The sequence below is a fragment of the Ruditapes philippinarum genome, unplaced genomic scaffold, assembly GCF_026571515.1.
Source record: "Ruditapes philippinarum isolate M1 unplaced genomic scaffold, ASM2657151v2 ctg406_1_1_1_1, whole genome shotgun sequence".
NCBI lineage: Eukaryota > Metazoa > Mollusca > Bivalvia > Venerida > Veneridae > Ruditapes > Ruditapes philippinarum.
In genome coordinates, this window is record NW_026865760.1 from 12,304 (window position 1) to 84,027 (window position 71,724).

Sequence of the window (71,724 nt, forward strand, 5' to 3'; positions counted from 1 at the left end):
GGCAGAACACATTAAATGCGTTTAAGCTAGCTAATTTCTATAGTGATACTGAAAGGTTATTCGGTAAGAATTAATAATGAATCTTAAAAGGGCATTGTATTATATTTCATGTATTTCATCTCTTATTGGTCAGGGTTTTTCAGTCACACCGACACAATTAAAGGTCATATGGCGATTTTTCAGTTTACGTGCTGATCGAGACCTTAGGTGTTTTGCATGAAATTTTTCAGGCATGAGGGGCACCTGTGTTAAAACATGGATCTTCCATAAGCTGGCTTGACAGCATGATTTTTGTTTGGGTTTAACGGCGACACTGACTAAGAAAACAGAATAGAGGTAAAATTTTAAGCCTAAATATTTTTTGAAATTTGTCAGGTTGTTACAATAATTTATAGCTCAAGATTGAATATTTTTCATCTTGGGTTAAATATAGATTATACAGCCAGAATAGAAAAATACATTGTAAACACTAGTCAAGGTTATATTTTCAGCCCAAGTATCTTTGAGATTTGTCAGGAAGGTTGTTGGGATAATTTCTAGTCATAAGTCGAAAATGAGTCATCTGGAGTTGAAAATTAGGTCATACATCATATATAATATGGTAAACCATTATTAAGAGGTTAATTTTCGGTTTAAATGCGTCAGAAATGTGATTCGTTTTTATCTATTCGATAATTTCTAGTACAAGTTTGAACATGGATCATATGTGGTCAAAACAAGGTTACACAAGCCCATATAGTGACATACAATCGTAAACATTTATTCCATTGTTAAAATAAAACCATATCTATGTCATCTACAGTTTTAATTGATTTGTTTCCTCATGCAATAATATACATTACAAGTGTTGTTGATTACATTTCATTGGACTTCTTGCTATACTGAAAAGGTAATAGGTAAAATTAAAGCAGCAAGGTCTAACGTCTCTGCCAAGCTATAAAATGTACATACTAGACTAATTAAGATTTTTTTTATCTAATGACTTGCCTGTGTAGGCGAGCGTGATAAAGATAGCTACCGAGTGTTACTTTAATGACATACTTGTCTCGATCTGAGCAATACCAATTGATAGGTTCATCCGTCTCAATCCAATTATCTATACTGTATATATACTTAATTGTGATTTCAATCACCCTTAGTTGCAGATACGGGGAAAAAAAACAAATAAAAAGGCATCCAAGAGAGCTGTATTATCAATCTCCCACGCAGTGATCTCCCCTTACAGGATTAGATATCTCCTATCACAACATTTTGTCAAGATTTTTGACGATATGATTTTTTTTCATATTTGATATTTTAAGGAAAAATACGTGTAAGATATATGCTAGCAAAATCAGATTTTGAAAAGACAAAAGATGACATTTTCAAAAATGTTAGTAGGAAACTTCTTTTGCGATTTCTTGATATTTCTAAAACTAAGTTATTCAAATTATATTTGATCCCTAGCCATGTGAGAATTGTTGAAGAATCAGAATTGCAGCCACCGTTTATCCCTGCATGATTTTTTTTTGTTAGTTTGATTGATTGGATTTTACATATCACCAACACAATATAGGTCATATAGCGACCGTTCCAGCTTTACTGGTGGAGGAAAAACATCAGGTGCCCGTCTCTGCATTATGTCAGGCACGAACGGGAACCTAAGAAGAACCACCGACGTTCCATAATCTAGCTGCATAACTTCCTCACATAAAAGAATCCAAAGTCCCTAACGAACCCACAGCGGTAAGGGGCAAGTAGTTTGAAGTCAACGATCTTCACCACTCTGCAACGGCCGCCCCTCTGCATGATCGTAAGACGGAACTAAATGGGTTCGAATTACTTGAATCTAAGCATCTCTTAGATCCGGCAGATAAGGTCGTTTTGATTACTTATTCATGAGTTAAATTCATTGTTGGACAGACATTACTGACATGAAGATTAGTTGTTCAAATGTGATATTGACCATTAAGGTCAAATTTGAAATTTGAATTAATTGGGATCGAGAAAGTTAAGTTTTCTATGAGTATTCTATAGAAAAATGCAATGGTAATTTGTGTTAAAGTGCGTCAAATTGTAACATTTTAGTCATACATCAATATCTGACTATAAAAGTATGAAAACAGTATCAATAACAATTTTAATGTTAATAAAATGTCATCGTTTATATTACCGACAAAAACTACATTTATTTCTTAAACAAAAAAGTACCATTTTCTTATCTGTTATGAAGAGATGATGTTCCATTTTCAATATCTTGCTTTTATTATTTCACTGATGATCATTTCCTTCTTCATGTCATGATCATGCACAGGTTTGCTATTTTACCGCGTTATTTACTTACAAAACCTTTTGCCAAGGTTCCATCCAAAGCCCTGATTAATTTTTAAGGAGAACAAACTTGTTTTCTTAGATACTAATAACTTATTAAATAAACATGTACAAATTCCATTAATTTTAGATAATTGACGTTCTGCATTAACTAGATAGAATTTTGCATTTCTTAAGATATGAAGAATATAAGATAATAATATTTTTAAAGTTCAATTAAATTTTAAGACAACAAGTTATTGCCAACTTTTCTTGGTATGCAAACCAATGTAATGAAGATATCAGAAATCTAGAAAGATAATGTGAATTCAGAACTATTACGTACTTAATGTTTAATGTATCAATAGCATTGTCATTCATGCAATTAAAATATATATTGCCAGAAGGTGTGTTTAAATAAAAAAATATGCAAAGGATTTGTGAAACAATGTTTAATTTGCATAAATCACATCAATAATGAAAAGTATAAAAAATATTTTTGTTTGAGTTTTTATCTATATGCTTTATTCACGTTTTACAATTGGACTGTAGTCCTCAAACGTTTAGATTTGAAATCCATTATATAGTCATACATAATAGAAGTCTACCTCTGTCTACAAACAAATAATCTGACACATTGCACCCGACTAGTATCACTTATAACGGATAGTTTTTGTATCATGTACACAATGTATATTATAACTTCGTTTACAAAGAAACTGTTGTAGTGTATCATTTTGATATATCCACATAATCACACCTTCAGTACATTTCTTGTCATATGAAATGATCTTTTTATACCATGCTAGTGGCTTACAATGACTCATCATTTACAGATACGAATTTGACCAAACACTTCCTGTTTTGATATACAGTTATTCTTAAACATAACATTGATTAACATTGTTTTAAGCTGAGCCATAACAATGTCTGTTCATCGTAATTTAAGGTTCTTTGCGTTTAAGTAAATATACATTTTAGAAAACGTCTGAATTTTTAGATATTTGTAGATAATGAAACTGGTTTCTTAGAACTTGATTTTTCTTAATACAAATAACCAATTGTTAATGAATATGTATACAGAGTTTTAAGGCACGACGGCACTGTATTAATGGTGTTTCATTTTATTCAAAATGCAATTCAAAATCAATTTAATGTTTGTACATATTATCTTTCTATGTATGTTTTATTGAAGGCAAGTCTTATGGGTACAATTGCAAACAAGGCAGGTCGAAGTTTCAAAAAAGTAGTAGATTTCTTGTTATTGCAATAAAATTTCGATAACCTTTAATTGTAGTCAATTTGGAAAGATTAACATATCTAATGAATTAGCTTCATTTGAGTTGACACAATTAAACTGAAATACTAAAACTCTTCAACAATGCTGGCACGTTAAATTGGTAACCTTAGAGTATACCCAAAACGGCAAAAAAAATTAAATATTCTGACCTTTCATTAAGGACATTTCTATGATTTATAACGCACTTTATAGCAATAGTACTGCCTCGTACTGTGAATTTGAAGATTTATGATGTTTAAATCTCCAGAATGTCATGCAAAACGACAATTTGTTTGATGTATAGTATGGAAATGTTCCATATTGGAAAAGATAAAGTTGTTACGAAACGTTTATTTACGACCGTATTATTTCCATATGAATGATTATATATTCTAACACATAATACGTTAAGGCCCTGTCACACTAGAATGCGATTTCACTGCGTTCGCAAGGCGTTGTTTAATTTAACAAAGCGCCGCGAGGTCGCAATAAAAATGTAATATTGTTGATGTCATGAAGACTGCACGGCGTGCTCACGGCGATCATGGCGATGCTACGGAGCTTCGATGGCGTTTTAGTTAGCGATTGTCTACGTTCGGACTGCGCTTCTATGACGTTCTTTGCGCTTTCACTGCGCATTTACGGCGCTCATACGACGCTCTCGTGGCGCTCACACTGCGTTGAAATCGTAAAGCTCCGTGAAAGCGCCGCACACACGCAGTTTAAGCGCGGTAAAGACGTCGCACAGTCTCCGTACAAGCGCAGTGGATAACCACGGCGTTCATTCGGCGTTCCTTTTGCGCTTTCGCAGCGCACCTGTTGCGTTGTAGGAGATGCTACTGAGTTGCTACGGCGTCCTTACTGCGATGCTACTGCGCTCATTTTAGAACGCCGAGCGACGGCGTTTGTTTTGAGCATGTTCAAAATGCGCGCCGTTGGTCGGCGTTCTATGCGATGCCATTACGATGCTACGGCGATGCTGTGGCGATGTTTGCGATCTTACTGCGCTCACCTCGGCGTTCTGAATTTTCTTTGGACGCCGTGAGAACGCCGTCCTAGTGTGACAGGGGTTTTAGTTATCTTATAAACAGACAAGACAGTTGAACGCATTCATATGATAATAGAAAGGAATATTTAAATGTTCGTCAGACTTGACGTCAATAAATTAAAGACGCCGGAGAAATTAATTGTCCGCTAAATGTAGTTCAACATAATTTTGTTATCAATTTCCTTTTTATTAGCATGTTAGAATCGAAGTAAATAGATATTAACTTTTTTATCGTTCAAATGTTTTGCAATTTATACCTCATTATAATATCATAGCTTTAAATCGATACAACTTTGTTTTATTTGATACAAGTGCGTTGTTTACTTGTTACCTTTGTTAAGCTTACTTGTATATGACAACAATTGAAAAAGACGGACTAAATTTGGCTGAACATTTAAATATATAAAATGTATTTGTGATAGTTTATAAAGAACTCGGTTTATTGAGATGTTTTTCCTCAATTTATCAATTTTATTAAGTTTTTTTTTAGAAAAGAACATCTGATCACACGAATGATATATTTCAAACTTGTTTGTCTTTCAAATTTTTAGAATTGTACAATATTATGGCTTAAAATATGAATACTAAAATGTTCGAAGCTATTTGAATTTTACAAATTTATACTAGTTAAAATGATAAGAACCAAGACATATTGTTTCGTAATTTAGATGCAAAACTTCTGGCTTTTGGTTGTTACAAAACTGATTAGGTCTGATATGTTGAATTACAAATAAGTGGAACACGCCTGAGAGACAGATGTTATATTAACCAATATGTGCTTGTTTGTACTTTAATATCGTTACAAGAAGTATAAATGTTTGAAGATATGACAGGTAATAACTTTGTTTATAAATGAAACATTCGTGTTAAGTACTTTAATGTCGTACAATCAAACTGAATATATCATCGTGAAAATAAAATGTCTAAATCTGTTTTACTTTAATTTCAGGCATTATCAACATATAGAAACAATAATTTGTTTTATTCTCCATTCTTCTTTGTTTTTATTATCCATTCATTTGTAAAAAAAATTGAAAAATTATAAAGATTATAAAGTCTTAAATTCTTAAATCATGCAACATAATCATGGTTATTTGAAAGTGAAATTTTTATTTAATGATATTTATCAATGTGTTATGTTTCAAGTTGTTATCTCTTACACTTCTTCAGGTGTGATCCGAGAAAAATCAATGTGAAAAAAGAGCAATAACCCCAAAATCATATAAAAAGAGTTACGGTTCTAAAACAGTGTGTTATTGATTGGGATAAATACAGCTCTGATATTTAAAACGGATGTCTCTAATCATTTATGACTTTATGAAATATACCCTGGACTTAAATAAAGAATGAAAAGATAGAAAAGACAATAAGTCCAAATTTATAAAAGAGAGTTCTAATTCTTAAGCACACCAATATGACATTTAACCACATATGAACAATTCTGTATAGAACAATTTGACAGTCGCCGGACGGACGGTATTGTGAAAAGACGGACGGACGCACTGTCCGACGGACAACGCCAAATCTTTATCCCTCCGTCAAAAATGTATTAAATACATCTTTGAAATTTTAAACTGATATACTTTGTAAGTTACACCCTTGGTTAAAATGAAGTATGTAAAATAGAAAGGGCAATAACTACATAATAATGCAAGAGAGAGTAATCCACTGCTTTTTTGTCTAGTATAAAATTTCCGAGTATATAACTACTTTACCTTTAGTCATGCTCGAACATATATAAAGTATGAACAATTGCAAAGGGCAATTTCTACAATTTTTTGCAAAAGAGAGTTTTGATTCTTAGAGACAGCACTTTTTCTCAATGGTACAATTTGCTAGGGGCATAATACATGTTGCACTTATATATACCTCTATAAGCTCTAATCAACCCGATCCAACAATGTAAATATACTATTGTTGTTGCATTACATTGTTGTTGAAGTATCACACATTTTCCAGGCTTTAATATACAAAAGAAAAATATCCTATAGAACCAATGTTTGCTCTCATTAAATGATCATATTCATAATAAAAATGTTTTGACTATGAAACAGTACTTTTAAAACAAATATTTTTTTCAACAATAAATTTTCTTTGCTCTTTTACCAAACATGAAGCCTTTAAAAAGTAACAGATAATAATAATGATTATTTAAAGTAATTATTATTCACTTCAGATTTAAAGTTTATTTTTCAATGCCATCTAAATTACATGAATTTAATTCAATATATTCTTACTTTCGAGCAGTGAAGCTTATTCTGTCTATTGAATTTGCACAATAATCAGTAAAAGAAAATATATTCTAAATCTATCTCGTTTAAGGAATATTATGCTTGCATTATTTGTCTTGATTCCTGCTCGGTTTCTTTTTCTCTATTATTTTCCATTAGTAACAACTTATTATCTTGACACTTAGAAGGAATGAATTTACTACAACTGTCTGTTCAATTAAAGTTTCCACCAGTCACAGGGAGCATAAACAGATAATTATTTTAATTGAAACATTGGCCCTTTATTCATTTTTAGTTTCGGGTTAAGAACTGTACAAATAGATGATAATTAAATTTTTCAATCGTTTATATAAGCAAATTTCGTTCAAAGTGTTAAATAACGTAGGGTGTAAGTGTCGCTCCTTCAAAGCATCACCTCACAAAATATTTCACTCTTAAAATAAATGATTATCTAGTTCAAAACTAAACATAAAGGACAATAAATAAGGAATGTCTAAATGTTTCACTGCTAAAGTAGTAAATTTCCATTACTAATGGTGTGATTCAAAGAAGCATAGTATTCATTTTGCAAACAGTATTCTTCCATATAAGCGCTAGCTAACATAACTCATTTATAATATATAGTTTGAGGTTATTCTTTTTCTTTGGCTATTTCATAACTCATATTTTTCTACAAAATTAGTTAATAACGTATGTTGCATTTCGCCATGATGTCTTCTCGGTATTGTGTATTGTGTTGTAATCTTCAATACAGCTATGTTATACCATTTCTTTCATAAGTTAACTTTGGAAACGCTTTTATTAACAATTCTTATAGTTATGTGTACCACAACATGATACAAAACTTAATTTACTTTTATTTTGATTAGTTCATCGAATAGATATAAACCATCATAGTTAAATTGAGACACTGACAGCAATATTTTGTTTGTACTTACTTTGTGTATTTTTTTCTGTTACGGATGTGTTCAAATTAAAAGTTGTAACTTTTTTTTATTTCACTCATATTCAATAAATCGCAGAAAGAACAAATGTGTTAAAATGTTTATTTATGGAAATGAAAGTTCACGCCTCATAATACACGTCTGATAGAGGTTTCGTCTATATGCAAATGAGTATTGATATTGATGTTATTTTTGAAAACTTCAGTAAAATTGTGGTATTACTATCACCATTATTCATTCCAGGGTAATCGATTACATCTTATATTGACATTTAAAAAAAAGTAAATTTTAGTTGTGGAAGAACATAAATGGGTAACATGATGCATCATGTTGATAGTAAAAGGATAATTCCATCAAGTCGGAAAACAAAGTCCTATCAGAAGCATATATTCCACATCACTTAAGGCGCATTGTTTTATTTTCTGATATTGATTTATTTGCAAATTTGGCCAAGAAGAATAGCATTCATAGTTATAGATAATTCCGTCAGTTTGATTATAACAATGCAGAAATAGTCGAAGTATTTAAATAGTTAAATAGTTGAATTTTAATAGTTAAATTGTTTCGTGAAACTGGACTAAAGGCGTATTTCTTCATTTCTTATATATGATATATAAGTCTTGACAAGAATCCTATCCTGTTTTCAGGCCTTTACCAGGCTGTGAACTATCGACTTTTCTTACAATTATTTCAAACACTATAGACATTCTATGGATTCTTTGGTGCGCTTCATTATATTTTGATGCTCTAACAACTTATAATAAAGTCGTATTTTACCTTGGAGTCCACTGATTTTCTACAAGAAAATAGTTCGACTAGGAGCATTTAACAGGTGATTTCTGTAAAGTTAAAAGTTTGCCAGAATTAAAAAGGCAGTCCAGCAACTGTAAGAAAAAGTAACTCATTTAATAGAATAGTATATGGAATTAAAAACAATACTCTTAATTGAAACAATAACAATAGGCAATTAAGATATTCCACACATAATTATTTTTCACTCTAATCATTCAATTCTTATCATATAATACATGTATATATATAATGAATATATAATATAATTGTCATTTAAAATATTAAAACTGATTATCTGTTAGTCCTAAATATTTGTGGTATTTTGTGGTTGTTCAATTATATTTCACTGCATAGTTTATTGTAAATACGAGTAATACCCACACATTTATATCATTGCACAACTTATAAAACTCAAAGCGCTTTTACCATGTGATCTCCAATTATAACTCATAACTAGGTCTAGTTTTATCAGTTTAGCCCGTTTTTCATTTTGCCAATTAAAATATTCCATATTACGCGCTGAATAAGATTTCAGTAGTTTTATTCACAGCGATGTACATGTACACTAACTTCATCATTATCTTGTATATTTTGAGAGCTAAGACTATGGAAAGAGCACCAAAAAACATACAATTCTTTGACTATATTTACTTGTTTTGACATGTTTTGTTTTTACAAGTATGAGATTATATTACAAGTGTTTTTACAGGACCTATGGAATTATCATTAACTTTAAAAACGACACTCCATGACACTAATAGGAAATGATTTAGTTTATCAATACAAAAACCATTTTGATCATACATGATTTTCTTTTAATGATTTTCTAATATCAACAATGTAAGCCATCTTTGTTGACCAAATCTATGATCATTTTAGAACAAAAAAGAAATTTGCAAGAAAGATCTTACGTCTATATTGATCCACAAAATTTAAATAGGAGACTAATTAAGAGTATACTTTTAGCTTATGGTTTGCCTGCGGGGCGAGAATGCTGACGATTGATATCACGTGTTACTTAATGACAGACTTGTCTCGGACTGATCAATGTTACATGATGGATCTATCTGTCTCCATCTTATTATCACTTAACTATGAATGTTCATATGTTTTTGATTGCTACATATCAGTCTGAAAAAGAGACATGGTTTCAAAGGACACAGAAACGATAACAATGCCTTAAATTTGACAAATATAAGCATTATCATTTCCGTGGTGTTTTAATATCAGATTAACTCGCCGGGCATAATTATATACCAAAGTCGACGATAACTCGCTGTATCTTAAAGCACTTTCATAGTGACATAAGTTGTGTTTATAGTAAATATTATCACCACATGTGACTTATGCATAGAAGTAAATCATATTTATCTCATTCAGGCTATATTCTACCGTATATGCCGTTAACTTGTATAACTAATTTATTATGATGAAAAGTAACGAAAAGTTCATAAAAAAGAATGTTTTCGTCGAGCGCGGGAAAAGACGCATTCAAAGAAGATCGTTCAACGGTAACGCAAACGCTGCGCAATAAAAAGTAATTCAAGTAAAAATCATTATTGGGGTTTAACTTTAAACTATTTTCAGTACTGATATTTGAATCAAGATATATGCCATAAAGAGCAAAACTTATTCACACAGTTAGTTAACTGTATCCGATGTAGACGATCATAACATTGTTATTTGAGCCGTGCCATGACAAAACCAACATAATGAGTTTGCGACCAGCATGGATCCAGACCAGCCTGCGCACCCGCGCAGTCTGATCAGGATCCATGCTGTTCGCTGTCAGTTTCTCTACTTGTTATAGAGTTTGTAAGCGAACAGCATGGATTCTGATCAGACTGCGCTGATGGGCAGGCTGGTCTGGATCCATGCTGGTCGCAAACGCATTATGTTGGGTTTGGCATGGCGCGGCTCATTTGTATTAAAAAAAAACCGGCATATATGCCATCGTATATACGGCATCTTAATAAAATGTTTAGCCAATCAAAATTCGAGAAATTTATTTGTATAATCATAAAAATAATAGCTTCTTTATTAAATATGTTAAGAAAAAATATGATAGAATCACAATTTTAGAAAACACAGTTATGTATAATTTTGATATAATAGTCTTTGATTGCTCTTATCGCACAGATTATGTTATTATAGAAAAAATACATGAAATTTGAGATGTTTCTCTGACCTTTGCCTGACCAATAATACTTCATGTCAGGAAAATGAGAATAAAGAATAAGTTATTCATTTAGTTCTTTTTTAATATATGTGAATGATTGACTCAGGCTTTGTGTAAGCAAATACCTTTAAAAGTATTAAAAGTGTCTTTTTTAAATTGCATTTATACATTTAAAGTGACATTATGCCCATCCATGGGTCGATATAGAGTGAACAGGTTAAAGTCAAAATAAGTCAACATTTTCTCATAATTCCTTTCAATTTTATGATTTACTTCACATGAATGATAAATAACTCACTAGGCCCTGTGAAATGTGTGATAATCCGTCGGAATGTATTTGTAACTTTCAATTTATAAAAAGAGTGGGCAGTCGTTTTATATATTTAGGTAGATTTATTTTTTACCCATAACATTTTCAAATACCATGTGTCGGTTGGCCACCATTATAACGGCCAGTTTATTTAAATATATAGTCAATTAACGTCAATTTGACAATGAAAGAATAAGCATAATGTCACTTTAATTTTCAGCCATGCCCATTGGCACTTATTCAAAAACATATCAAAATATATAAGCAGCACAAACAAATATTTAAAACATGCTACAGTTTCCCTTTTATCCATTTCTCTAAATGTGTGTAAACGTTAGTTAATGCTTTGTCTTTAACAAATTGAAAAGAACTTCTGAAAAATATATTGATAATTATCTGTTAAAAACAACAAATAATTTTATTTCAAACATAATTATAAGGAAAAAGACAAAAAAAGGATATTTTACAGATTGTTTAGAAGATCTGTTTTCTGGCTGAATGATTTAACGAGCTATATACATACAAAAACACTAGACAGGACAATTCAATTTCATAATTCAATTTCTTAAATTATATCTCAGACTCAAATGTCTGGAACAGTTTCTCAGAATTGAATCGTAACATATGGTTGATTTGGGAATGCATTGTATTGAGTTTTGTTAACCGTATATATCAATGAAGCATTGCATTTAATTTTAATTATATTTAATTAAAATTAAGTTTATTTCTCGTCGAATGATGTTCTGTTGATTTAAATGGAACAGAGCTTTCCTATGGTGTGTGTAATACATTTATTATTGTTTGTGCATTTACAAAAATTTTAATCAAAGTAGCAGAATTTGCTTGTTTTCTTCCGATTTAGCTGATTGTGTTTGTGTGTAATCATTGCCTTAGTAGAATATCTCGAGTGAGATTCTTTTTTGTTTTCTTATGTAAGAAAAAGATTATAAGGTTTGCAGAATCAACATATTCTGTTTTCCACTGAAAATATTGAACGTGGTTTATAGGATAATGCTTTGTCGTACAATTAAAGCTGATAATAAAAAATTGCAATAACGAAAGATGATAGATGTTTCTTTACAGAGAAATCGAATCTTCATTTTTAAATTTAGCTGATATTACAACGTATCCGATTTCACTTCTAATGAAATTGCAACGTATGCTCATTTCAAACAAATAGAATTTTACATTGCTTAATGCTTTGATCAGATTACATTACTTTTTAAGGGAAATAACAATCGCAAATGTTATTAGTTTTTGCTAATAAATGGTTATGTTCATCACATGATGAGCACTGAGAAAGAGAATTCCAAACAATTACTTTCATGAAAATCGAATATGTCAACAGTATCAAATGAAACGTTGTCAATGTGCACGTAGTAAGAATATGTAATGTCAGGTGTGTAAATATGTGTTGCACGAAATGTTTGTTAAATCACTTAGAGATTTTGTTCTTCTCTATTTTATCTGCCATCTTATTATTTCAAAGAGACATTTCTTTATGTGATAGATTTGTTTTTGTTAATTAACAGTATTTTGTTTATCTTAAATATTCTATGTAGTCTAGATGCAAGTTTTGTTTTCTTTGTTACTTTTCAAGAATTATTATGTGCTAGGTCTCTCCAATTCGTGCTGCAAATATTACTGTGGTCTATTTCCCAGGTCCAGCGGAGAAATTTGGGGCAAGACGTATGACGAAAGAGACAAACGAGTGTTCTGGTTCACCAAGACAACGCCCCTAGCATGTTGCTTTTGTATTCTCATAGAAATACCATTGTTTTAAAATATATGCCAGTTTTTTAACGTTACTTTTTCAATATCAAACATATCGATACCATAAATCAAACAAACGGTCGTTTTTAGGAAATCTTGAATGTATGAATATCATAAATCATTTAATTTATAGTTCAATGCAAAACAAGTGGTGTAAATTGCTATATAAATCATACAAGTCTCCAGAATAGAAGATAATAGGAATCACGCTGAAAAAGATTTTTGGAATTTGTTTTGGATAATATAAATCAATTCCACGAAACGATTAAATTTACAAACAGTTACTCCCATGAAAATGCTACTTTTCGTGATGTTAAAATTACGGAAAAAAATTAATTCTCAACATTTTCAATCTTGTTGTTTTGGCCGTTCTTTTGGGATTTGTTTTATTTCCCTATTTTCTATTTTTAGTTTGTGTATGGAGGTAAATATTTTTTTTTTTTTGGAATATTTTGTTTGATAAGGGCATGCTCGTTTAAAATTTTAATAAGATATTTATTATAAGCCAAATAGGTGTCATTCTAATCTTTTACAAAACGTTGAAGACCAATGGATCTTGGTTATTCGGGTACAAGTCATTTTTTTTTTAAATCCACATTGTATCAACATAATTTATCACAAATCTCACAGAAGAGTATGGTGTGCTATAGCAACAGCTTGTAAACACAGACCACAGGAATGTTTAATAGTTCTTAGGTGTGTAACAATATCTCCGTAGAGCAGAAGAAAGGACAGTCTTTAAAACTCGGGTAGGCGTCGGCTCACACGCACAAAGTAACAAACTAATATCATATTGCATATTGACTGTACTAATTTTATATTATCAATCATGGCATGCAGCGTTTTTCGCTTACCATCTTATTTGTAGAAGCAGATAGGTGTTAAACAAGATCATTCCAAACTCCTAACTACAGTACTGTTTAAATCATGTCTTCGCCGCATACACCTTGTGGCAAAGCACAGTAATTATTATAATAGGCGAAGCCTCTTTTCTTAACAATACCGTGTAGACGCATTTACCATGGTATCAGGCTCCCGGCTATATAGAAACATCTCCGTTGAATTGGAATGCTGGCTGGAATGTTTGCTAGTATTTCGTTTAAATGAAAAAGTTCGATGGCAGAGTATGTTCTAATATGCTTGAAGACGTATTTATCTTCAAAAAATTATCATGTCTTCCATTCACTCATGTACACTATGTCTTTTCTATAGGTTTTGTTGTCACCTCTGCCACTGTCGAGAATTACTTTTTCCCCATGTTCGGGTACTTGGTTACTATGTGATTATCACCTACCTGTTCCAACTTGGTGATGTCACAAACATATCAAAAAGTATAATGTCGATCTAGACCAAAGATCCTTATGACGTTGTTAATTGACGTCAGATCCAACGTTGACATTTGTTTATGCCATGTGTCGTCTTCTACATCATTGAAGTCATCTTCAAAACTGTTGTGCCACTAGGAAAGTCAATGCACGTGATCGTAGCTTTTTTTCATTGTACGCGTCTGCTTTGGTATCCTTCCGAGGCTTATACAAAATGATTGTATTATTATAATAGTGATCAACTGACATCATATATTTAGGGATTTTTCTTTTGATAAGTAGTCGGCTGTGGCAAATATAATGACGTAGAAATTAGCTATGCTCGAAACAATGACATTGCCAAGTACCATCCGACGTCGAGGCATTGAGTAACACTCTTGCTATAATATGTTAATCTGCCACTAGCTTATTTATACTTTAACTTGCTAACTTTGTAATTATTTTGTGTTGGGCATGCAAAACACTTTCAAAATGAGCATTCTGTAAATAATGAAATGTTTGCATTGCGTTATTCATAATCATAATATATTGTTATGATACATCCAGGTTAATTTGTTTAATTATGCTATATAAATGCTATATAAATAATAACATTTATAATTAATTTAATAATCTATGGGACTTAAATAGATAAGAGATGTCCCTTAAATGTTTTATCGATACATTTATTCTTCTTTAATGTAATAAATATACGACAACTTATAATAAAAGCATGAACAAAATTTTGTGGAAGGTTGCAATACTTTTTGTATCATATGTTTATTCTCTATTTTAGAACATATGTTGCAGCAAAACATTTTATTTTTGATAAAATTCTACACAAAACTTTGTAAATATTGACTGAATGTGGACAAATATTCGGCATTGACATAGCAATTACATTTTTTCGAAGTATGAGGATCGAACTTGTTCTTATAATAGAAATACTAAAACTATTTAAAGTAACAAGTTTTGTTATTCCCGATTTAAAACCAACGAAATGCAACCGCAGTGTCGTTGAACAAGCCTATAACCTTTAAGCAATAAACAATCTATACATGTGAGTATATTCAATTACAACGCAACCCCTTCCTACCCCAAAACTGGAAATTTTCTTTCTTTATAATTGATACGAAATCAGAGACATTTCTTAAAGAAAATATACAAGATAGAAATTATTAAAACCCAATTTTACCCAAGCATTCATAAGTGTATTTTTACCTTTTGCAAAGAGAAAATGGTATCAATTGTGGTTTCTTTAAGAAGAACTAAATCTGCGTATATTTGTGGGGGGAAAAATAAGACCTCTTTCGATTTTAGGTAAATATGTATGAAGATTTATTAGATATATTATGACATTATGGAACAAAGTTATCTAATATGTATATTATGGTGTCAGCTTATCCAAGGATTAGAAATGTCATGACCATTTAACTGCATCTTGAAAACGCTTAAAAATGTCGTATTTAAATGAAAAATTACAATTTGTATTTTGAATGTCTCAAACTAATAAAGACGATCATAACATTGTTATTTGAGCCGTGCCATGACAAAACCAACATAATGAGTTTGCGACCAGCATGGATCCAGACCAGCCTGCGCACCCGCGCAGTCTGATCAGGATCCATGCTGTTCGCTGTCAGTTTCTCTACTTGTTATAGAGTTTGTAAGCGAACAGCATGGATTCTGATCAGACTGCGCGGATGCGCAGGCTGGTCTGGATCCATGCTGGTCGCAAACGCATTATGTTGGGTTTGGCATGGCGCGGCTCATTTGTATTTTAAAAAAAACGGCATATATGCCATCGTATATACGGCATCTTAACAAAATGTTTAGCCAATCAAAATTCGAGAAATTTATTTGTATAATCATAAAAATAATAGCTTCTTTATTAAATATGTTAAGAAAAAATATGATAGAATCACAATTTTAGAAAACACAGTTTTGTATAATTTTGATATAATAGTCTTTGATTGCTCTTATCGCACAGATTATGTTATTATAGAAAAAATACATGAAATTTGAGATGTTTCTCTGACCTTTATCTCATTCAGGCTATATTCTACCGTATATGCCGTTAACTTGTATAACTAATTTATAATGATGAAAAGTAACGAAAAGTTCATAAAAAAGAATGTTTTCGTCGAGCGCGGGAAAAGACGCATTCAAAGAAGATCGTTCAACGGTAACGCAAACGCTGCGCAATCAAAAGTAATTCAAGTAAAAATCATTATTGGGGTTTAACTTTAAACTATTTTCAGTACTGATATTTGAATCAAGATATATGCCATAAAGAGCAAAACTTATTCACACAGTTAGTTAACTGTCTCCTATGTAGACGATCATAACATTGTTATTTGAGCCGTGCCATGACAAAACCAACATAATGAGTTTGCGACCAGCATGGATCCAGACCAGCCTGCGCACCCGCGCAGTCTGATCAGGATCCATGCTGTTCGCTGTCAGTTTCTCTACTTGTTATAGAGTTTGTAAGCGAACAGCATTGATTCTGATCAGACTGCGCGGATGCGCAGGCTGGTCTGGATCCATGCTGGTCGCAAACGCATTATGTTGGGTTTGGCATGGCGCGGCTCATTTGTATTTTAAAAAAACGGCATATATGCCATCGTATATACGGCATCTTAACAAAATGTTTAGCCAATCAAAATTCGAGAAATTTATTTGTATAATCATAAAAATAATAGCTTCTTTATTAAATATGTTAAGAAAAAATATGATAGAATCACAATTTTAGAAAACACAGTTTTGTATAATTTTGATATAATAGTCTTTGATTGCTCTTATCGCACAGATTATGTTATTATAGAAAAAATACATGAAATTTGAGATGTTTCTCTGACCTTTGCCTGACCAATAATACTTCATGTCAGGAAAGTGAGTATAAAGAATAAGTTATTCATTTAGTTCTTTTTTGATATATGTGAATGATTGACTCAGGCTTGGTGTTAGCAAATACCTTTAAAAGTATTAAAAGTGCTTTTTTAAATTGCATTTATACATTTAAAGTGACATTATGCCCATCCATGGGTCGATATAGAGTGAACAGGTTCAAGGCAAAATAAGTCAACAATTTCTCATAATTCCTTTCAATTTTATGATTTACTTCACATGAATGATAAATAACTCACTAGGCCCTGTGAAATGTATGATTATCCGTCGGAATGTATTTGTAACTTTCAATTTATAAAAAGAGTGGTGCAGTCTTTTTATATATTTAGGTAGATTTATTTTTTACCCATAACATTTTCAAATTCTATGTGTTGGTCGGCCACCATTATAACGGCCAGTTTATTTAAATATATAGTCAATTAATGTCGATTTGACAATGAAAGAATAAGCATAATGTCACTTTAATTTTCAGCCATGCCCATTGGCACTTATTCAAAAACATATCAAAATATATAAGCAGCACAAACAAATATTTAAAACATGCTACAGTTGCCCTTTTATCCCTTTCTCTAAATGTGTGTAAACGTTAGTTAATGCTTTGTCTTTAACAAATTGAATAACTTCTGAAAAATATATTGATAATTATATGTTAAAAAACAACAAATAGTTTTATTTCAAACATAATTGTTAGGAAAAAGGCAAAAAAAGATATTTTTACAAATTGTTTAGAAGATCTGTTTTCTGGCTGAATGATTTAACGAGCTATATACATACAAAAACTCTAGACAGGACAATTTAATTTCATATCTTAAATTAAATCTCAGACTCAAATGCCTGGAACAGTTTCTCAGAATTGAATCGTAACATATAGTTGATTTGGGAATGCATTGTATTGAGTTTTGTTAACCGTATACATCAATGAAGCATTGCATTTAATTTAAATTATATATTTAATTCAATAAAAGTTTATTTCTCGTCGAATGATGTATGTTGGTTTAAATGGAACAGAGCTTTCCTATGGTGTGTGTAATAAATTTATCTTTGTTTGTGCATTTACACAATTTTAATCAAAGTATAGCAGAATTTGCTTGTTTTCTTTCGATTTAGCTGATTGTGTATGTGTGCAATCGTTGCCTTAGAAGAATATCTCGTGTGAGATTCTTGTTTGTTTTCTTATGTAAGAAAAAGATTATAAGGTTTGCAGATTCAACATAGTCTGTTTCCCACTGAAAAAATTACACGTGGTTTATAAATGTAGGATTATGCTTTGTCGTGATAACGTACAATTAAAGCTGATAATAACAAATTGCAACAACGAAATATGATGTATGTATATTCACAGAGAAATCGAATCTTCATTTTTGGCTGACCGATTTCACTTCTAATGAAAGTGCAAAGAACGCTCATTTCAAACAAATAGAATTTTACATTGCTTAGTGCATTGATAAGATAACATTTCTTTTTAAGGGAAATAACAATCGCAAACTTTCCTTTCTTAATTTTTGCAAATAAATGGTAATGTTAATCAAATGATGAGTACTGAGAAAGAGAATTCCAAACAATTACTTTCATGACAATCGAATGTGTCAAAGTATCAAATGAATCGTTGTCAATGTGCACGTAGTAAGAATATACAATGTCAGGTGTGTCTAAATAAGTGTTGCACGAAATGATTGTTAAATTACTTAAGATTCTTTGTTTCTCTATTTTATCTGCTATCTTATTATTTCTTAGAGACATTGCTTGATGTGCTAGATTTGTTTTTGTTAATTAATAGTATTTTGTTTATCTTAAATGTTCTATTTAGTCTAGATGCAAGTTTTGTTTTCTTTGTTACTTTTCAAGAATTATTATGTGCTAGGTCTCTCCAATTTGTGCTGTAATTATCAATGTGGTCTATTTCCCAGGTCCAGCGGAGAAATTGGGGCAAGACGTATGACGACAGAGACAAACACTTCCGCGTATGAGTGTTCTGGTTCACCAAGACAACGCCCCAAGCATGTTGCTTTTGTATTCTCATAGAAATACCATTGTTGTAAAATATATGCCAGTTTTTTAACGTTACTTTTTCAATATCAAACATATCGATACCATAAATCAAACAAACGGTCGTTTTTTAGGAAATCTTGAATGTATGAATATCATAAATCATTTAATTTATAGTTCAATGCAAAACAAGTGGTGTAAATTGCTATATAAATCATACAAGTCTCCAGAATAGAAGATAATAGGAATCACGCTGAAAAACAACTTTGGAATTTGTTTTGGATAATATAAATCAATTCCACGAAACTATTAAATTTACAAACAGTTACTCCCATGAAAATGCTACTTTTCGTGATGTTAAAATTACGGAAAAAAATTAATTCTCAACATTTTCAATCTTGTTGTTTTGGCCGTTCTTTTGGAATTTTTTTTATTTCCCTATTTTCTATTTTTAGTTTGTGTATGGAGGTAAATATTTTTATTTGAATATTTTGTTTGATAAGGGCATGTTCGTTTAAAATGTTAAAAAGGTATTTATTATAAGCCAAATAGGTGTCATTCTAATCTTTTACAAAACGTTGAAGTATAAGGTACAGACCAATGGATCTTGGTTATTCGGGTACAAGTCATTTTTTTTTTAAATCCACATTGTATCAACATAATTTATCACAAATCTCACAGAAGAGTATGGTGTGCTATAGCAACAGCTTGTAAACACAGACCACAGGAATGTGTAATAATTCTTAGGTGTGTAGCAATATCTCCGTAGAGCAGCTTTAAAACTCGGATAGGCGTCGGCTCACACGCACAAAGTAACAAACTAATATCATATTGCATATTGACTGTACTAATTTTATATTATCAATCATGGCATGCAGAGTTTTTCGCTTACCATCTTATTTGTAGAAGCAGATTGGTTTTAAAAACATAGTATGGATCAAGATCATTCCAAACTCCTAACTACAGTACTGTTTAAATCATGTCTTCGCCGCATACACCTAGTGGCAAAGCATAGTAATTATTATAATAGGCGAAGCCTCTTTTCTTAACAATACCGTGTAGACGCATTTACCATGGTATCAGGCTCCCGGCTATATAGAAACATCTCCGTTGAATTGGAATAATGGCTGGAATGTTTGCTAGTATTTCGTTTAAATGAAATAGTTCGATGGCAGAGTATATGCTGATATGCTTGAAGACGTATTTATCTTAAAAAAATTATCATGTCTTCCATTCACTCATGTACACTATGTCTTTACTATACGTTTTGTTGTCACCTTTGCCACTATCGAGAATTACGTTTTTCCCATGTTCGGGTACTTGGTTACTATGTGATTATCACTTACCTGTTCCAACTTGGTGATGTCACAAACATATCAAAAAGTATAATGTCGATCTAGACCAAAGATCCTTATGACGTTGTTAATTAACGTCAGATCCAACGTTGACATTTGTTTATGCCATGTGTCGTCTCCTACATCATTGAAGTCATCTTCAAAACTGTTGTGCCACTAGGAAAGTCAATGCACGTGATCGTAGCTTTTTTTCATTTTACGAGTCTGCTTTGGTATCCTTCCGAGGCTGATACAAAATGATTGTATTATTATAATAGTGATCAACTGACATCATATATTTAGCGATTTTTCTTTTGATAAGTAGTCGGCTGTGGCAAATGTAATGACATAGAAATTAGCTATGCTCGAAACAATGACATTGCCAAGTACCATACGACGTCAAGGCATTGAGTAACACTCTTGCTATAATATGTTAATCTGCCACTAGCTTATTTATATTTTAACTTGCTAACTTTGTAATTATTTTGTGTTGGGCATGCAAAACACTTTCAAAATGAGCATTCTTCTAACACTCTGTAAATAATGAAATGTTTGCATTGCGTTATTCATAATCATAATATATTGTTATGATACATCCAGGTTAATTTGTTTAATTATGCTATATAAATGCTATATAAATAATAACATTTATAATTAATTTAATAATATATGGGACTTAAATAGATAAGAGATGTCCCTTAAATCTTTTATCGATACATTTATTCTTCTTTAATGTAATAAATATACGACAACTTATAATAAAAGCGTGAACAAAATTTTGTGGAAGGTTGCAATACTTTTTGTATCATATGTTTATTCTCTATTCTAGAACATATGTTGCAGCAAAACATTTTATTTTTGATAAAATTCTACACAAAACTTAGTAAATATTGACTGAATGTGGGCAAATATTCCGTATTGACATAGCAATTTTTTTTTTCGGAAATTGTTCTTATAATTGAAATACTAAAACTATTTAAAGTATCAAGTTTTGTTGTTCCCGATTTAAAACCAACGAAATGCAACCGCAGTCTCGTTGGACAAGCCTATAACCTTTAAGCAATAAACAATCTATACATGTGAGTAAATTCAATTACAACGCAACCCCTTCCTACCCCAAAACTGGAAATTTTCTTTCTTTATAATTGATACGAAATCAGAGACATTTCTTAAAGAAAATATACAAGATAGAAATTATTAAAACGTTTTCTCATAGCTTAGCATTATTATATCATTATACATATGGGATCTGCGATTTTCTTCCCTGAAATTGATGATTAAAATTAATAGTATGATGTTCACAAGCAACCAGAAAATTATATTTTAACACGTTTACTTTTACCCAAGCATTCATAAGTGTATTTTTAACTTTTGCAAAGAGAAAATGGTATCAATTGTGGTTCCTTTAAGAAGAACTAAATCTGCGTATATTTGTGGAAAAAAAACAAGACCTCTTTCGATTTGAGGTAAATATGTTTTAAGATTTATTAGATATATTATGGCATTATGGAACAAAGTTATCTAATATGTATATTATGGAGTCAGCTTATCCAAGGATTAGAAATGTCATGACCATTTAACTGCATATTGAAAACGCTTAAAGAAGTCATATTAAAATGATAAATTACAATTTTTATTTTGCATATCTCAAACTAATAAAGACCACTAATTATTACATAGCCGGGATAAGGAATTCTTAGCTGAAAAAGTATTTAATATGGCCAAGGGATTAGTACTCAATGATCGCTTTCCACGTGGGTCCAAACGCCGTCATGGACAAGCAGTTGTTTCCTCGAGCAGGAAACTTAACACTCGGTGATCTGTACTGGTTGGTTTCAGGAACGGATTCGAGAGTGTATTTCAAGCTTCTTGCACAACTAAAAATTAAAAAATGCTGTGATAATAGTTTATTTCAAATTGGTAAATAAATTTCACAACTGCAACATTAAAGTAACTAGGAAATTAGAAAAAACATACGCATTCGTTTGTTTTTGTAATTACAATTATGATAAACTTCTTGTAAAAAAACGACAGCGATAAAAATTATTTTAAAAAAATACCACAATGCAGACAAACTTAAAAGTAATACTGTATTACGTTTGTAATTATGCTCATTTAAACTTAAATTATCTGAAAATGTTTAATCTAAAAATAAAATTATGTTTGTAAATTATCAGTCCCCATTGTTGTACAATATTTATTAATTTTGATATATTGAAAAGCTAATAGGTTACAATTACAACAATAGAATAACTATCACATACTGTATATAACTTTATCAAAATTATAAAAATGTGTACAGTACGAAACATAACATAATGCAAAACATTAGATTGTTTTTTATTCAAGGTGTTCGGTCTGCAATTAGTTTTTGTTTTGTATCAGCTTAATAATATCTAAAAATCATGCAATTAGATAGAAGAAATATTTATACATTCATATAGATCTTCCTTTATATATATTAATATAACAGAATCTATTGTTTGTATGACCTACAAATGCTTAATGTAATAATGCTGTTTTCTCCCTGTGTTCTCATTCTGTACCGATTTGTCATTAAGATATATATCCACAAGGGGGAATATCTTGTCACTACAGGGTTGAATTGAATCAATCACCGACTTGTAAATAGAAAATTTACAATAGAAAACTGACATCGTGTTTTGTCTATTTTTTCGATTTGCTGAATTTAGTTAGATATTTGAAAATCTCGCTGGTGTTAAAATGATCAGTGTCTGAGATTAATCTGCAAAGGAATTCAGTCATTTAACTCTTAGGACTCTTTTCATAATATATTACATGTTTCGACGGTTGACTTTGTATTTTAAACATGTAACGCACATATATTTTGTAATGATTTTAAGATTTTCTGAGTATGTTTTTTTTCTTCAAGAAATATAAACAATGACACATTTAAAAGGAAAACACTAGGGGTAACATTTCTTTCATCCAAACGTCTGGGAAAAACAGTCATATTATAAGATCAAATATAAAATAAAAGTTTGTAATATATTACCACAAAGGTTATCGCAGTAGTTCTAACCACTTTACAAAAAATAAGAAATTTCAAAAATAGACACCTGAGGAAAAATATTTTATGAGGAAATATCTGTAAATGTAATAATATGATATTAATAACCATTTTCAAAATGTTTAATGAAATATTTGGAATACTTCAGCTTTAATGATATTAAAAATTGAATCTTTCGACGTAATATCTATTTTCAGTTTTTTCTGTTTATTGATATACATGTACAATACATTGCTGAACTATCCTAACAAATATAACTTTTATAGAAAGTTTGCGCAATATAGAGCAAATAAGAGAAGCGAATGACGTCAGAAATTTAATTAAGCTTAATATCTCAACATTGTTTCCAAGCTATCTACACAAAACATGCCCCAGAAATTTCATTACATTTGCTTACTAGCTTTAAAATGAGATTTAGCTTTTAATAACAACTCATGTGTTGTTATATTTCTGGTACTTTGGATCAATTATTCAATTATGATTAAAGTTGAATATCTAATTCTTTGTATATAGCTTAACACGACTGCAATATTTGTGTTTCATATTCATCTTTTGTAAACAATATTGTTTAGCACAAACAAACTTGATCGTTCGTTTCTACAAAGTAGACTATAATCATCGGTGAGTTAATCTTGCGGTAAATTAAATAAAAACTGTTTTATTTGAATTAATTGCATGTTCAAATCTTTCTTAATTATAATGCATATTTAAAACTGAATGTAGCCAAATTGATTTTCTTGAAGTTACCGAGTTTACTCTTAACTTCTTAAATACACTTGTTTATCTTTTAACCTGAACAAACCCATGAATCATTTTAGGATTAACTAATGACAGAATAGTGTCTGGTGCAGACTATGGTCAGAAAGAAAGGATGGTCTTGGTCTGCATTTGTCCCATGGGTAGATACATATGCCGCCAGCAGAAAAATAAAAGATAAAAAGAAAAATGGTAGTGCTATAAAATGCCAAAATCACTGCTCAAAATTTACTTCGTCCCTGTAAAGGTTATGTTGACTTTTGTAAAGCAAAGGTTGTCTTATGTAAAGCATAAGCTGACTTTTGTAAAGTATATATTGCTTTATATAAATCATAGGTTGGCTTATTTAAAGCTTGGACCGGTTTTTGTTAAGCACATGTTGGCTTATGTAAAGGTTGGATCGGCTTTTACAATTTTACCGTGTTGAGATTTCTTTAGGGCTTCTGTTTTTCTCTATTTTATGTCAGCATAGGTCGGCTTATGTAAAGCATGGTTTATGTAAAGCATAGGTCGGCTTTTGTAAAGTATAGGTCGTCTTTTGTAAAGGATAGATATGCTTATGTAAAGCATAGGTCGACTTTTGTTAAGCATATGTTGGCTTATGAAAAGCAAAGTTTGACTTATGTAAAGAATAGATTAGCTTATGTGAAATTATGTTGACTTATGAAAAACATAGATTGGCTTAGCAGTAAATGTTGAAGATTGAATACCACCTAAGCCTGTGCTAGGAGCCGTGAGAGATGTTGTACTTCTACATTATACATCATGAACATAAAAATCAAAACGAATATGCAAGTCTCATTTAATATCATTGTTTTCATCACTTCCAAGGGATCACCCTTTTTCCAGATTTTTTTTATTACTTGCAATTAAATTAATAAAATTGATCTTTGTTATCACGTTATGAATGTTGGTAAAATATTAAACTTCTTGGTACAATCTACAATACATACATCTTCCAATTGCTGGGAGTATCATTTCTTACCTAAAATAAATTGGTTACTATGCTAATTCACAGAATGATTTCATTTTGCGAGTGAGAATCTATCTAGGAAATACTTTGCCGTCAGCAAATGTATAATTATACGTATTGTATGCAAATCTGTTCCAGTAACAGCTGAAAAATCAACAGTAAATCATATTATTCTGATAGAAAACAAGTTATATTGAAATTATAAGTGAAGCGAACTAAATAAATGTTATTGTTGCGTTCATACACTTGTTATAACGGATATTGAACTCTGTGTTACAGTTTTGAATTTATAGGTTATTTGGAAACATTGTTGCTACAAGCTTTATTAAAATATGAAAAACGAGATCAACAAGGAAGGGTGGCATTCAATGAACGTTTCAATAAACCTCTGAACATATGTTGTTTACAATTGTTAATATTAAAATATCAATGTTTTTATTGAAAAAGAGATAATGTTTTCTTAATGTTACAAAATTTATATGATCTTATGAGTTTAATATAAATAATTAAAGAAAATAGGTATTACAAATTTTAATTGAAATAGAACATGGATATTTTTGAAGTAGACAAGCTTTAATTTTCAATTATTCTCAGACTTGACATATGCTCGTTATCTTAGGTTAAAATAAGTCTATGCTATTTTGTAGGACGCATTCCTTGTATATTCTCCTGCATTTATTTATATAATAGTTTAGAATAAACTAGGCAAACAAATAAAATAGAGAAATACAAAATCCCTAAAGAAAACCCAAAACGACAAAATTGAAAATGTTGCAGGCTCGGTATGATTGAGCCTGTTCATGGACGGTAATGGAAAGTGCAAATTACCGTCCACGCCCCTAGCACCAGCTTAAGCAGAATTCAACATTTAACACGAAAATGGTAATATTTTGAATTTAGAAACATCCGCAGATGTGTTCATAAGGCGGTTATCATGGAACCTTCAATGTGACACAGTAGTGCCATTCCATGAAAAGCGGCGTATCGTCCCCAAGTAAAAGAATGCTTGTGCCCTAAAGAAGGAAAATAGAAGAAACTAAAAGTACTACATCACATGTATACACAACAATAATGTCGTGCTGAGCGATCTTCACGGATCGAAAATATAACATCATTGATTAAATGTACAGGGAGACTTTTTACAGCCACCACACGGCACAAATAACACGGATGTGACAATGAAAAAGAGAAATACAGAATCCCTAAAGAAAGCCCAACACGGCAAAATTGAAAATGTTGCAGGCTCGGTTTTATTGAGCCTGTTCGTGGACGGTAATGGAAAGTGCAAATTACCGTCCACGCCCCCTAGCACCAGCTTAAGCAGAATTCAACATTTAACACGAAAATGGTGAAATTTTGAATTTAAAAACATCCGCAGATGTGTTCATACGGAAATACAGAATCCCTTAAGAAAGCCCAACAAATCATATATACGTGCTTACCTTAGTATTGTCGAGTGCTTTTCAAACAAGATCGAGATAAATTATGTTATAACTTCTTGATATACATGTAAGTAGAAAGGTGCATATTTAGTTGAAATATGTTTCACGAAATGTTTGTTCATTTCTTTGTTTATTTTTTTCTGGTTTTAACGCCGATTTTAACATATTTTTGGTCATATCTCGACGATCGATCCACCTACCCAACAGGTTTTCATGGACATCTAACTTATAACTACCAGTTTCACCACAAGAAACCGACTACTAGTATTAAACTCACATGATTTCTAAATCAACGGTAACAGACAAATGACCATAAGACTCAATGTCTGATATCAATTAACACCGCGCTCAATGTTCGAACCAGCGACCCCTTCTTTACTATTTCCCGGCATGACACACAAGAAGTATTGAACAAATGTGAGTTTTATGACTGATTGTGAGTTTTCAGTCCTTTTTATAACTCTGTCAACGGCAACTAATCTAACCCATGCTGGCAGTGCAGACCAAGATAAGTCGGCACGGACAAAATCGTGTTCTGCACTGTTCACTATTCAGTCAGTATTTATTTTAAAATGTCCTAAATAATATGATTTTTTCCTAAAAAATATGAATGCTTTTTCCCCGATTAACAAATGGATACGTTCATAAAAGATTTTAAGCACGGTAAGGGGTTAATATTATCTTTCTTCGTTCATTGAATGCCGCCCTCCTTTGTTGATCTTGTTTTTCATATTGTAACCAAAAAAACATTGTTTATCTATGATACTTAATCTTCGGATCCGGGAGTGTCCGTTTCTTTAGTAATCAGTACAATCAATGTTAAATCATCTTTTTTTTTCTTCCTTTTGCATAGTTTAAACAACGAAAATAGCAAATCTCATCAGTTGTGAAACTGGTGTATCAGGAAGTTATGCCAAGCCTCTATATATTAAACAGTCTTCATCTGTTGCCATACTACTGTTGAATATTTTGAAAATATTCACATTTTGACAACATTCAGATTAAAGTTTATTCTTGTGTCGTCTTCATGTTGGTGACAACATCATCTTCACAGGCGGAATCACAATGTGTGTATACAATGGAAAATGTATTAGACAGAATAGCAAGACTAGGATCGAAGCTTGAAACTATAGAGAAAAGACTGGAGAAAATTGAATCTCGGCAAAACGCAATTGAACGGTATTATTTTAATTTCATTTTTCGGTATTGTATGGGTTGCACTTACTAAATAGATTGTAATAAACGAATATGTTTTAATAAAACTAAATATTTTAAATTTTGAATAACATTAAAAGCTTTTCAAGATCATGAGACTAATTTAACAGACTTAAAAATTGAGATAGCATTGCCTGTGAAAAAAAATTAATAAAGTCAATCAAATCAAGATACTAATATTGAACTGATTTGCTTCATTCCGAATCATGATATCCATGTTTTCGATTTATGTATACATCTACTTGCTATTGTTTTAGGGGAATCTTATCCCTATCATAATATGAGAAAAATGGTCGAAAATGTATATAGTTACATAGTCTTATTGTAGGATAAGAAAAATAATTTTTATTAAAAATTTTGCAGACAATATTGATACATTGAGGACACCAAAGGTTGCTTTTCGAATCCAGTTGAGTAAGAACCTTGGTACTGTTACCACAAGCACAGTAATAAAATTCGACCAAGTTGACCTTAACCTAGGAAACGCATATAATGATGGTTACTTCACGGCCCCTTACAAAGGGACATACATATTTTCAATGGTTCTCGGGAATCGAAGCGGAAAACCAGGCAATTTCTTTATAAGAAAGAATGTCGTGGAATAGAATATGCTATCGCAGGGCACACATCTGGATGGAATATTGGTGGCGTGTCGACAGTTGCCTTCTTGGATGTAGGTGATCGTGTATGGGTTACTGGACAAGGTCACGTGTCAGGGGCTAATGCTGATCGATATCACACTGGCTTTTCTGGCATGCTTGTCAACTCCTACTAAATGAAGTTCTACGCAAATTATTTTAAGAAATAAAAAAGGAACATTCCGAAATTACACTAAGTAGTACATCTTAAATATTTTATCAAGATTTCATTGTTAATCGTGTATGGTGCTTGAACCAGTTCGTATAGACATGCAATATATTGCAAAAAAAAATAATAATAAACCAAATTAGTAAATAAAATTTAGACTTTGTATTGTATGTTACATTGTTTCGTTGTTGCTGTTGTTTTATACAAGATACGCATACATATATAGCATTTCCTGATATATTACATAAATATATGTATGTTTAGCATTTCCTGTGACACTCTATATATTATATCAGCTTGACTTTTATAGATTGTCAATGATGTTTTATCGAAATTTTAATATGGCAATTTTATACTAATTCAGGTTGACTGCTCCTAAAATGACTTGAAAGAGTAAAAACACAATTTGAAGGGCTGATGACTTAAAAACCCCATTTTTTTCATCAATTTGTTTCAATCATAGTTCTCTTTAATCATGCAAATAAAGTCAATTTTAACTGAGGTCGCTTTCTATTGTATTATTTAGAAGCTCTCTTCCTAGATAATGATCTAAGAGAGACAAACTATGCCAAACGTAAATGATAAGTTCAGTAAAAGTTATTCCCGTTGTCATGTAACATATAGTCAATGAAAAAGTAATTGCGTGACGATTGTTGCATTTGTGGCACTTTTACTTTTCCGCCATTTCTTTCACATAATATATTAATCGTTAAGTTTCTTAAGATAATATATTCATATTAATGGTCTCGTGAGTGTATAGTTTCGTCATAATCAGCGGTATCTATCATTTCGTCTGGTGTATCATCTTTCGGTTCCGGTCTTTCTCGTTGTTTGCCCTTGGCAATTGTTTTCATACGAGTTCCTGAGTTCCGTCCAGCGTTATATTTCTTTTTGGAGAATTTACAATTTTCTTATGGATGAATTTGGGAATTAATAAATAGTAACAAGTTTAAAATGAATTCAACAAGCTTTTAATACAAATTTTACCAAGATTTCAAAAAAAATAAATTGCTGTTCATGGCTTTTAATTTTTTGGATATATAATTTACATCCAATACAAGTGCCTATTTATTCTCCTTTTACTCATTTTAATACAGGTTGTCAAACAAAACTATCATAAATACCATTTTTGTTGTCAAACATTTCATCTCTGAAATACTATTTCTAAAGTAATTAAGTTATTTTATTAGAGATATGTCAATATATTTAGTCATGTTTCAACATTCATTTGCATTGTATGGCTTTGACAGTTCTTCTAACGTAATCATTGAAAAAGCCTAAGCAATATGAAAACGTCATAATTTATACTATAGCACGGGAATCGAACACTCTGTAAACATTTTTATCCATTAAAGCCATTAGCGTTTATTACTTAGGGAATATCCTGTACTCAACTACAAGCATGATTATCGACTACACATAACTGTATTTTCTAAGACCTTATTTACATGTGGCATTCACATACTAAATCGGTTTCCATTTTTTCTAACAAAAGCAACATTTCATTGCACTATATTTTGAAATAAATTGACTTATGAACGCCATTGTTTTTGATGTCATCACTTTCTTGTGAACGAAACTTGTTATTTACAGAGTATACACAAATTCTTTAAAATGTGACATATGTTTTTCGTTATGATTTAATTATTGTTATTTTCATTATTTAATTATTTATTTCCATGATAACGAATCCGCGATGGTGGAAGGTCGAAAATAGGATGACTTAAAGTCAGTAGTACGATCGTGAAAAGTCGAAATAACAAATCAACGGAACCACGATGGTAAAAGGTGGAAAATACGATGGTGAAAACACAAAATAATGTCGAGTTTTATCATCGTGGTTTCGTTATTCCGACTATATATGTTTGTAGTGACAAGAGTTTTCAATAATTTTTATGAAGGATTCGTGAATGCTATTCAACATAAAGAATAACAGACGCTTTTTCAGTAAACCATATTCAGTTAGTCAGATTTGAAGGATTTTATTTTGCTTAGTTTTTTTAAGAAATTCTGAAATTATGTCTGGCAATGCATTCAATTCAAGTGATACAGACTAACAAAGTCATATTTTATAATATTTCACTCTTTGTTACTTTTGTTTGTGGCAAAATATCATGTGTCGTTGAGTTATATTGTGCTGGAATTTGTGATCAATATTATTTGCAAAATGTTTTGACATCAGTCTGGCTTACATCAAATATGGTCCTTTTACGATACATTGATTCGTATTCAATAGGCATTTTGTCTATAACATCAATATATTGTGAATGAAATAGTTCTGATAAAACTTACCGTGGATGCATGATTTATACCAAAACTAATTTAAATATTTGTTCACGGGAAATATCATTTTCCCAGGACATATAAAAAGGTTATTCCAATTAGTTTAAGCGCTTATGACTTATCTCTCTGACCTTTATAATCAATAACATTTTTAACATTTTATTTTGTCCAATTATGTATAATTTATGTCATTTACATAGTCTGTGTTTTTCGTATGACGACATTTAATGTTGCATTACATGCTCATTAGTTCAGGGTCTGAGTTTAATCGAAAATAGTCCCTTCAAATATATTATATTATTGTAATAATCATATTTAACTTCAAAAAAGCTTGAAGGTGTGTCCGATGTTAGAGTTTTTAGGAAGTTCAGAAAAGTGCTCAGACATTTCCATATGGAATATAATTTTAATTAATCTGTTTTGGAAACATTGCAACAGATAAAAAAAGGAAACAGTTTCTGCGAAAATCACTGATAAAACACGAACAAATGCATTGAATGCATTAAAATATTTTTTTACGTTTGTACATGTATTGAATATAAATATGGAACGGTGGGTGTATCATTAGTCTTATAGCTAAACAACTGTACAGACAGTGCCGTTTCTCAAAATCACTTAGCCAATTTCTTCTCATTTCTACTACATTTTCATTAAGAACTTGTTTGCCAAATTTTGGTCAAAATAGTCAAAATATCTGTCACTCTTACTTTTATTGCCATCATGCAAACTTTCACGACATAGAATATATTTATTGTAATTTGTTGCCTTCGGTTTGAACAAATCTCAAGCATTGAGCTTAGAAAAGATGACTTTTTAATTTGTTAGATAATCGTATCTGTTATTATTAATAGCTTTGCCGAGCTGACCTATGTAATTGAGAGTTTATGGAATAGATTAGCAGAGTTGTTTGCCAAAAATCACGTTATCATAAGCATTCATGAATTTATATTATGGTAAGAATAAATATGCATATGTGACATTAAGAAATTTTCAGTTATAAGTTCATCCATAGACTTACTGCAACAAACACTATGCTTTTCAAATATAATCTATGCAATTCAAATTTGTGTGATTTTTGCTGCAGTAGTTTAGAAACACTTCATCATCTATTTTGGGAATGTAATATTGTGCAAAATTTATGGTCAAACTTGCATTCCTTTCTCTTATCCATTAATCTTCATTTTTCATACAGTAAAGAAACAGTGTTTTTTGGAGAGCTTACAACCAATATAAATAGTAATGTAGTAAATTATATCTTAATTCAAATGAAATATTACATTTTAAAAATGAAATATCAAGGAAGAAAGCCAACTTTTGATATTTTTAAAAACTTTTTGCTGTTAAGGATACAGATTGAAGAAGCAATTGCACTGTCAAATGATAAAATTGAATCGTGCAAACAAAAATGGAGTAAATTATCTAACACTTTAACAAACAATACTGATGACTAAAACAATAATATTTTGTAAATTAAACCATAAAACGTAAAAAATTAAATGAAACTGATTCACTTGTCTTTTTTCCCCTGTCTTGTGTGTGTGTGTGTGTGTGTGTATGTATGTGTGTGTGTGCGTGTGCGTGTGCGTGTGTTTCGTGTAAGAATGATAGTTTTTTAAGTAGATTTATTCTTTTTCTTTCTGAATTTTTTGAAAGTTTTGTTTTTACTTTTTTTTCTGTGTGGAGTTTCTATGTAAATGTGAATGATTGTGTTTATATGTTTTTGAAAAATAAAATAAATGAAAAAAAAGAAGAATAAATATGCATGTAAAGCGTTTTTAAGATTAATCTATTGATTAATAGAAGATATGTATAATTTGAAAGATAAACGCAAAACCTTATAAGATACCATTAAATATGTATCTGATTAAATCAAAGGTCAGTGTGATTTGTTTAAATTGTTTACACCCATGCCACTATCTTTTATAATTAATCTAAATTAAGAAATAAACAGAAATTTGATTTTTTTTCTCCGCAAAAAGTTTTTATAGCTTGTTGATTAATCGACAAAAATGCTTGTACATTGCTTTTGTAAATATTGTCTGTAAAGACAAAAAAGCACAACATTAAATGCGTTCCAGAATAAAAAAAAAGGAAATTCCAGATATCCTGTTTCCGGGGGTCGACCTAAAGGAACTTTTTCAGCAACAAATTTACATGCAGAAAGAGATAGTAGAGAGAGATAGAGAGTGTGTTGGCTGACATAGGGGAATAATTCCCCTATCTTTTAAACATTAGACGAAACGCATTCAACCTGTCCGTTTTGCGGATAATATTCCTCTATCTTTATGTATGGGTTCATTTTCTAAGGATAATGTTGGTAATCGTTGTTCGGAGATACATGATGAATATACATAGAAGGATATGTCTTTTACTTCATTGTTCGCAAACGGGCTAATACTGTTTAATAAAATGAATATACAAAATACATTTTTCTCTACATTTCTTATGCGTTTGTATGATCTTTGCTTATAGTTGTTATTTATGTAGAAAACAATGTTTTCATGATATATGATTTACCCCCGTCTTAACCCATTACCCGATATACACGCCTTTTGACGCCTTCTTCACCCCCCACCCTTTTGTTGTCTCAAATGGTGAAAAAATGCCTCTTTAGGACCCCAACACTTGTTTTTGTTTGAGAAATGTTGTTTAAAAAAGTGACCACTTTTTTAGGCGCGGCCCCCAACCAAAAGATACATCAGGGGTTGCCAGAAGGGGGATGTGCCCCCTTCTGTTTGGGGGGTTTGAAGGGGCAGGAGCCCCCATCATCGCCAAGAAAATTTTGGACTTGTGAGAGGCTAAAAATGACCCCAGATCGATCATAAGGTAACGTGTAACCAACGCTGACAAGCATTTGACTCTATCTCAATCCATTGAGAAGTTGCAGCACTTTGAAATCAATTTTGATGGGAAAAAGTTTATAGTTTTACAGTTTTATAGCAATTTGAACTTGTAACGGGAGACTTTTCAATGAAAACAGCCATTTTTCACCAAATGCTCATGAAGTAATGGGTTAATAAAGATGATATGCTTAATGACAAAATGGAGGGGGATAAAATAACACAAACATTTGTTTTTGTGACAATTCGTTAGTTTATTTAACATAATTATTCCATCATACTTCATATTGTTTTAATGATTATATGAAGTAAATGAACAACAAAAAGGAAATAAAAATATTTTATTAAAAGTCTATTTATAACTGATACTAATACATAAGCTAGTATTACCTTTTTTCAATTTTATTTACAATAACACTCAGTTTGTATAGTTTACAAAAAAAACATAATTATCATTGCGAACACACTATCTGTTTATACAAATTAATCCATTTACCGACAATGTAATCATTATTTATTTACATTTACTTCACAGTTCATATATATATATATAATAAACCCACAAATATTTTCTAATGACTTTTAAGATGTATGTTTTTTTCTTCATGAAATATAAACAATGACACATTTAGAAGGAAAAAAACTAGGGGTAACATTTCTTGAACAAACAAACCAGTCATATTATAAGATAAAATATAAAATAAAAGTTTGTAATATATTACCACAAAGGTTATCGCGGTAGTTCTAACCACTTTACAAAAAAAAAAATTCAAAAATAGATACCTGAGGAAAAACATTTTATGAGGAAATATCTTTAAATGTAATAACATAATATTAATAACCAGTTTCAAGATATTTAATGAAATATTTGGAATACTTCAGCTTTAATTCAATTAAAGATTGAATGTTACGATGTAATGTATATTTTCAGTGTTTTCTGCTTATTGATATACAATACATTGCTGAAACTATCCTAACAAATATAGCTTTTATAGAAAGTTTGTGCAATAAAGAGCAAATAAGAGAAGCGAATGACGTCAGAAAAATTAAGCTTAATATCCCAACATTGTTTCCAAGCTACCTACACAAAACATGCCTCAAAACTTTCATTACATTTGCATACTAGCTTTAATATGAGATTTAGCTTTTAATAACAACTCATGTGTTGTTATATTTCTGGTACTTTTGGACCAATTATTCAATGATGATTAAAGTTGAATATCTAATTGTTTGTATATTGCTTAACACGACTGCAAAATTGTTGTGTCATATTTAGCTGTTTAGCACGAACAGACCTGATCGTCCGTTCCTACAATGTAGACCATAATCATCGGTACGTTTATCTTGCGATAAATTAAATAAAAACTGTTATATTTTAATTATTTGCATGTTCAAATCTTACTAAATTATAATGCATATTTAAAACTGAATGTAGCCAAATTGATTTTCTTTAAGTTACCGAGTACACTCTGAAAATCTTAAATACACTTATCTTACACTTATCTTACACTTATCTTTTAACGTGAACTAACCAATGCATCATTTTAGGAATTTTTAATGACAGAATAGTGTCTAGTGCAGACTATGATCAGAAAGAAAGGATGGTCTTGGTCTGCATTTTTTCCATGGGTAGATTCATATACCGCTAGCAGAAAAAGGAAAGATAAAAAGGAAAATGGTAGTGCTTTAAAGTGCTTAAAATTTGCATTGTCCCTGTAAAGGTTATGTTGGCTTTTGTAAAGCATATGTTGACCTATGTAAAGCATAGATTAGCTGATGTGGAATCATGTTGACTTATGTAAAACATAGATTGGCTTAGCGGTAAATGTTGAAGATTGAATACCACCTGAGCCTGTGTTAGGAGCCGTGAGAGATGTTGTACTTCTACATTATACATCATGAACATAAAAATCAAAGGAATATGCAAGTCATATATAATATTATTGTTTTCATCACTTCCACCCTTTTTCCAGATTTTTTTATTAATTGCAATTAAAATTAATAAAATTGATCTTTGTTATAACTTTATGAATGTTATGAATGTTGGTATACTCTACAATACATACATCTTCCAATTGCTGAGAGTATCATTTCTTACCTTAAATAAATTGCTTACTATACTAATTCAAAGAATGATTTCATTTACGAGTGAGAATCTATCTAGGAAATATTTTGCCTTCAGCAAATGTATAATTATACGTATTGTATGCAAATCTGTTCTAGTAACAGTTGAATAATCCACAGTAAATCATACTAGTATTATTCAGATAGAACACAAGTTGTATTGAAATTATAAGCGAATCGAACTAAATTAATGTTATTGTTGCGTTCATACACTAGTTATAACGGATATTGAACTCTGTGTTACAGTTTTGAATTTATAGGTCATTTGGAAACATTGTTGCTACAGGCGTTATTACAATATGAAAAATGAGATCTACAAGGAAGGGCGGTGTTCAATGAACGCTGCGATAAACGTCTGAACATATGTTCTTTACAACTGTTTATATTAAAATATCAATGTTTTTTATTGAACTAAGAGATAATGTTTTCTTAATATTATAAGAATTTAAATGGTTTTATAAGTTGAATATAGATATTTAAAGAAAATAAGTATAACAAAATTTAACTAAAATAGAAAATGGCTTTTATGAAGTAGACAAGCTTTAATTTTCATTTATTCGCAGACTTGACATATGCTCGTTATCTAAGGTTAAAATAAGTCTATTATTTTTTGTAGGACGCATTCCTTGAATATTCTCCTGCATTTATTTGAATAATAGTTCAGAATAAACTAGGCAAACAAATCACATAAACGTGCTTACCTTAGTATTGTCGAGTGCTCTTCTAAAAAGATCGAGATGAATTATGTTATTAGTAGAAAGGTGTTTATTTAGTTTGAAATATGTTTTACAAAATGTTTGTTCATTTCTTTGTTTATTTTTCTGGTTTTAACGCCGATTTTAACACATTTTTGGTCATATATCGACGGTCAATCAACCCACCTAACAGGTGTTCCTGGACAACTAACTAATCATTACCAGTTTCACCACAAGAGACAAACCATTAATCTCACATGATTTCTAAATGGTGACAGACAAATGACCATTAGACTCGATGTCCGAGATCAATTAACGTTACACTCATGGTTCGAACCAGCGACGCCTGGTTTACTATTTCTCGGCATGATACATTAGAAGTATTGAACAGTTGTGAGTGTTATTTCTGATTCTGAGCTTTTAGTTCTTTTTATAACTCTGTCAACGGCAACTAAACTAACCCATGCTTGCAGTGCAGACCAAGATCCGTCGGCACGGACAAAATCATGTTCTGCACTGTTCACTATTCAGTCAGTATTCATTTTAAAGTTTCTTTTCAGTCAGTATCTATTTTAAATTTTCCTAAATAATATGAATGCTTCCTTAAAAATATGAATGCTTTTTTCCCCGATTAACAAATGGATACGTTCATAAACGATTTTAAGCACGGTAAGAGGTAAATATTATTTTTCTTCGTTCATTGAATGCCGCCCTCCTTTGTTATATTGTAACCAAAACGAAACCATTGTTTATCTCTGATACTTAATCTTCGGATCCGGGGGTTGTCGGTTTCTTTAGTAATCAGTACAATCAATGTTGAATCATCTTTTTTTCTTCCTTTTGCCTACATTGTATTTTAAACAATGAGAAGAGCATAAATCATCACTTGTGAAACTGGTGTATCAGGAAGTTATAGAGGAAGGGTGTAGAGGAAGCCTCTATATATTAAACAGTCTTCATCTATGTTCATACTACTGTTTAATATTTTGATAGTATTTAGATTTTGACAACATGCAGATTGAAATTGTGACAACAGCATGTTCACAAGCGGAATCACAATGTGTGTATACGATGGAAAATGTGATAGACAAAATGGCAAGATTAGGATTGAAGCTTGAAACTATAGAGAAAAGACTGGAGAAAATTGAATCTCGGCAAGACGCATTGAGCACGGGTACTTATTTTATTTCATTTTCTTGGTTTACGGGTGCACTTCTAATGAAGTTGTAATACGAATGTGTTAAATTAACAACAAATACTTTAACTTTGATATACCTTTAGCAAGAGCATTCAGATCAGTGAGACGTTTAATATACAGATTATTGAGATAGCATGCGCTGCTGAATCTTTTCTAAAAGAATACAAACGTCAATCTAATCACGACACTAATATTGACCTGATTTGCTTCCTTTCGAATCATGATATCCATGTTTTCGATTTATGTACACATCTACTTGCTATTGTTTTGGAGGAACCTTATCCTTACCATAATATGAGAGAAATGGCCGGAAATGTATATTCATAGTCTTATTGTAGGACAAGAAAAATAACTTTTATTCAACATTTTTCAGACATTCTTGATGCATTGAGAACACCAAAGGTTGTTTTTCGAATCCAGCTGAGCAAGAACCTTGGTACTGTTACCACAGGCACAGTAATAAAATTCGACCAAGTTGACCTTAACCTAGGAAACGCATATAATGACGGCTTCTTCACGGCCCCTTATAAAGGGACATACATATTTTCAATGGTTCTCGGGAATCCAAGCGGAAAACCAGGAACTTTCTTTATGAGAAAGAATGGTGTTAGAATAGAATATGCTATAGCAGGGCATACAACTGGATGGAATATTGGTGGCGTTTCGACAGTTGCCTTCTTGGATGTAGGTGACCGTGTATGGGTTACTGGAGAAGGTCATGTATCAGGGGCTTATGCTGATTCGAGATATCACACTGGCTTTTCTGGCATGCTTGTAAACTCCTACTAAATGAATTTCTACGCAAATTATTATAAGAAATAAAAAAGGAACATTCCGAAATTACACTTAGTAGTACATCTAAAATAATTTATCAAGATTTCTTTGTTAATCGTATGCGGTGCTTGAACCAGTTAGTATACACATGCCTAACATTGCAAAAAAAGAATTATAATAAACCATATTAGTAAGTACAATTTAGACTTTGTATTGGATGTAACATTGTTTCGTTGTTGCTGTTGTTTTATAAAAGATACGCATACATATATAGCATTTCCTGATACATGTATACATATACGTGCGTAAAGCATTTCCCGTGGATATAAATACATGTATGTATAGCATTTCCTGTTACACTGTATATGTTGTATCAGCTTGACTTTAATAGACTGTCATTGATGTTTTATCGGAGATTTTAATATGGCAATTTTATTCAAATTCAGGTTGACTGCTCTTAAAATAACATGAAAGAGTAAAAACTCAATTTCAAGGGCTGATGACTTAAAAACCCATTTTTTTCATTAATTTGTTTTAATCATAGTTCTCTTTAATCATGCAAAATAAAGTCGATTTTAACTGAGGTCGCTTTCTGAAGCTCTATTCCTAGATAATGATCAAAGAGAGACAAACTTTACCAAACGTAAATGATAAGTTCAGTAAAAGTTACTTCCCGTTGTCATTTAACATAAAGTCAATGAAAAAGTAAATACGTGACGATTGTTGCATGTGTGGCACTTTTACTTCCGTCATTTATTTTACAGAAAATATTAACCGTTAAGTTTCTTAAGATAATATCTTCATATTTATGGTCTCGTGAGTGTATAGTTTCGTCATAATCAGCGGTATCTATCATGTCGTCTGGATATATCTTCCTCCGGTTCCGGTCTTCTCGTCGTTGTCTTGAATTGTTTTCACGAGTTCCTGAGTTCGTCCAGGATCCTACAAATAAAAGAATAAGGTGTAATGTAATGCTAACTAGTAACATGTAAAAAAATGATTAACAAAATATAGATCCCAGCCAAGCAAAATGATTTGTGTTCATTTGTGATGATGCTATCAGACGAAATTTACAACAGTTTATTAGAAGTATTTTAATTCGAATTATGTTGGAAGCTATAAGCTTATTGATACACTGGAATCCGTTCCTGGAAGCAACCTGTTCTAAGCAATGCATGTTAAATTTCTTGCACAAGGCAACGACGGCTTCTCCATAACGGGGTTTGAACACACGAGGCCATCAATCCGTAGATTACTCCGGCGCGATAATCACTCCTTTACTTTGCAACAACATTTAGGAACCTCCTCTCTGTAAATATTGTTGTCTCAAGTGGTTATTTCTTTTTGAAGATAATTTCTTATGGATGAATGGATAATAAATATACAAGTAAATGATTCACATGTTTTAAACTAATTTACAAGATTTGAAAAATAAAGTTGTCATGGCTATTTATGATATAAATTAATCAATACGTGCCTATTTATCTTTCACTCTTTTTATACAGTTTTAAACAACTATCATAAATACCATTTTTGTTGTCAAACATTTCATCGCTGAATACTATTCTAAAGTATTTAAGTTATTTTATAAGAGATATGTCAATATATTTAGTCATGTTTCAACATTGATTTGCATTGTATGGCTTTGACAGTTCTTCTAACTTAATCATTGAAAAAGCCTAAGCAATATGAAAACGTCATAATTTATACTATAGCACGGGAATCGGTAAACCTTTTTATCCATTAAAAGCAATAAACGTTTATTGCTAAGGGAATATCCTGTACTCAACTACAAGCATGATTATCGACTACGCAGAACTTTATTTTCTAAGACCTTAATTACATGTGGCATTCACATACTAAATCGGTTACCATTTTTTCTAACAAAAGCAACATTTCACTGCACTATATTTTAAAATTAATCGACTTAAAACGCAATTGTTTTTGATGTCTTCACTTACTCCTGGATAAAACTTGTTATTTACAGAGTATACACAGCAAACTCTTTAAAATGTGAAGTGTGTTTTTCGTTATGATTTGATTATTGTTACATGTATTTTCATTATTTGATTATTTATTTCCATGGTAAAATCTCTTGGAAAATTTGTATGGTAGATCTTTTAGTAATTATCTAAAACACATTGTCATTGATACCAGTCATTCACGATACCTTGAAACAACAAAACACAAATAACAAAGACGAAAAGTCGAAATAACGAATCCGCGATAGTGGAAGGTCGGAAATATAATGACTAAAAATAGGTAGTACGATCGTGAAAAGTCGAAATAACAAAACAACGAAACCACATTGGTAAATGGTGGAAAATACGATTGTGAAAACACAAAATAATATCGAGTTTTCATCATATTCCGACAATGTGTGTTTGTAGTGACAAGATTTTTCAATAATTTTCATGAAGGATTCCTGAATGGAAAAACAGACGATTTTTCAGTAAAATAAATTCAATTAGTAAGAGTTGAAGGATTTTATTTTGTTAAAGAAGTTCTGAAATTCTGTCTGGCAATGCATTTAATGCATGTGATGCAGACTAACAAAGTCGTATTTTATAATATATTTTGTTTGTGACAAATTATCGTGTGTCGTTGAGTTATATTGTGCTGGAATTTGTGATCAATATTATTATAATTTGCAATATGTTTTGACAGCAGCCTGGTTTACATTAAATATGGTCATTTAACGATGCACTGATTCGGATTCAGTGGGCATTTTGTCTACAACCTCAAGATAGTGTGAATGAAATAGTTCTGATTATACTTACCGTGGATGCATGATTTGTACAAAAACTAATTTAAAGATTTGTTCACGGGAAATATCATTTTCCCAGGACATAAAAAAGGTTATTCCAATTAGTTTTAGCGCTTATGACTTATCTCTCTGACCTTTATAAACGATAACAATTTTAACATTTTATTTTGTCCAATTATGTATAATTAATGCTATTTACATATTTTGTGTTCTTCGTATGACGACATTTAATGTTGCATTACATGCTAATTAGTTTAGGGTCTGAGTTAAATCGGAAATAGTCCCTTCAAATGTATTATATTATTGTAATAATCATATTTAAATTCAAAATAGCTTGAAGGTGTGTCCGATGTTAGAGTTATGGGATGGCGTCGATCTGGTATCCTTAGGGATGATTTGATCCCAACATGCTCAGAAATTTCCAGATGGAATATAATTTTAATTAATCTGTTTTGGAAACATTGCAACAGATACAAAATGTAAACAGTCTCTGAGAAAATCACTGATAAAACACGAAAAAATACATTGAATGCATTAAAATATAATTTTACGCTAAACTTTGTACATTATTGAATATAAATATGGAATGGTGTGTGTATCCATTCGTCTTAAAGCTAAACAACTGTACAGACAATACAGTTTCTCGAAATCGCTTAGCCAATTTCTTCTCATTTCTTCAAAACTTTAATTAAGAACTCGTTTGCTAAGGTTTGGTTAAAATGGTCAATTAATTCCCAGTTAATTAGATTCGCTAGAGCTTGTAGCAACGTAAAGGATTTCAACGAGCGGAACATTTTTATTACCAGCAAGCTTCTAAAACAGGGCTACCGCTATCATAAATTACGGAAATATTTTACTAAATTTTACAATCGTAACTTTGATTTAATTTCCAAATTCAATAGTGATTTAAAAACTCTTCTGCGACAAGGGATTAGCCAGCCTGGTTTTTATGGCGATGTGATTTACAAACTTCGTAAGATTTTGGGTCATGGTAATTTTTCTGCTGTTTTTACTAAAATCATTAAACGTTTTATTAAAAGAGGTTATGACCCTACTATTTTAAGACATACTGCATGTTTAGTGTTCAACCCTTTTACAGTTGGACACTACGCTTTCCTCTTTTGATTGCATCTGACGGACCAAGTGGGAGACTCTATGATGGATAGTTCGTAAAGCCCTTTGGGACTGAATTGTCTTAATGTTCGTCTTCTGCCTTGCTTCGTCGGGCCCTTGTAGGTGATTTTCTTGTTGCTCTGTCTTCCTTTAGGACATTGAGTACTTTTGTTATGGTCATTGGGTTTACTTTTATATGTTTCTACATGATCATTTTAGTGTTTTACTTATTTAACCTTTTGTAACCATGACAACTGTTAGAATTTCACTTGGCGGGGATTCATTTTATTTACACTGTCTCGTTTATAGGAACATGGTGGGGCTAAGAGCGAGGTTTGGTGCACCATTAACCGGTTTAAACTCCCCAGCAGTCATTATTATGCTGCTGACCGTTCCAAGGCGGCGCCCCACTGTGTTCCTCAGATGTATGTCTTATGTTGTTTCATACTGTTTTGGTGACACTTTTGCTTGTGTCCCTTGTTGTTTTCTCGTCTACGGTAAGTATCTTCCCCATTGCCTCTAGTTTTTTTTCTTTGATTACTCCCCACCCCCCCCCCCCCCCCGGTCTGTTGTCCCCTTCCCCTTTGTGGGCCTATTTTTATTTTCTTTAAATTCCTAATCAGTTACAAATTAATTATCATTTAATGATTAACCTGTCCGTGCTCTGTCCTTGCCCTGTCCTGTTTTTGTTTGGGGTCCCCCTGGGCTCCTTGCCATTGGTTCTTGTTGCTGGGTCATGTGGGGGTTGCGTTCATTGAACGCCGCCTTTCCTTGTTGATCTTGTTTATCATATTTTACGTTCATTGCCATCATGCATACTTTCACAACATAGAATATATTTATTGTAAATTGTTGCCATCGGTTTGAACAAATCTTAAGCATTGAGCTTAGAAAAGATGATTTTTTAATTTGTTAGATAATCGTATCTGTTTTTATGAATAGCTTTGGCGAACTGACCTATGTAATTTAGAGTTTAGAATTAGCAGTGATGTTCGCCAAGAATCACATTATCTTAAGCAATCATGTATGTATCTTATTGTAAGAATAAATATGCATGCAAAGCATTTTTAAGATTAATCTATTGATTAATAGGAGATACGTATAGTATGAAAGATATACTAAACAACTTATAAGATACCGTTAAATATGTATCTGATTAAATCATAGGCAGGGTGATTTGTTTGAATTCTTTACAGCCATGCTACTATCTTTTTCAATTAATTTAAACTCGAAAATAAACAGAAATTAGATTTATTTTCTCCGCAAAAAGAGTTTTTATAGCTTGTTGATTAATCGGCAATAAATAATTGTACATTGTTTTTGTAAATACTGTCGGTTAAGACCAAAAATCACAACATTAAATGCGTTCCAGAATAAAAAAAGGAAATTCCATATCCTTTTTCCGGGGGTCGACCTAAAGGAACTTTTTCAGCAACAAATTCACATGCAGATAAAGACACAGAGAGAGTGTGTGTTGGCTGACATAGCGGAATAATTCCACCATCTTTTAAACCTCAAACCCGGTTCGTTTTGCGGATGATATTCCTCTATCTTTTTGTATGGGTTTATTTTCTAAGGATAATGTTGATGAATATACATAGAAAAAATATGTCTCTTACTTCATTGTTCGCAAACAGGCTAATACTGTTTTATAAAAGGAATATACAAGATACTTTTTTCTTTAGATTTCTTATGCGTTTGCATGATCTTTGCTTATAGTTGTTATTTATGTAGTAAACAATGTTTTCATTATATATGATTTAACCCCGTCTTAAAAAGATGATATGCTCAATGACAAAATGGAGGGGGGTGAAATAACACAAACATTTGTTTTTGTGACAATTTGTTAGTTTATTTAACATTATTATTCCATCATACTTCATATTGCTTTAATTATAATATGTAGTAAATGAACAAAAATAGGAAATAAAAATATTTCATTAAAAGTCTATTCATAACTGATACTAATACAAAAGCTAGTACTAACTTTTTTCAATTTTATTTACAATTACACTCAGTTTGTATAATTCACAAAAAAAACTTAATTATTATTGCGATCACACTATCTGTTTATACAAAATCATTTACCGACAATGTAGTCATTATATATTTACATTAATTATCACCTTTATTAGAAAATCAAGCGCAAAAATGTTATATTTATACTGATAAATGAAATGATAATATTATCAACAACAACAATACCAATAATAATGAAAATAATAATAAAAGTTTGTAATATATTACTACAAAGGTTATCGCAGTAGTTCTAACCGCTTTACAAAAAAAAGAAATTTCAAGAATAGATACCTGAGGAAAAATATTTTATGATTAAATTTATTTAAATATAATAGAATGATAACCAGTTTCATGTTTAATGAACTATTTGAAATACTTAAGCTTTAATGCAATTAAAGATTGAATCTTACGATGTAATATCTATTTTCAGTGTTTTCTGCTTATTGATATACATATACAATACTTTGCTGAAATTATCCTAACAAATATAACTTTTATAGAAAGTTTGCGCACTAAAGAGCAAATAAGAGAAGCGAATGACGTCAGAAATTTAATTAAGCTTAAATCTAAACATTGTTTCCAAACTACCTAAACAAAACATGCCTCAGAAATTTCATTACATTTGCTTACTAGCTTTAAACTGAGATTTAGCTTTTGATAACAACTCATGTGTTGCTATATTTCTGGTATTTTTTGGACCAATTACTAGTATTCAATTATGATTAAAGTTGAATATCTAATTGTTTGTATATAGCTTAACACGACTTCAATATTGGTGTGTCATATTTAGCTTTTCTAAAAATATTGTTTAGCACGAACAGACTTGATCGTTCGTTCCTACAATGAATCTTGAGGTAAATTAAATAAAAACTGGTATATTTGAATTATTTGCATGTTTAAATCTTCTTTAATTATAATGCATGTTTAAAACTGAATGTAGCCAAACTGATTTTCTTGAAGTTACCGAGTACACTCTGAGCATCTTTAATACACTTGTTTATCTTTTAACATAAACAAACCCATGCATCATGTTTGGAGTAACTAATGACAGAATAGTGTCTAGTGCAGACTATGATCAGAAAGAAAGGATGGTCATGGTCTGCATTTGTCCCATGGGTAGATTCATATGCCGCCAGCAGATAAAGGAAAAGATAAAAAGGAAGATGGTAGTGCTCTAAAATGCCAAAATCACTGCTAAAAATTAACATTGTCCCTGTAAAGGTTATGTTGGCTTTTGTAAAGCAAAGGTTGACTTATGTAAAGCATCAGCTGACTTTTGTAAAGTATATATTACTTTATATATAAAACATGGGTTTGCTTATGTAAAGCTTGCACCGGTTTTTTATTGATCAAATACATGTATATAAACATTGTATGTACAGTATTGGTATATAAACATACAACTATAAATGTATTCAAAGTAGAAAACAGAACGTATCATAAAAGAAAAATAATACAATTTTACATACTACACTCATTCATCTGCACAATTTCACTGTAGTCTGCGCTTTTAATATTGTTATTGATCATTTCTATTCATCTTTTTAGTCATTTACTTATCTCTAAAGACATTTTAAGCGGCGTTAAAATATAATTGTTTGTTGTGTAGTTTTTTTAGGACTAAAAGTTTAAGTCTGCATATATGTAGAGAATAATAATGATAGTTGCAATAATAATAATAGTAATTATAATAATAATGAGAAGAAGAAGAAGAAGAAGAAGAAGAAAAATATTGTGTTAATCTGCATTAAGGAAAATTAGATAAGAATTCCATGCGGAAATAAAGGTTTCAACATTGTTATTTATCATTGCAGTCTCTTTTTCAACGTTGTAACAATATGTTATATATTTTAGCTCCTACAACTGAGGGAATACTCTTTTGCAATATACATCTTTAAGTAAATTATGACAAGCAATTGTCATAGTATTGCAGGCAATCCGTAAGTCCCATACCGGTTAGAACCCAAGCAACATTATGATGGGCCATTGGCCCTTCAAATATACTATTTTAAGTAAATTTGTTGGAGAAAATCTTGTCATATTATTATGATGTGGGAGTTTGAAGTAAATCCTAAAATGAATGAAGAAATTGGGAGTAAAAAAATAACAATTTCTCGAAAAAGTTCAAGGGGGGGGGGGTCATAATTCTGAAAATAATATTGCTAGTATTGAACCTTCTCACATATGTTGAGTGATCATAAGAAACATACATATGGAGTTTGGAGCAGATACATTAAGAAATAATGAAGTTATTAAAAACAATATTTTTTTTCATTAAAATTCTAATTTCAAGGGAGGTAATTATAATATTTTTTGTGCTAGAGTTGAAAACCTTGTCACATATGATGTGGTTGATGACACACTAATATTTAAAGTTTGAAGTAAATACCTTAAGAAATAAAGAAGTTATAGTGAAAAAGCGTAAAAGTCGGAATCAGAAATCTTGAAATTCAGTGTATTTGTTGACATAGCGACCAGAATTTTCAACATAGGAAGTAAAAAATGTGCATAATCTCCAGACTGCCATCTACCCAGATTTCAAGTTTCATAGAAATATTTTCAGTACTTTTTACGTTATCACTAGATCCAGTTTAGGTGTTAAATTTGCCATATTTTCAGTCTATTTGTTGTCATAGCAACCAGAATTTTCAACATAGGAGGAAAAGACTGATTAGATGTTTAGCTTTTGATAAAGGACTTTCATATGTAAAGCCAAAAATCATTTTGTCTGCAGATAATGATGGAAAAATATTCTTTTTTGTTTTGAAATAGATATCAATGATGTCCTTTACAAAACTACATTGCCAAAACAAATGTTCGATAGTTTCTTTTTTATATTTTACAAAAGGTACAAAGAGGATTATCATTATATTTAATTTTATGTAAATAATAGTTGGTGTCAATTATTCTATGAAGAATCCCAATTTGAAACCACTGTATCCTAGAATCATTTTAAATGGCATTTCGTAAATTTCTTTCATTTACTTTCGTCAAAATGAAGAGCAAACTTTTGCATCCATTTTGCTTTAACTGTTGGTTGTGTGTTATTAGTATTCAATAAATTGTAAGTCCGTTTTGATCCTTCATTGTTTATATTATGTTTTTTAAATAAGGAACCAATTTTGGTCCTCACGCTTTTTTTTACGTCATTCATACTAAAATCAAATTTTGTCATCATTTCATTTATCTTTTTTTTCTAATTCAATGAAAGATTAAAAAGTTTGCATTAAAGTTACATACCTCCAGATGACTAAAAATATTTCAAGAAAATTAAACTTGGAAAAACCATACTAAAACTTTGAGAAAAGTGATCAAATTAAAGATTCAAGTGATAATTTATATCTTATGTTCAATTAATGACTGTATTTTGTCGTATTTATCACCGTATTTCTACTGCGTTACTAACGCAGTAGGGGCTATTTATGCATATTTTGACCTCTTTTTGGTAAATTACGTGGATTTTAATTGCCGATTGTAATGTTTCAAGTACTGTCTTTGTTCATTTTACAATATTTTACCTTTAAATACATTTTCAAAATTTTCATGAAAATTAGGATGAATCTGGAGGCGTGCTGCTTTAAGCCTGAATATGTTTTTAAAATCTAAAAATGAAAGAAAAGCACCGTAAGAATCAAACATATCTCCGATATAATATACACCGGCTTTAAACCATGAATTAAGAAATATACTTTTATTGCCAATTAGTAATTTATTGTTATAAAACAATGGTAGTTCTGCGAAGGATTCTTTATTTATAGGATATCTATCTATATATGTAGAAAAAAACATTAACAGCGTCTTTCCAAAAAACGTTTGAAGTGCTTTTTGCAATTATCTATTTAATGTTTTCCACAGTGAAATAATTTTTGCACATCAAATTCATTTGTAATAATGTTTTTCCAACAGGCATCGCTAGTCATTCTTTTGAAACAGCTTATCTTTAATGCCATTATCAAAGCATTTAAATTCAACATTTTTAAACCTCCCTCTGATAGTCCTTGACCATAACAGTATTTTTCATTTTAACATTTCCTTGCCATAAAATAATAAAACATATAATTAAGTTTATTTATCATGTCCTGAGTTGGTGACGGTAGGGCTATAAAAAGATGGTTCACAATTGAAATTAAAAGCGCTTTTGTTAAGCACGTGTTGGCTTATGTAAAGGTTGGACCGGTTTTGTTGAGCACATGTTGGGTTATGTAAAGCATAGGTTGGGTTATGTCAAGCATAGGCCGGCTTTTGTAAAGCATAAGTCAGTTTTTGTAAAGCATAGATCGGCTTATGTAAAGCATAGGTCGACTTTTGTTAAGCATAAGTTGGCTTATGAAAAGCAAAGGTTGACTTAAGGAAAGCATAGATCAGCTTATGTTAAATCATGTTGACTTAATATGTAAAACATAAATTGGCTTAGCGGTAAATGTTGGTGATTGAATACCAGTATATGCTCGTCCATATGGTCTCACCGGTGGCGAGGGTAAACAAACGCAAACACACACATTTAATAAATGTTGATAAAATATTAAACTTCTTGGTACAATCTACAATACATACATCTTCCAATTGCTGAGAGTGTCATTTCTAACCTAAAATAAATTGCTTATTATGCTAATTCACAGAATGATTTCATTTTGCGAGTGAGAACTCAACAATTAAAACAACTAATTACAACCAATAAACCCTGATCAATTAATATCACCAAAATTAAATTCAACCAACTTCAACAAATCAACAAAACTCCCCTCAAAACAACAATTCTCTTCTTAACAAAAAATAAACGCTTCACACTATCAGTTGATGTAAAATCCCTCCCAAAACTCGCATATTTTCTGTTTTAACGATTTTGACATTTACATGTATAGCTGTAGGATAACATTAACTCATTGCAAAAACATATCTACAGTGAAAATGTACGATTATTCTGACAACTACTGTTTAATAGTTTGATAGTATTTGCATTTTGACAACATGCAGATTAAAATTTATTCTTGTGTCGTCTTGATGTTGGTGACAACAACATCTTCTCAATCGGAATCACAATGTGTGTATTCGATGGAAAATGTATTAGACAGAATAGCAAGACTAGGATTGAAGCTTGAAACTACAGAGAAAAGACTGGAGAAAATTGAATCTCGGCAAGACGCATGGAACACGGGTACTTATTTTATTTAATTTTCTTTGTTAACGGTGCACTTCTTATGAAGTAGTAACAAGAAAATGTTTAAATAACAACTAATACTTTAACTTTGACATACATTTAGCAAGAGCGTTTAGATCAGTGAGACGTTTAAATAATGGCTTATACGGATTATTAAGAGGGATAGCATGCGCTGGTCTGAGTCTCTTGCTGTCAAGACTATGCTAAATCTTTTCTTAAAGAATAAAAGCATCCATCAAATCAAAACACTAATATTGAACTGATTTTCTTCACACCGAATCATGATATCCATGTTTTCGATTTATGTATACATTAACTTGTATTGTTTTGGAGGAACTTTATCCTTAACAAGAGCTGTCACAGGAGACAGCGAAGCTCGACTAATAAAATACTGGACACAGTAAGAAAGAAAAATCAATTACGCTTAATTATGTTTCAAGTAAAAGTAAAAAAATATCATTTGTTAAAATAAATTCCAAGTTCAAGGGGGAATAATTTTGGAAATAGTCATGCTAAAGTTATGAACCTTGTCAAACAACATGTATGTTATGATAAGAAATATATATTTGAAATTTAAAGTAGATACCTTAAAAAGTAAAAAAAGTTAAAATATTTCTTAAAGAAAATCCTAAGTTCAAAGAGAAATAAATCTGAAAATATTGCTTCAAGAGTTATGAACCTTGTCACATAAGATGTAATTGATGATAAGGAATACGTATTTGAAGTTCGAGGTAAATACCTTTAAACTAAAGAAGTTAAAATAAACAATAGCTATCACAGGAGACAGCGAAACTCGACTAATAAAATACTGGACGCAATAAGGAAGACAAAACTATGAAAAAAATCAATTACATGTATGTACAATTATGTATTAAGTTATAGTAAAAAATAACATTGTTAACATAAATTCCAAGATCAAGGGGAATAATTCTGGAAATAGTCACACTTGAGTTATGAACCTTGTCACACAACATGTGTGTAATGATAAAAAATATATATTTGAAGTTTGAGGTAGATTCCTTAAAAAGTAAATAAGTTATAATATTTCTTAAAGAAAATCATAAGTTCAAAGAGAGATAAATCTGTATATTGTTTCGAGAGTTATGAACCTTGTCACATAAAATGTAATTGATGATAAGGAATAAGTATTTGAAGTTTAAGGTAACCTTTTTTTTAAGTTTTAGCCTTTAAAACTAATAAGATTATAGTTAAAAATAACATTGTTCAAGTAAAGTAATCTAAGTTTATGGAGAGATAATTTTTGCAATATTGGTACTAGAGTTATGAACCTTGTCACATAACATGTGGTTAATGATAAGGTACATATATTTGAAGTATGAACTTGATCCCTTGAGAAATAAATAAGTAACAGTAAAAAAAATATTTTTTAAGGAAAATTCTTCTATGTTCAAGGGGAGATAAATCTGAAATTATTGGAGCTAGAGTTATAAAACATGTCACAAAAGATGTGGTTGATGATAAGATACATATATTTAAAGTATGAAGTTGATCCTAGATGAAATAAAGAAGTAACAGTAAAAATAATATTTTTAAGGAAAATTCTAAGTTCAAGGGGAGATTTATCTGAAAATATTGGTGCTAGAGTTATGAACCTTGTCACATAAGATGTGGTTGATGATAATAAACATATGAAGTTTGAAGTTGATACCTTAAGACATGAAAAAGTTATAGTGAAAACTATTTTACTGCACCAAAACTTTAATCTGAAATCTCGACGCGGACGCCGACGCCGGGGCGAATAGGACAGCTCTCCATATACTTCGTATAGTCGAGCTGAAAATCAAAATATGAAAGAAATGGCCGAAAATGTATATTCATAGTCTTATTGTAGGACAAGAAAAATAACTTTTATTCAACATTTTTCAGACAGTCTTGATGCATTGAGAACACCAATGGTTGTTTTTCGAATCCAGCTGAACAAATACCTTGGTAGGGTTACCACAGGCACAGTAATAAAATTCGACCAAGTTGACCTTAATCTAGGAAACGCATATAATGACGGCTACTTCACGGCCCCTTTTAATGGGACATACATATTTTCAATGGTTCTAGGGAATCCAAGCGGAAAACAAGGAGCTTTCTTTATGAGAAAGAATGGTGTTGGAATAGAATATGCTATAGCAGGGCACACAACTGGGTGGAATATTGGTGGCGTGTCGACAGTTGCCTTCTTGGATGTAGGTGATCGTGTATGGGTAACTGGAGAAGGTCACGTGTCAGGGGCTAATGCTGATCGATATCACACTGGTTTTTCTGGCATGCTTGTAAACTCCTACTAAATGAAGTTCTACGCAAATTATTTTAAGAAATAAAAAAGGAACATTCCGAAATTACACTTAGTAGTTCATTTAAAATATTTTATCAAGATTTCTTTGTTAATCGTGTACGCTGCTTGAACCAGTTCGTAAACACATGCCATATATTGCACAAAAAAATAATAAACCATATTAGTTAGTACAATTTAGACTTTGTATTGGATGTAACATTGTTTCGTTGTTGCTGTTGTTTTATACAAGATACGCATACTTATATAGCATTTCCTGATACATTGTATACATATATGTACGTAAAGCATTTCCTGATATATTACATAAATATATGTATGTATAGCATTTCCTGTGACACTGTATATATTGCATTATAGCCTGTCAATGATGTTTTACCGGCAATTTTAATATGGCAATTTTAGTCAAATTCAGGTTGACTGCTCCTAAAATGACCTGAAAGAGTAAAAATTCAATTTCAAGGGCTGATGACTTAAAAAACCCATTTTTTCATTAATTTGTTTCAATCATAGTTCTCTCAATTCATGCAAAATAAAGTCGATTTTAACTGAGGTCGCTTTCTATTGAATTATTTAGAAGCTCTCGTCCTAGATAATGATCTAAGAGAGACAAACTTTGCCAAACGTAAATGATAAGTTCAGTAAAAGTTACTTCCCATTGTCATGTAACATATAGTCAATGAAAAAGTAATTGCGTGACGATTGTTGAATTTATGGCACTTTTACTTTTCCGCCATTTCTTTTACAGAATATATTAATCGTTAAGTTTCTTAAGATAATATATTCATATTAATGGTCTCGTGAGTGTATAGTTTCGTCATAATCAGTGGTATCTATCATGTCGTCTGGATATATCTTCTTCCGGTTCCGGTCTTCTCGTCGTTGTCTTGAATTGTTTTCATGAGTTCCTGAGTTAGTCCAGGATCCTTTAAATGAAAGAATAAGACATAATGTAATGCTAACTAGCGCCGTGTAAAGTAAAAAAAAATCAACAAAATCTATATTCTAACCAAGCAAAAAGAATTGTGTTTATTTGTGATGATGCTATCTGACGAAATTGAAAAACAGTTTATTAGAACTAATTTTAAGTTAAATTGTGTTGGAAGCTATAAGCTTCTTGATACACTGGAATCCGTTCCTGGAACCAACCGGTACTAAGCAAAGAATGTTAAGTCGTCGCCTCAAAACTGTAATGTTCTATCTCCAAATTTTCCAAAAACAAGTTAAATATACAATTGTGTCCGTAATGGACTGTTCTATCTCCTTGGCATGTTATATTAGTGGTTCAGAGCTTTATAAATGAATTACAACAAAACCATCCTGTTTTAACTCCACAAATTCAGTATGTCTTGATAAATAGACTGTTCTAACTTACTGGACTGATCATATCATCGATAAATGGCACGTCACCTGTGGGGGCATATGTAACAAACTGTTCTAAATCCAAAGTACCGTATCAAAACATTGCATTAAATCACATGATGGCAGGACACCCGCCATGTTAAACGAAACATTTTGAGTAGCTGGTTATACAACGTTTGCTGTTTCTTTCATATATTAGTGCTAAATGTAAGTATTGAATGATATTATGTATTCATAAATTTACTCCAATCATTGACATTTTATTCTTAAGTCATATGAATTAACTGCATGGGATTAAACAGCAAATAAAATATTATGATTTGCAAGAAATTTCGGGTGTGTATTTTCGGATAGAAACAACTGTGATCATACAATTTCAACAAACAAATTCGTAAATAGGAAATGTTTATATGTTCTAAAGTTTCTTTTATTAAAGGCACATTATATCTCAGAAACTACTTTTTTTACTTTAAAACAGGCAAATATAAGTTTTAGAGATAAACAGCATGCTAGATCCTTTTCGCCTGAATTATACTTATAAATTCTCTATATAATAAAGGTAGCAAAATGTCAACAAAGTAGTATTTTGACTTCCATTCAAAATACTAAATGACTGTAACTGTACTACTTGCAAATAAGAAACAAAAGCATAAGATTGATTAGGTTAGTGGCCAATGTGGAACTTTTTTTGGAAACTATACCAGAACCCCAAATATAAGGCTTTTGAGAGATAAAGATAGGAGCAATTTTGGGGCAAAACGGGCCTGTTAGAAAATTTATAGATATTAAGCGTTTATGTAAAATTTATGTTTTGGAATGCATTAATGTTTCATAACTAATAGATTACTTTAAAGTAAAAACATTTAATACCAAAGTCAGAAGGAAGAAAAATATTCTTATTGTATATTTAGTTTGTCTTGTTATTTGTCTTTGAATTTCTGAATGTATATTCATATGCCATTATGTTTGTAATGTTTTGTACATGGACAATCTTTAAATATGACATTGTTTAATTATAAGTCATGCCTTCTACTACCTTTAAGGTCTTTTCTAGCAGATATGCTTTCATTGCCTACTTAAGTTATAGCCACAATTTTTTCATTCGTACAATTAGAAGAATTTCTTACAAACACAAACAGAACGTGTAAAGCGCATTACAACATAATTATTACTATATCAAACTTTCGGAAGGAATTTGAATTTGACCATCTTTTGAATTTTCATGAAAAAAATTCTTGAAAGATTTGTCCAGCGTTCTAAAGGATTTGAAAGTTTTCTATTCCTGTTTGCATCTACAACTTTCTTTTTCTAGACATTGAATCAATTTGAAGGTACTAAATTTATAAAAATAGATAAAAATGTCTACAAAATTTATGTGGATATTTTATCTTTATTTATATATATTATTATTTTAATGTCATTTAATAATATACTGGATCAAAGCATTTTAATAAAATTTCAAATGTCATAGATGCAAATGGTCTACAAAATAGTGTGAACGCAAATACTACTAATCAAGGGATAATTAGCCGAGAACATTTTCGGCATCCTTTTTAAGATAAAACATACTGTTTTATGTGACATAAATCAATTCAACTTAAAAGACATACTGTTCTAAGTCACATTGAACACTTTGATTTTAACAATTTTTGAAAAAAAGTTAGAAGGACTGTTCTATTTCCTAATGTTTTCTTAGGCTTTTAAGCAAGCACATATCTTTAACGATATTGAGTTGTTCTCCCGACACCACGTTTAGTAGTTTTTAAATTTTCAAAATCCGACAATAAATAAAAAAGTTATGCAATACTTAATTTTTACATGTTTTTTTTCTCAAAAACAACAAAATGGCACTTAGAACAAAACGTTTTTCAAGCGACGAAGTTTCTCGCTAAAGAAAACGACGACTTGAATTGACAATAATAGGATTTGAACACACGAGGCCAGAAATCCTAAGATTAATACTCCGATGCGATAATTACTCGGCTACTTGGCCACAAGTTTTTGGAGACCTCAAGCAGTGAAAAAATGCCCCATTTAGGCCCCAAACACTTTTTTTCGTTTGAGAAATGTTTTTAAAAGAAGTGACCACTTTTTCTGCGCCGCCCCCATCCAAATGTTACATCAGGGGGTTGCAAGAATGGTGATGTGCCCCCTTCTGTTTCGGGGGTTTGAATGGAGGCGGTAGTCCCCCTCATCGCCAAGAAAATTTTGGACATGTGACAGGCTAAAAATGGCCTCAGGTCGATCTTAGGGTAACTAGTAACCGACGCTGAAAAGCCTTTTACTCTAACACAATTCATTGAGATGTTGCAGCACTTTGAAATCAGTTTTGATGGAAAACAAAACAATGCAAAATAGTGATGTTTGGCAATTTTGAGACGTTATCCCGTTGTCATGGTAACAGGAAATTTACAATTGAGCATGCTGTTACAGAGGCTATGGTTTCGTCAACATTTGTGCCAAGTTTCGTCAGTATTGAAGCATTTTTCATAGTTTCATAGCAGTTTTAACTTGTTACAGGAGGCTTTTTCAATGAAAACGGCCATTTTTCGCAATATGCTCATGGGGTAAAAGGTTAATGATACTTTCTCATGTGGTTATTTATTTTTGGAGATTATTTCTTATGGATGAATGGATTATAAATATACAAGTCAATGATTCACATATATTAAACTAATTCACAAGATTTTAAAAAATAACATTGTCACGCCCTCAATTTTACATGATGGCTATTTATGATATGAATTAATCAATTGATACGTGCCTATTTATCTTTCACTCTTTTTAAACAGTTTTATACGTATATCAAAATACCATTTTTGTTGCGGATTTCAATATCCTTTGCTTTTTCTCGTTTTTCTTGTTCCTGTTTATTTGGCTGCATTCTGGAATGAGGTTGGGTTGCAATGGAAACACTAGTCAATGGTATCGAACCTAGGGTCACTTCAAGTGGTATTGCAAGTTGAGACCTTGAAATCCCGCCAGGTATAACCTCCATCTGGTTAAAAAAAACAACATATTTCGATGTGTCCGATAATAAATGTCATTAACAATATTGTAACAAGACTTAAATCATACAGATATGTTCATAAAAATCAAAGATCAAATTCTTAATTTGTAAGCTTTTGGGTAATATCGACTTGGATTTCTTTATTAGGTTTCAGATTATATGAGATACGCGCTAGGTATTAAGGCGATCAAACATATGCCACGCGTTATACTTTATTCCATAGCTGTTCATTGCAACAGCAAGCTGTCCTCCTCGGTTACTGGTCACTTATGTCATGATAACATGTCACAAAACCTCCATCGTTGAGTGCATGACAGTAAAATGGCCAGCCTTTTACGACACGTTCGAATCCCGATAAAGACATCGGATAATAAAGTACTGCAGTGCAATTATCTTAGAGAAGAGGGGTCCTTTTATCCAAGGTAAACATGAAACAATATGTATAAGAAATAAAAAGATGCATAGTATAAGTAATAGAAAGAGCATCGAAATTCGAGGTTATCTGATTTGTACGAGGGGGCGTAGCCCCCGAGTATTAATCAGATTGCCGAGTGTTTTGATGTTCTTTCTCTTTTGTGTCATAGTCAAACATAAAAACACGTTCCCTGTTGCCACAATATGAAATCCCAGAAAAAAGTAACCAATAAAAGAGCATCTGAATATGATATTTCTATCGCTTTCCCTTTCTCTGAGTCATCACAATAAGTAAACCCCAGCAAAAATGAGCCAATCAATGGGCATGCTCGGGAGTGTGGGTAACTAATACCTGCACTCCAGTCTCCAGTTTACGCACTGTGCATGTATATGTATGTATACGTTTAACTTTAATTTTTCAACAGAAGGGTCCCCAAACTATTATAAAAGTGTGTATAAAATTAATGTTAAATTCAAACATGATGCGTTTTAGTTATTGTATATCACTTATAACATACCTCCAGCATATATCTTATTCCGAAGATTCTGCTTGCTGTAACATTAAATATTTGTATACGCGGCACCTGCAGTGGAATATCTGGCCATTCTCTTGTTGATTTGGCTTTGACAGGGCCGTCCTCTACTTGACAAAGAACGTCACGATGTTTGTGGAATTTATTCTTCGTACGGTAACCTCTTTCCTGAATTTTATATTGTCTACTCTTTATTCATGTTTTAAAACAACTTTAAAGATCCAGTATGTTTTGTAATTGATATTGTACCTGTGTGTATACCACTCTTACAAGAAATAATAAATGTATATTATTATGCAAATAACAACGAAGAATATGTAAAATATGTACTGCAAATATGTGTGCACGTTATAAGTAATCAATAAATTATATGCAATCATTTCTTATTGGAAAATTTGACTTTGAATTTATAGAAAATAAATTTCTAATTACCTCCCTTTATTTACATGAAATGGTAAATTCTGTAATATCTTTACAAATAATGCTTATTGGAACTTACAATTTTGACAAATCTTACTTTGAGCATCATATGTATGAAATAAAACCATAATAAAATAGTGTTACAGGATCTTTAAAGTTCCAAATGTGAATACAATGTAATAGGTAAATATGTTGCTCACAATTATCTCAAAATGGTTCATATACTATTTACAGTGCTTTTAGAAATATTACTACGTTTCCCTACCATGTATAAGTTACGTAACGACTCATGTAGAAAACTTGCAACTATATCAAGATTAATTTCCCGTTTCCAAAAGAAACATTTTCTTTCCATGGGAAAATGTGTATGCAGGTCAACATGGAAGTGGTGAATTAATTAAAGATACCTAAATTTTAGGAAAAAAGTAAACATCCAACTGGTCGCTTTTGAAGTCTGAATATTGAGAAAGAAAAGAGGTGTTTATTTTTCTTTCACATAGTTTTAATGTGCATTTTCCATAACATTGTCCAGACACGAACAGCTTTCGTAGTAAAATTTCTTATTTACGTACCTGATATAATGTAAATTTGACATTGTTAACAGACCGGCTTGTGTTGTTCTCAATATCAGCTTGTATATGAATGGTCTCCCCGGGGCTGTAGCCGGACCGTGGTAGTCGCAGGAAGGCAACCAGTGGTGCCGACGTACAACACCAGCAGCAAAATGTGAGCGTTTTCTGAGAATGCATCGGTAACTGAAACAACGGGAAAATACATCAACAATAACTCTTATAATAACTCATGAAATATCATCACTAATACATATCACACAAAGAAATATTTTATAACTTAGTTTAATGTAAACAAACTTTGAACGAGTCTGAATGGGAGGCAAAAACTACCACATTATTTATCTGGAGATGTACCCAACTTACTGTCACATCCGGAAGAATAAGTTGGTTAAGATCTATAGGATCTAAAATTTGAAAATCTTTTCTGTCCCATATATCATTGGCGAAGTTGTTATCCAGCTTGAGTCTGGCTTCAACGAAGTATTCTATCTTACAAACGTTGTCTTCGTAGTTTTCAGGGAGTGATGAAATCAGTTGAAATTTAAACGGAAGTTCGTGCACATCGGCTGGGAGTAAACCTGGTTTGTAAACAGTTATTTATATACAAACTATACATAAAACTCGACTGTCATCAATATTGACAGTATATAATTATGCATTTAAGAGATTTAATAACGAGTGCTAACATACTGATTTAATATATACAAGCAAACGAACGACAAAAAGTGAAATCTTTAACGTCGACTTACAAAGCGGGCATCTTTTGTGTTATATGCTTGAAATGAAATGAAATCGGTAGCAAAACTATGCAGAATACTGCAAATGCTAAATTCATACTGAATGGTGTCTTTTTAGATGATATGTATGCATAATGGGAGTAAGTTTTACTTATTAACATGAAGTGTGAATTTTGTAAAACTTACCTGGCTTAAAGATGTAATTTTTTATATTAAAGTACTCTTCGTCGGCCTCGTGTTCTAGTATCCCAATACATTTATCCTGGGCTCCTCGCTGTTTCTCCGTCCAATAAACACCAGCTCGTCCACAGAACTGTATCATTATACCTTAAAAGAGACGTATTTAAAATATGCATGGTCCTAGAATTATACGTTGTTCACTAAACTAATTCATTTTTATCTTGTGAAGTTTGAAACTGCTTGAAATGTGGCTTCTTTTAGTGTATGTGAAGAATACGCATGCTTATGTCCGGTTGAATAGTAAATTTGAAGAAAAAAAATAGATGTAGCTATGCCAAAATCAGTCAAAACTTCACTGTGTGGTAGAGTTGGTAGTTTACCCACTGGATCACGGCAGTAAGCCACATTTAATTTACCACAGTACAGTTCAGCCACCGCATCGTTCCTCGGCAGGCTGTCAAGCAGTTTACCAGTACTAATTGCCTTCACTTTCACAAGGAACTGATAACTTATGTACATGCAAAAGATTTACAGTGCGGATGACAGAAGAAAGGACGCGTACATGTTTAATTATTTCGATATTTCCGAAGTTTCTTGGGACCCTTCCAGTTGTCTGTGTCTGTCTTTGGCTCTTAAATCAACGCATAGTTTTTGGCTTAAATTAACGCTAGCATGGCTATACAAGGACATAAAGTTTTGAGAGGATGTCTAAAGTAAAGCACGTTGGATCTTCTTTCGAAAATAAAGCTGGAAAGTTTACACTGTTTTAAACCCGAATCTTAAATTGTAATATTTGGAAGACAATACATTCATTATCTTAACAGTGTAAAACATATCATCGAAAGTATATTGAATATCTCGCTTTGTTTTTATGCACTGGAGCATATAATTAGTACATGTCAATGCTATTCTTAAACTGGTATGCTTCAAAACAAACGTGATTTAGAAATTTAAAATACAGAAGGAATGATTTTTTTTTTAAATTGTTATACATACCTCTTGTTGTAAACGCCTGTTTTACATCAACGATCACGTGACCCTGTACGTACTGTCCGGGATGATACGTCTTGTTATGGTTGTTTAACAGAACAACTTCAAGTTTCCTCACATTATCTGACTGGTCACTAATCTTCGTCTGACCCTCCTTTAACTCATGATATATATCCAGACTCATAACGCAATATACAGTATATTATATATATATATATATAATGCCTCCACACTTTATTTGTTATACATGTACAGTAATAAAAGAAAATATAACGCTCGATAATTAAATACGTTTTTGTCTCATTAAAGTACTCAAAATTTATATCATATTATCATAACTGGCAATCTATTTCTTAAGCAGTATACCAGTAAAATAACTGTTATCATTTTTTTAAACATTTTAGATATATTTGTTATTATCCATTGATTTATATATAAGACTCATTCAATACAAAAAACACTAATGTCAAAACCTAATAATTGTATACTATTACAAACACGTCAGTAAAACAATGAAAGTATTTGCAGTCTACTGAAATGGTCTACATTTTGTATTATAATTTATCGATCTTTTTCCCTTTAAATTCTAAAATGTTTACTTCTTTCATACTTATAATGATAGTAAATTAACTTGGTATCTGGGTGCAGGTGAACCAGTTTAATGTATCCGAGTACATATGCTACCAATTTAATGCTACATTCTCATAATATGTAACTATTTTGCTTTAACAATAAACGTAATTACTTGATGTGAGATCTATTCAGGTGCCAGTGTCATTTTTGCGGACTACCTTTGATATTGTTCAAATGTCATATATCAGGGAGCATGCACTTTTTTCTGTCAAAGTATTAAATACTGAGTGCATTTCGAAGTATCTAAACAGAGTATAAATCAGTCTCATGTATTACGCTGCATATATAGCTCTTGGTGAATATCGGAGAGCTTTATCCGTCGTGCTGTAGCGCAATAGCGAATAGCGGCTAGGGTTATATATGCAACCGTTTCATATAACGTATAACGCTATATTACCTGTCAAAAAATATTTTTTTACTAATATAAATGCTAAAGGAAACAACAATTTGATGCTTAAGCTTTGGTCTTTGTAGTTTTTAGGAGAAATTTTGTTTCATATCATATTGAATGTTTCATTAATAAAAGTGAACATTAGACGACCTAGGGACATGATTTATAAATATCAGTTTTGTAGGAAATACTGGGCAATTCTACATGGCAAATATCTATGCTTTAAGACATTTAGTTCCAGAGACATTACATGCACTGACCATTTACAGTCCCAGAGGAAAGAAGTAAACACTTGTAGACGTCCACTACGCAAAACATGCTGGGTATCTTAATCTTAACCCTTGCTATTGTAAATTCACGCAATATTTTACCGGTTTTCTTATATATTAACTAATATAAACTAAATAACCCTCGTGGCAGGTTCAATTTTGACTGGAGGAGCAAAACTTTTATCAAGGACAACGACGTCATTCTACATCTATATACAAAATATATTGTCTCTGTGTCTTGTAGTTTCATTTAAGCTCGCCTGACATATCTAGGCATCCGACTGGAACAATTTGTACAACTTTTATGTGATATTTGAAAGAGAAGTTGTTTAACTAAACTGTGTACAATGACGAGCAACAGATATAAAGCACGTCATGATAAATGCCCACGTCTGAGCACTGTTCTGTATGAATACTACTATAGAAAACCAAATACAAGCAGTGTGATTATAGACAACCGTTTATTGACTAGAATATACATAATGTACATGTATATTATCACACCCCTAAAACATATCACAAATATAATAGGAAAATATTTAGATGTAATGGATCTACTTTCTATATATAACACATAAAAGATTTTCTTTTGAACATCACTGCCACACATTTCACTACTTTGTACATAAAACAGTCTATTTAAACAGATAAGAACCATGAACACATTTGTCAATATCAAATGTTTCTTAATCTGCACGGAAGGAGTATTTGAAGTGTTCAAAATGCCCAGATGAAATAATCATAAAGTATTTTTACGCTTTAATTGCTTTAATTCATACACTTTAATTGCTTTAATTCATACGTTCCTAAAATCTCTTTTAATTTAAAGTAACACTTCACTGTAAAGTTAAAAATGTAACATTATAGCACTAGAATAATGGTACTGGAAAACATCAGGTGCTCCTCTTTGCATTATTTCAGGCATGAACAAACACCTGAGTAAAACCACAGATTTCAATGACCTAGCTGGATGGTTTCCTCACATTTACAGTCCCTGACAGGTTTTCAACCTACATCACTGGGGAAAGCATTACATCAATATTTTAAACCAGTCTGAGTCAGAACAAGAGCTGTCACTCTAGTGACGAATGTCCCCAAAAAGGTTTCATAAGCATGCAGGTATTATGAAAAGAAAAGAGAATGAAAGTAACTAATTGCTGAATATTGTTCTTTGTATTATTGTACCTGTAATCTCTAATTGTAATTGCATGAACCTTCAAAATATAAGTGTGACCTTGACCTTTGAAGAAGGGACGTGGTTCCAGGACGCGACAAATGTTGTTATGAGATAGAAGTTTGTGCCAAATTATTTCAAAATCCCTCCATGCATGACAAAGTTAGTGTGGACATGATTGTTGTGTAAGTGGGGACACACGCACATACGGACATGAGCCTTAGCCGCGACACATTGTCTTGATGTGGTAGGCATTTGTGTCAAGTTATTTTAAAATCCTTCAATGCATGACAAAGTTACAGTCCGGACATTAACGTGTATCTTCAAACTCTTCTCGGGAGAACGAGTACCTTCAAACTATAAGTGTGACCTTGACCTTGAAGGTAGGGACATGGGTCTTTGTCGCGACACATCATCTTGATGTGGTAGACATTTATCCCAAGTTATTTTAAAATCCTTCGATGCAAGACAAAGTAACAGCCCGGACACGAATGTGTGTACCTATAAACTCAATGGTGATAAAGTGAACTTCAAAATGGTAGTGTGACCTTGACCTTTGAGGTAAGGACGTAATTATTGGACGCGACACATCGTCTTGATATGGTAGACATTTATGCCACGTTATATTTAAATCCTTCCATGCATAACAAAGTTACAGCCCGGACACGATTGTATGTCCCTATTAATTCTAATTGTGATAATGCGAGACTTCAAAATGTTAGTGTGACCTTGAACTTTGAGGTAGAGACATATTTCGTGGACGCAACACATCGTCTTGATGTGGTCGACATTTATGCCTAGTTATTTTAAAATCATTCAATGCATGACAAAGTTAAAGTCCGGACACGAATGTGTGTACCTATTTTCTCTAATTGCGATAATTTGAAACTTCAAAATGATAGTGTGACCTTGACCTTTGAGGTAGAGACGTAATTCTTGGACGTGACACATCGTCTTGATGTGGTATACATTTATGCCTAGTTATTTAAAAATCATTCAATGCATGACAAAGTTAAAGTCCGGACACGAATGTGTGTACCTATTTCCTCTAAATGCAATAATGTGAAACTTTAAAATGATAGTGTGACCTTGACCTATGAGGTAGGGACATGGTTCTTGGACGCGACACATCGTCTTTATGTGGTAGACATTTGTGCCATGTTATTTCAAAATCCCTCAATGTATGACAAAGTTACAGTCCGGACACGAATTAAGAGGGGACGCACAGAGGAATTAACTGGGGATGCACAGACAGACGGACGTACAGACGGTGCGATTATATTATGCCTCCCTTGGGGGGCATAATAAAGCACCCTCTTCACTTTATCTTACAGTTGCAGTAGTATTAAACAAAGAATCTACAAATGTATATTATTAAACATGTATTACATTATATATAGCATTTTCAATTAATTTATCAAAATAATGCACTTGAATGTTAACTATAATAATACATAGATATTAAACTCTCAAACAAGTACCGGGAGTAATAATAAAAATTTAAATTAAATATAAAACTGATTCCATTGGCTCTCAATAGGACAATATAAAATTAAAAACAAAATTCTATCAGTAAATATATTGGATCAACCATCTCTCAATCAAACTATCATGGTTCAGTCTGGCATATATATATAGATTTATTATGAAATATTATTTGACCTTTAAATGTGACCTTGACCCAGCAGGGCAGTGACATGGTTTCTGCACCTTGTCTGCTAAGCTGGACATTTGAACAAATTTTGAAGAAATCCTTCAAGCAATAAGTAAATATAACATGGACACAAAATTGTCTGATATATTACCTTCAGTCATGACCTTGACATTTAGCCTGCACAACAGTGACTTTGATTCTTTACATCGCCTTGTTAAGCTTATTATAATTATTTGAGGTAAGTTTGAAGAAAATCAATCAAGAGGAATATGAATTATAAAGCTGACACAAAATAGTCTGAAATTTGACCTTCAAGCGTGACCATGACATCGCACAGCAGTAACATGGATTCTGCACATTGCCAAGTTAGGTGAACATTTGTGTCAAGTTTGAAGAAATCCTATGTCAATCCCTTACTGTGGCTTTAGACACTAAACATTGTGTGACTGTGGTGATTATTTATCATTATTGGATTATTGAAATCATGCATGTAAAAGATAATTTGGTCAGACAAAACATGAACAATTTATGCATACACACAGAAAAACACAAGCAAAGACAAATATGGACAGAGCGAACACTATATGCCCTTTGCCGTAGTAATAAAGGGACTTCACTCATACAAGAACAAAACTTCAAAATTGAGTTACTTCCCTTTGATTAAGATTTAATTTTTAGTCTGGTGTACATGACTAATAATATTAATTAGAATAAAGTCAGTAACTTAAAAAAAAACATTAACAGACATAGACATGACTATTTAACAAAAATAACAAGGAATGGATTTTCTAGAGTAATAAATAATATAATATTTTTACAATATACAAATCTACTATATGAACATTTGTAGTTAAACATTAATAGTTAAATTATATAACATTAAAACATATTAACCTCTTACATTTCTAAACATAACATAAACAACTCTTATTTGCTTACATTGGCCACAACCGAAGAATAATTAATACAAATCAGTCCCCATATTGGGCCTTGCCCACAGACTATTAATTCCATTGTCATGTTTTATATGTTACCAGATAAGAAATTAAAAATTCCTGTTGATATATTGAAAGATACAATATGATTTGGCAATATGAGTGTGGCAAATGTTAAAGCTATATGGGTAATCACAATTATTGAGCAAACTTGTGCACTAATATACAAATAATATAATCTAAAGTTACGTACAAAAATTGAGCTGATAATGAAGGGTCTGACAGCACGAAATGTGCAAGTGGTCCTTGCTCTATACAGGTGGCAAAGGTAGATCATTCTTAATTTCTGCAAGGTTAAGTTAAATAAAGAAAAGAAAAAAAAAACTTTTAAGTTTTTAAACATATAATAATTTAACAAACAAATCACATTATGGTACAAGAGGGCCATGATGGCCCTGAGTCGCTTACCAGAAAAACTGCTTTTCAGTGTTGGAAATTATCAATTGACATCTTCCATTTAAGAACATAAAAGTTATGTCAAATTTCCACTTAGTAAAACGTGTGAACCGAGTACCAATTCTAAGCCGCTTATATCATAACAAAAACAACAACAAGTACGACTGAAAAATGTATGCGCCACTTATTTTCGCCAACTGGCAAGATTTAGCACCAGATTCTTAAAATTATTCCAAATGGTGACATTGGCGATCAACAGAAGAGACCCTGAAAACAGTAAAGAAACTTGTACGGCAAACTACTCCTACTGGTATGAGACTAGTTTCCAAATCATACCAGTCTCCTACTACTCCTTATCATAGCTTTCGCGTAACTGTTCAGAATTGGAGTACTATATGAGCCGCGTCATGACAAAACCAACATAATGGGTTTGCGACCAGCATTGATCCAGACCAGCCTGCGCATCCGTGCAGTCTGATCAGGATCCATGCTGTTCGCTATCAGTTTCTCTATTTGTTATAGGGTTTGTAAGCGAACAGCATGGATCCTGATCAGACTGCATGGATCAGCAGGCTGGTCTGGATCCATGCTGGTCGCAAACCCATTATGTTGGTTTTGTCGTGACGCGGCTCATTATAGTTTTGAACAGCATCATCCAAACAAGCAGCGAACAAAATTTCATTTTCTAAAGATAAGTACTTTCTAAGAAATTTTACATCCGTCACTGAAATTGCTTGCAAAATATGGCACAGTTCATGATCAAGTGTTGTGAAATGATAATACAGTGATGTACGGAATGGCGCGGCAGGGAACAGATAATAGACAGACACTCATTACCGACCGTCAGAAAAGAAGGGAAAGTAATTAACATTTTAGAAAATAAAAGTTCGCTTAGATTTCAATAATTTATGATTCCAAAAATGTTCAGGATATAATTATTTCGGAAACTGGTCCTGTACCTTAATTATTAACATTAATAAGGCTGTCCTTTCAGGGCCCCAAATTTGGTACGCATGCGCAAAAGACACTGGTCTTGTTTTCATTGATCATTGAAAAAGAGGATAAACTGACGTTTGTAAATGTATAGATGACTTTTGTTTACAAGACACATATAAGAAAAAATATACAGAAAATCGGAAACTGGTCTCATACCATTACCGTTTCAGTCCGATCTATTAATATATATAACTTATAAAGAAACTTTATGCACATGATCCTTATGAAGAGTAGAATTTTGTGAAACCATAAGCAGCACAAGATAATTCAAAGTCTTAGTCCCAAGCCCTTGGCTCATGACAATATCTTAAATGCTTGAACAGTGATATTTTCATTATTTTCAGTTTAATTGGCAATTAAAAGATGAACATATCTGTAGCCTTTAGAAAACAGATGAAGGAACAGGATCCTGAAAGATACAAAGAATACTTGAACAAGCAAAAGGTACAAGTGAAGGAAAGAAGAGGGCAGCTAAAGAAAGAATTGCAAAAGAAAAATCCAAATCCAGTGGCAAAGCAGAAAAAAGGACATGAATTACAGATGCACAGAGGAAGACAAAGGAGGTATTTAGAGAAAAAAGACAGATGAATGATTGTATCAATACTCCTTTGAAGTCAGTAAGAAAACCAGCTGTTGAAACAAGACACAGCATACAAGCCAAAAAGGATTATAACAGAGTAAAGAAAAGGGAAGAAAGAGCAAGAATGTCATACCAGAAATGAATGTGGAATAGGAAAACGGACAGAGAAAGAAAAGCTAATTCTAGAATGAGTAAAAAGGCAAGCATTTGTGTTACAAGTCAATCGACAAGACCTTTCAAGACCAAAAAGACTGATTGGAACATTACAAGTAAAGTGAAGGCAATGATGCCTGAAACAAAGTAAATTTTTTTGAAAAAGTGCTTGATAACATTGAAAAGAGGGCCACCCCAAGAAAAAAGGCAGGCATTAGATGATTTGAAGAGGGATGATTTCACGAAAAAGAAAATGGTTGAGAAGAAGGAAGATATGAAGACAGTTCATTCACCAAAACTGCAAAATAATGAGAAGAAAAGTACTAAAATTCAACTCAGTTCAGTGAAGCCTGCAGCACGACTTTACCTTGCAAAGCGGGCCATGTTGAAGCGCAAAATCAGAGTTGACGTAAAAGGCATCCAGATGTTCTACTTGCGAGAAGACATATCACAAGTTCTTCCACAAAAGAGATTTGCTACCAAAGAAGGTCCTGGGTATGGAATGCAAGTATTGGTAAAGGCTGCTCATGCAAAGTATAATTTTGAAAATCATAAAAATGTCAGTCTCTGCAAGTTCGCAGCACTGAGAAAACGAAATGAACACCTGCTATCCCTAAGTCACAGGGATTACTGTTGCTGCCCCTACTGAACTAACATAAGGTTTAAACTCCTGGCACTAAGTAGAGTATCTCCTGACCAGAACTGTAAAAAGACACATGAAAATGATATTGTTGACATTTTACTGTGCCCAATGGCTGACAGTGAACAGTTTCATGATGCAAAATGCATAAATGATGGTTGTAATCAGTGTTTTAATTACAAGAAAACACTGAAGGAATTTTATAACCAGATTCCGGAAGACAAAATCCTACATGGAACTGTTGGACAAATGACACAAATAGTGATAATGGTATGGTAAAGAAAGTGGTGATAACTGAGAAAGGTAGTAAAAACAAACTAATTCAAGAGATGGTTGAAAAAGACATTAAGAAGCCGGCACAAGGGTACACTTTCTTTCAGCACATTTTCACCGCTCAGTGGCAGAACAAACAATTCAAGCAAACTAAAGCTAACGTTCCAGCTGGTTCAGTCTTGCAAGTGATGGATTTTGCAAAAAAACGGCAAATCAAATACCAAAGTGAAATCAAAGGAGTTTTTTTCACTGCTCGGCAAGTGACGATACATCCAGTATTGACCTACTTTCAGTCTGATATAGGTTTGGTACATAATTCAAGCATCCTTATATCAGAGGACAATTGTCATGATTACCATGCCGTAAATCACTTTGCACATATAGTTAATAGTCACATAGAAAAAATCATTGAAAAGCCAAAGAGACGGATAAATATTTAGTGATGGGTGCAGTGCTCTATATTTTCTAATATCAAATTTGAGCATAGAATATGTTTAAACAATAATTTGAAGAAATGCCATGACCTGGGGCATTTAAGCTTTAGCGGCCCCTAAAAGGGGCCAATCAAATTAATATGAGCAAACTTGATAAAAGACTACCTAAGAATGTTACGAAGTTTGGTGATCATCTATCAATTATTTCAGTAGGAACTGATGATCAAAGGTTTTTCTATTTTAAGCCTAAGGCCACTAAAAGGGTCCAATCAAATTAATATGAGCAAACTTGATATAAGAGGGCCATGATGGCCCTGAAGTCGCTCACCTGTATATAGGCCCCCGTAGCAGGGCCAGTTTATAGTTACAAAACAATGACACGCCTGGGGCAGGGCCAATTTGAACCCCAAGGGCTTTTATTTGAACAATCTTTGTAGACACTTACTAGAAAATGTTTCATGCTTAATATCTGAACTCTAGCTATTCGGATTTTTTGAAGAAGATTTTTAAGTTTTTGCTATACACATATAAGGAAAATCAATGACCCCCGGGGTGGGGCCAATTTTGACCCCAGGGCTTTTATTTGAACAAACTTTGTAGACACTTACTACAAGATGTTTCATGCTTAATATCTAAACTCTAGCTATTTGAGTTTTTTCAAAAAAGATTTTTTTAGTTTTTGTTATACACATATTAGGAAAATGAATGACCCCCGGGGCGGGGCCAATTTTGACCCCAAGGCTTTTATTTGAACAAACTTGGTAGACACTCACTAGAAGATGTTTCATGCTAAATATCTTAGCTCTAGCTCTTTGGGTTCTTTAAAAGAAGATTTTTTAAGTTTTTACTATATGCATATAGGGAAAATCAATGACCCCCGGGGCGGGGCCAATTTTGACCCCAGGGCTTTTATTTGAACAAACTTGGTAGACACTCACTAGAAGATGTTTCATGCCAAATATCTAAGCTCTAGCTCTTTGGGTTTTTTAGAAGAAGATATTAAAAGTTTTTTCTTTTGGTTGCCATGGCAACCAGAGTTTTGCATGGAATTAAATTCTTTGAACAATTTTCAAAGGTGACCACCAAAGGAACATTCTTGTGAAGTTTGGATGAAATTGGCTTAGTGGTTTATGAGGAGATGTCATTTAAAGTAAAAGTTTACGGACGGCTGACGGACGCCGGACGAAAAGCGATCACAAAAGCTCACCCTGTCACTTTGTGACAGGTGAGCTATAAAGACTACCTAAGACTTCTACAGACAAAGTGTGGGGATCATCTATTAATTAGTTCTGTAGGAGAAGATGTTTAACGTTTTTTTCTATGTTTAGCTTTAGCGGTCCCTAAAAGGGGCCAATCAAATTAATATGAGCAAACTTGATAAAAGACTACCAAGAATGCTACAGACAAAGTTTGGTGATCATCCATCCATTAGTTCTGCAGAAGATGTTTAAATGTTTTTTTTTCTATTTTTAGCCCTATAGACCCCTAAAAGTGGCCAATCAAAATTAATATGAGCAAACTTGATAAAAGACTACCCAAGAATGCTACAGACAAAGTTTGGTGATCATCCATCAATTAGTTCTGTAGTAGAAGCACGCCCGGCAAACTGTCGCTCCACTTCAAAATTGTGGTGTAAAACGAGCGAACGGCATTTCCGAGATAGAGCGGAAGGCCGATTTAAACGCCTAATTGTAAGTATTGTTTATGTTTTTGTCTTGTTATTTATTTAAGTTGTATTTTTTTCGAAAAACGGAAAATGTGGTTCCGTGTAGGATTGATTTAGGCTTCCAATGATCTAAGCTGTTACAAAAAGAAAATTATATTAAGCCCAGGAGAACTTTTCTCCCTGACGAAGCGAACGATGATTTGTAGAATATTGAACTTCCCAACCATAGAAATGCCATACCTTTCGGATTTCTTGAAAAAGTGTATTAGTAAATTATCAACCCGTAATAAGAACTTGTCCTTCGTGCAAAATAAATTACTTCTGAAGGATTTCTTAAATTTGGAAATCGATATTTTTCGAAAGTAGTGGAGCGAAAGGTCGAGAGATATAGCAAAAGGTTCGATGTTGAGCGCAAGGCGATATTAGTTTGACGTATTGGGAGGAGCGTAGTCAATAAAAGCTATAGAAGTTAAAATAGACATGATCAAGTGTTAAGACCGAGATATACATGTATATACCTTTTAAAGAGAACTAATAAAGTGTGATATCCTTTCAACGACTATAGCGTAATAACTGTAATCGCGAAGGTGTCACCTATGGCTGCCGTGTAGATTCCATTATTTATGTTCGAAATTTGGATGAAGCCCGACCATTGAATCATACACATGAAAACGTGGCTTATTTGTGTTTTTGCTCAGAACAGGTACGTTAGAGCTTTTAATTACAGAAAGTCATTGTGAACTGAACTTGGTAGTAGTGATCCATTTAATTAAATGTGTTCCATGCATTGCATAATTTTGTTTCTGTTATGCACCTTGAATATCTACTTTCGAAAAACATAACATTTTGGCATGAACAATCGAGTTACACGTACCTGCTCGGAAACATTTGTTCGCGGTAGAACTAAAAATATTCGATTTTGTTGCATTTGCACGGACACTCGTTTTTAAATGTAAATAACCGTGTCAAAAATCATGATTGATCTCGAATAAGTGGCATCCTGTATTATGCTATGCATACATGTGTATGATTCAATGGTCGGGCCTCAACCAAAATTCGAACATAAATAAAGGAATCTACACGGAAGCCATAGGTGACACCTTCGCGATTACATTTATTACGCTATAGTCGTTGAAAGGATATCACACTTTATTAGTTGTCTTCAAAAGGTATATATATCGGCATGAACACTTGATTACGTCTATTTTAACTTCTATAGCTTTTATATGTAAAAAATCATAGACTACGCTCCTCCTAATACATGTACGTCAAATTAATATTGCCTTGCGCTCAACATCGAACCTTTTGCTCCATCTCTTGCCCTTTCGCTCCACTACTTTCGAAAAATATCGGTTTACAAATTTAAGAAATCC

General features: G+C 31.9%; 2 protein-coding genes across 5 annotated transcripts; one reads left to right on the forward strand and one right to left on the reverse strand.

The window, feature by feature from the left end:
• The first annotated feature begins 27,575 nt into the window (after positions 1–27,575).
• On the forward strand, positions 27,576–52,016 carry LOC132730203 (complement C1q-like protein 4). Of its 4 annotated transcripts, XM_060716060.1 has the most exons (3): positions 27,576–27,697; positions 37,655–37,719; positions 38,117–38,617. In XM_060716060.1, the coding sequence occupies exons 1-3, from the start codon at positions 27,609–27,611 to the stop codon at positions 38,530–38,532; spliced, it is 570 nt and encodes a 189-aa protein (XP_060572043.1). In that variant the 5' UTR covers positions 27,576–27,608; the 3' UTR covers positions 38,533–38,617. The 4 variants fall into 4 exon arrangements, with proteins under 4 accessions (XP_060572043.1, XP_060572042.1, XP_060572040.1 ...); XM_060716059.1 differs by lacking the exons at positions 27,576–27,697; positions 38,117–38,617 and adding an exon at positions 51,462–52,016 and having other exon boundaries at positions 37,422–37,719; XM_060716057.1 differs by lacking the exon at positions 27,576–27,697 and having other exon boundaries at positions 37,428–37,719; positions 38,117–38,616.
• A 2-nt stretch (positions 52,017–52,018) lies between these two features.
• LOC132730202 (arrestin domain-containing protein 17-like) lies at positions 52,019–60,561 on the reverse strand. The gene is made up of 7 exons (XM_060716055.1): positions 60,104–60,561; positions 59,114–59,254; positions 58,554–58,768; positions 58,191–58,373; positions 57,184–57,366; positions 56,056–56,239; positions 52,019–52,805 (listed from the first exon to the last, which is right to left on the reverse strand). Exons 1-7 carry the CDS (start codon positions 60,279–60,281, stop codon positions 52,669–52,671), a joined length of 1,221 nt encoding a protein of 406 aa, XP_060572038.1. The 5' UTR covers positions 60,282–60,561; the 3' UTR covers positions 52,019–52,668.
• Positions 60,562–71,724: the final 11,163 nt, after the last annotated feature.

Bases quoted from the DNA above. Each gene is read 5' to 3' on its own strand.
- LOC132730203 (XM_060716056.1), top strand. From the start codon at position 49,385: ATGCAGATTAAAATTTATTCTTGTGTCGTCTTGATGTTGGTGACAACA. The intron at 49,572-51,461 runs GTACTTATTTTA...AACATTTTTCAG, and splicing joins GCAAGACGCATGGAACACGG to ACAGTCTTGATGCATTGAGA.
- LOC132730202 (XM_060716055.1), bottom strand. From the start codon at position 60,281: ATGAGTCTGGATATATATCATGAGTTAAAGGAGGGTCAGACGAAGATT. The intron at 58,769-59,113 runs GTAAGTTTTACA...TTTACAAACCAG, and splicing joins AAATTACATCTTTAAGCCAG to GTTTACTCCCAGCCGATGTG. The intron at 52,806-56,055 runs GTATTTTGATAT...TTTCATTTAAAG, and splicing joins TGAAATCCGCAACAAAAATG to GATCCTGGACTAACTCAGGA.